At 36.5% G+C, this 69,293-nt stretch overlaps 4 protein-coding genes across 8 annotated transcripts; 2 read left to right on the plus strand and 2 right to left on the minus strand.

Annotated features, from left to right (window-relative positions):
• Nucleotides 1–129: 129 nt before the first annotated feature.
• On the minus strand, nt 130–4,599 carry LOC115969029 (GDSL esterase/lipase At1g29670-like). The gene is made up of 5 exons (XM_031088587.1): nt 3,969–4,599; nt 1,801–1,925; nt 1,227–1,475; nt 859–1,102; nt 130–594 (listed from the first exon to the last, which is right to left on the minus strand). The coding sequence occupies exons 1-5, from the start codon at nt 4,219–4,221 to the stop codon at nt 368–370; spliced, it is 1,098 nt and encodes a 365-aa protein (XP_030944447.1). The 5' UTR covers nt 4,222–4,599; the 3' UTR covers nt 130–367.
• A 31,975-nt stretch (nt 4,600–36,574) lies between these two features.
• On the plus strand, nt 36,575–48,758 carry LOC115968122 (villin-4). Of its 4 annotated transcripts, none has more exons than XR_004086663.1 (24): nt 36,575–36,898; nt 38,477–38,598; nt 38,821–38,920; nt 40,295–40,363; nt 40,456–40,692; nt 40,797–40,974; nt 41,062–41,194; nt 41,552–41,714; nt 41,809–41,956; nt 42,119–42,219; nt 42,873–43,028; nt 43,840–43,908; nt 44,016–44,084; nt 44,154–44,291; nt 44,437–44,565; nt 44,971–45,118; nt 45,264–45,274; nt 45,722–45,862; nt 46,306–46,431; nt 46,512–46,577; nt 47,313–47,643; nt 47,743–47,954; nt 48,053–48,241; nt 48,330–48,758. XR_004086663.1 is itself a non-coding variant. In XM_031087380.1 (24 exons), exons 2-23 carry the CDS (start codon nt 38,543–38,545, stop codon nt 48,164–48,166), a joined length of 2,895 nt encoding a protein of 964 aa, XP_030943240.1. In that variant the 5' UTR covers nt 36,575–36,898; nt 38,477–38,542; the 3' UTR covers nt 48,167–48,215; nt 48,330–48,758. The 4 variants fall into 4 exon arrangements, 1 of the variants encoding a protein (XP_030943240.1); XM_031087380.1 differs by having other exon boundaries at nt 48,053–48,215; XR_004086664.1 differs by having other exon boundaries at nt 36,737–36,898; nt 38,462–38,598.
• A 2,268-nt stretch (nt 48,759–51,026) lies between these two features.
• LOC115968803 lies at nt 51,027–57,112 on the minus strand. 2 transcript variants are annotated; one of them, XM_031088310.1, is made up of 8 exons: nt 56,897–57,112; nt 55,995–56,144; nt 54,951–55,130; nt 54,015–54,083; nt 53,730–53,929; nt 52,967–53,382; nt 52,610–52,794; nt 51,027–51,778 (listed from the first exon to the last, which is right to left on the minus strand). In XM_031088310.1, the coding sequence occupies exons 2-8, from the start codon at nt 56,074–56,076 to the stop codon at nt 51,405–51,407; spliced, it is 1,506 nt and encodes a 501-aa protein (XP_030944170.1). In that variant the 5' UTR covers nt 56,077–56,144; nt 56,897–57,112; the 3' UTR covers nt 51,027–51,404. The 2 variants fall into 2 exon arrangements, with proteins under 2 accessions (XP_030944170.1, XP_030944168.1); XM_031088308.1 differs by having other exon boundaries at nt 55,995–56,108; nt 56,897–57,111.
• Nucleotides 57,113–67,571: 10,459 nt separating this feature from the next.
• LOC115966310 lies at nt 67,572–68,135 on the plus strand. The gene has a single exon (XM_031085563.1). The coding sequence runs from the start codon at nt 67,572–67,574 to the stop codon at nt 68,133–68,135; it is 564 nt and encodes a 187-aa protein (XP_030941423.1).
• The last annotated feature ends 1,158 nt before the right edge of the window (nt 68,136–69,293 follow it).

Genomic DNA, 69,293 nt, shown 5'->3' on the forward strand with positions numbered 1-69,293 from the left:
GTGAGTTGGTATAATAAATAAAGACAGGTTTTTAGATGGTAAAATACCAACTTTTATACCATCTCCAATGCTGGTGCACCTATCACAATTCATTATATAAGAATAGGATCATAGGATTAAAAATTCATCTAAAGTAAAACCTGTCATAGGGCATGATTCTGTTTGAACATATTGTATGACTGATTATTTTAATGCTGGTAGTATAATATTTGGATAATGCCTTGTCCATGTGCACGGTCATTTTTATTACAATTATTAAACATAAACCTTATTATGAGTATCAAGTTCGGGACAATCACAAAAGAAATTCAAGGAACGATATTGTAGGCATTCATTTGAGGATTCTCTTCTCACATCATCTTGTTCATTAGCTCTGAGCGAGGTGTTCGATGTCATTTGGATAAGCATCGGCTGGGGACTGAGCTCTATATGCTCTTCCCCCATAAACCACATATCCGACTTCAGTTTGATGAACTGCATCCCAAAATGAATATTGGCTCCTGTTACCACATGCAGTTCCAAAAGGAATGCATTCGGCCTGTGGCTGCGGATTTGTTAACACTTCACAACAAGGAACATTTGTAACCATGGAACCTGGTACATAATTTGTTATAGTGGTTAAATGATTAAATTCAACATTTCCAAATAGTTTAAACTTTTCTTTTTTAGATAATCGGTTATTTATTATGATATTAGAGTAGGTGGTTCTGAGTTTAAACTCAATTTTCCCTCTATCTCCCATTTAAAAAGAAAATCTCACATGTTGGTTAAATGATTAAATTCACTCATTTGTAACAACTTAAAATTTTAGAACAATCAATAATATAATAGTAGGGAAAGAGATAAAAAGAATCTTACCTTCAGATGAAGAGCTGCTAAGTGAGATTTCAGTAGTGTTTATGTAGATAAATTTAGCATTTGTTAGATTATTATTGAAGTTATTCACCAATGTGACAACCTTATCATTGAAAAGTGCGACCGCATTGTCGATGTTGTCCACACATGAAGAATTATTGCGGCACATAGTGAGTCCAACTGGAGTATGCCCTAAAAAACCCAGCCCATAAAGGGCTATTTTCAATGCACCAAGCTTATGCAAAGTCTAGCATCAAACAAAAAAAACAAAAAAAAGGGAAAACCATGTTCACTATCAATTTTAAGAGAAAAACAACCGTGTTTTGATTGAACCAAAAAACGAAAAATAAATAAAGAAAAGTTGTGCTAACCAATAATTGTTGAGAGAGTTGTTGAACGAGAACAGTAGCGTATTGCTTTTGGTTATATATGCGGCTTGTAGGATAGAACTGTGGCAAGAAGTAATTATTTAGGTAGTCATTAGAACCTATTGCAACAGAGTATATGCATTTGTTTAGATAAGCTGTGGCCAGTGACTCATTATTTCCAAGCAGATTCTTGATGTTTGAGACTGTAACTTGGTGATTTAGCAACTGCCTATCCAAGCTTATCCGATCACCCTGCAATATGATGCACCGAATTATATTAACTTGATGGTGCCTTTTCATTCTCGATTACAATAATGAAAGCTGGAGGATATTTAAACCCTGAACATTTCCAATAAAAATACTAAGATGTGTTAGTTTTGAACTACAAACCTCCCGTCTACAGTTTAGTGTATTAAAAATTCTTACACGAAGTTTTAAAGGCTAACACTACCCCAGTTAACCTGCTTGCTGTCTATACATACAATTTATGGCTCTCAATTTGTACTCTTCCATATTTGGCGTCCATAATAGGCACAGGAGAGAACTTAATTTAACATTTTCCTTATTGACTAATCACCTGTTGTTGTCCAGTTTCCTCGCGAATACCTGCTGCACCAGATGCATAATTGACCCCTTTGAGTATTTCTTGACCTCTAGCAGTAGCGAAAGGTGGGATGGAATTGTTAAAACCCAGATGTTCAGCTGCAAGGAGAAAAACGCTCTCTTTATTTTGATGGAAAATCTTATATAAAGATAGTTTTCTGTATTTTTCAGTGTTTGGTAGTATTAGAAAAAATGAGTTAAGGAAAAACTCTATCTCAATTCTCACAGCAAGCTACCACTGCATACTTTTAGTGCGATGGTTACTCCACAAGTATAAATGCTTGTAGGGTGTGGAGGCAAGGACTAGAGTTCAAGTCTCTAAGAATGAATTTTACACATATATACACTTAGATTAGACGAGAATAAAATTTCTATCTTCTATAAAAAATTTAAAAAAAAAAAAAAAAATTCTCATATCAAGCTCAATAAGAGAAGTTGGAAACTTGTTTTTCAATTCATTTAAGATTGTTACAAAACATAAAAAATAATAATAAAATAAAAAATTTAAAAATGAGAGATTTTATGGAAAACACTTTTTGAAAAATGACTCATTTTTGTCTAAACAAACTAAGTGAATGTTGAAAAGCATGTTAAGTAGTCAAGTCTACAAGGTTGTTATTAACAAGAGACGCGCACACAGGTCGGGTAAGTTGTATTAGGAAACATATACATGAGATTAAATATTATAAATCTAAATATGTGTGAGAGTAAGGGGTTGAAAGGGGAATGATGGTAGGAGTTCTTGTCTTAGCACCCAGAGAGGAGCAATTCAATCGATAGCCCCAACAAGGCCCGCATGGTGCACAAGGTATTACTCATTGCTATTACATAGCGTGGAGTTGATAAGTCCACACCGAAGACCCATTTTTTCGTTCAAAAAAAAAAGTTGAAAGGGGATGTTTTCCCTTGGCCCCACCAAAACTCTCTCAATATACTTTTTTTTTTTCCTTTAGTTTTCTCTTTCTTTTCCTTTTTTTTTTTTTTTTTTTGATAAGACAATTTTTTTAAAATGTGTTGTTGTGGGGAGGGACAAAGAAGCAAAAGTTTTAATGCAAAAGAAAAACTGCAAACAAAAGAAAAACATATTGTTACCTACAAATTAAAGTGTTATATGAGTATAAATCATTTATGTAATAACTTATTATTTTTCATAAAAATTTGTAAATAGTTATGTAACAAAATTCATAAATTGATATTGTTTCATGTTAAATCTAAAATTTTAGGTGCAAAAATGGTTACTATACGGTTTTAAATTGTTATAGTTTGACTATTTTATCATTTTAACAAAATCAATATAAATTGTAGTTGATTTTTATTTAACTTCTAGAAATCATTATACAAGATTTATAGTTGAAATTTTGAATATGGAAAAATTATAACACAACTTAATTAGATTAAATAAAAGACGAAAAAAAAAACCCTAACAAATAAATTCAATTTAATATATTTTATCTTAAGGATTTTTTAATATTAAAATACCACTTTCGTATCCACCAGAGTGGTACTTTATTGTACATATTGGTCTTAAGTATTACACATATTATGTTTGTACGATGTGGTTATCCATAATGTGTACAAAACTATGTATATGTGCATGTAGGAAGACATATGTATGTAAATTATAAATTTTGCCCCCGTAAAATTAAATCTTTGCTTAGCCACTACTGTCATGTTATTAAAAAATTAAATGATTTGGTATTTTACTATCATATTTAAAAATAATAATAATAATAATGAAATAGATTCTCTCCATTTCAAATAATTTGAGAGTATTTTGTGCCATTTTTAAACATGTAACTAATATTTAGTCAATTAAGGCCTAGAGTCTTGTAAGTTGTAACTCAACTAATATTTTCTATTATTTCCAATGGAGATGTCCAGAGTTTAAAACTCTACTTCCTTTTTGTTGTAACTACTTAATTATTAAAAAAAATTGTAAATTAAGTGGGTTTAGCTAGATATCTTCTATATAAAAATAAAAATAAAATAAGAAAGAAAGAAAGAAAAAGTGGGAGTAGATATAGATAGCTCTTGGAATCAAAATCAAATTTTCCAATTTAAATACTTCAAAATTGCCCAAAAGAAACAAATTATGAAAAATGTAACGTGTATAAAATTTTAGAGAAAGAGGTAAATGCTGACCAATGATATCGACAAGATTGCGACCATTGGTAAACCTTCCGGTGGGTCCCTCAGGGAAATCAATCCCGTATGGTTGATAATTAGCTTTTGCCATTGTCACAAGGTTGTTGTTGTTCCCATTATCAGACAAGGAGTCCCCAAAAATGAAGAAACAAGGCACTTGTTGCGTTCCATCAACACAATGCTGCAAGTTCAAAACCAGCAACAATACAACAAGCAGAAGCAACAATATTTTCTTCATTTGACATGCCATTGAAAACCAAGACGAGTAAAGGACTTCGATTGAGATAATGAGATGAAATGAAAGAATTACAATAGAACTATGTATAAACCCACCACAGCTTCTAGTCGAGAAGGTAATAATGGAAGTAAATGCTTCTCACTAATGAATTTGTTAGGATGGACACTGGTTTTTTTAGATAGATGGTAGGAAGAGAGAGATATCCTGATTCAAAGTTCAAACCACAAGCATATATAGAACATTTGAAACGATGCAATTGTTACTCAGGTATATTATTTGTTCCTATCGCTGTGTATCTTTAGCACGATGTCACTTTATAAGTATAAGTATTTGTGGAGTGTGGGAGGCAAAGATCGGGGTTCAATTCTCCAAGAGTGAGCTTCACACACATATACATATAGATTAGGCTAGAGTAAAATTCTATCTTGTATAAAAATATATATATATATATGTACGGCACCGAGACCCTAGGCCCATACAGACCCCGGGCCCTGCCCAATTGTACAGTGCGGTGATCCCAGGCCCATACAGGCCCTGGGCCTTGTCCCGTACTGGCTTTGGCCACAGGCCCAGCCGAAAGGTCCAGTCGTCCTACGCCATTCCCGGGGATTCATAAATAACAAACAGGTGTAGGGTATTAAGTTCCAAGGTGGGCTCGGTCAAACGTTCCCGGTCATGAACATGAGTCATTCCCGGGAAAATGTGGTATGTACGGGAGACGGTGCTGCCGAGCATTATCGGTCCAGATGGAATCAAGTTCCAAGATCATAAATGCAGCACCGCCCTCTCACCTAAACATCCACTTAAATCAAATGATATTGGACCTTCAATGGCACAAACGGTGGCTGTAATCATGATCTTCCCACTAACCTTGGCTATAAATAGAAGAAAGATGGGAGAAGAAAGGGGATTTTTTTGGGAGAGAAAAGAGTGAAAGAGTGAACATCAAACTGGGCGTTGCTTTGAGTCTCTGCCGAGAACGACCCATAGTAGGAAATCTTCAAGCCCACTACAAATAGATTGTGAGCCCATAATAATCCAAGGCCCATAGGCCTCGTACTTGGTTCTTACAATTGGCGCCCACCGTGGGGCTCTCCTACAAAGCTGTAGTTCGACTGGGACTCAAACGACGAGGATGTCTGAGGAGCGTGCACCAAGCGGCTCCATGGGATCTTCTCGGGGGTCAACATGGAGGGAGAGAAGGCAAAAAAGGCGGGAAGATAGGGAGCACTCAAGAAGGGAGGAAGGGTCCGGACAAGGAGAAGGATCGGCTCAGACACACTGGACGGTTTCGGACGTCTCGGCGCATCGGCGGCATGACGAAAGGGACCGAGAGCTGGAACGGTTACGCAGACTGGTAATGGACCTAGAGCTGGAAGCAAGGGTTCGGCGAGATGAAAGGAATCGCAACTCCCAGCAAAGGAGAAGCCAGGGTGAGGCCTCCAGCCGGTCTAATACGCATCGGTCCCGAGACCGGTCGCGCTCCCAAGAGTCGCAACGGCAATCACGGGAACCACGCAATCGACGGAACCGCTCACGGTCGCACGGTTATGATCACCAAGGATCAGAATCACCGGAAGAACGTCTACACCACAATGCCTCCATGGACGCAATGAGCCGGGCTCTACGGATGGCTGCCCGGTCACCGTTTTCCGATGAAATTGAACGGGCCCCTATGCCGAGCAGATTCACACGACCACCATTCAATTCGTATGAGGGAAGGACAGACCCTGTGGAGCATGTTAGCCATTACATCCACATGATGTCTTTGCATGCGCACAACGATGCATTAATGTGTAAGGTTTTTCCCTCTAGTCTCGGTTCCACGGCACTAAGATGGTTCAATGGTTTGCGGAAGGGCTCCATACACAGCTTTGCCGAGCTGATTCAGGAATTCGGCAGCAGGTTCGTGACATGTAGCCGGGTGCAACAGCCGGTTGACGCACTACTTTCCATGAAGATGAGGATTGGGGAAACCCTTCGGAGTTATGCCAGCCGATACTGGGAACTCTATAACGAGATTGGTGGAGGAAATGAGAAAATTGCGGCAAGCACCTTCAGAATGGGGCTCCCTGAGGATTCTGAATTACGGGAGTCACTGACGAGAAGACCCCCCGAGGACATGAGGCAACTGATGAGACGCATAGAGGAGTACAAACGCCTGGAAGATGACCGGTTGCAAAGCAGGGGGAAAGCTCCGTTAGTGGGGAGATCTCGGCAAAACGTTTTGCCGGCAAAACCGAAACGAGACTTCAGAATGCAGGGACCAGAGGGGCAGATCGACGGGGTCAATGTGGTGTTTAAAGAGCCAGTTCACAAGATCCTGGAACGGATCAAAGACGAGCCATTCTTCAGGTGGCCGAACAAAATGGGGGGCGACCCATCTCGGAGGAACCAAAACTTATACTGCACCTATCACAGAGACAAGGGGCACACGACTGAACAGTGCCGGGTATTAAAAGATCATCTCGGACAGCTAGCAAGGGCCGGGTACTTAAAAGAGTTTGTAACAGATTCCGTTAACCGAGAAACCGGGCAGGGATCCCAACAGAAAAGGAATCCCCTTCCACCACCCCTGGGGGTAATCGAAGTCATCCATGCCGCACCAAGAAGGGCAGCAGCGGCTAAAAGGATACTGACAGTAGCCTGCGCGGAAGGAGAATCATCCAAAAAGAAGAAAAAAGGTGGACGGCCGACCATCTCGTTCGGAGAAAATGATTTCGAGGGGACGGTCCAACCCCACGACGATGCTTTGGTGGTGACAGCCCGGATAGGCGGATTCCTGGTGAAGAGGGTGATGATTGATCAAGGAAGCGGAGCCGACGTCATGTACCCGGATCTCTTTGAAGGGCTAGGGTTAAAGACCCAGGATTTGGCGAAGTATGACACGCCGTTGGTCTCGTTTGATGGGAGGGTTGTAATTCCCGAGGGGCAGATCTCTCTCCCAGTGAACATGGAAAGCAAGACAGTTATAGTTACATTTATAGTGGTCCGATCATTCGCACCATACACCGCAATCCTGGGAAGGCCGTGGATTCACGCAATGGGGGCTGTCCCGTCCACCCTTCACGTAAAAATGAAATTTCCAACCGAGAATGGAGTTGCCGTGGTAAGGGGGAATCAGCAGGTGGCAAGGCAGTGCCTAGTCGCCGCGGTCCGGTGGGAGAACGAACAGCTCGGTCGAACTGAGGAGAACGAGAAAGAAAATTCATAGCAATTACAGAAACCCCAGGGGGAAGCTGGGGCGGACGTTGCCGAGGAGGTGCTGAAGGTAAGGATTCTCCCAGATGCTGACAAGTATTTCCAGATAGGTACAAGCATGAACGACCGGGAAAGGGTAGATATGTTGCTGTTCTTATTGCAAAACGTGGACGTTTTTGCGTGGAGCCCGTATGAAGTGCCCGGCGTAGATCCCGAGTTCATTGTCCACAGACTCAACGTGGATCCGTTATTCCCCCCAAAGAAGCAGTAACCGAGAAGAGCGTCGAGGGAACACGTCGAGGCAGTAAACCTGGAGGTACAGCGGCTGAAGGATGCCGGAGCCATAAAGGAGATATTCTTCCCGAAGTGGTTGGCAAACACTGTCGTGGTAAAGAAGAAGAACGGGAAATGGAGAGTTTGTGTGGATTTCACAGACTTGAACAAAGCATGTCCCAAGGACCCATTCCCGATGCCCAAGATTGACCAGCTAGTAGATGCAACGTACGGGCATCCGAGGATGAGCTTCCTGGATGCCTTCCAGGGCTACCACCAAATTGCCTTGGCACCCGAAGACCGAGAAAAGACTGCATTTATCTCCCCGAATGCGAATTATCACTACGAGGTCATGCCGTTCGGACTAAAGAACGCCGGGGCTACGTATCAGAGAATGATGACGAGAATGTTCCGAGAAAAAATTGGATGCACGGTTGAAGTTTATATCGATGATATGGTGGTGAAAAGCAGAATTGAGTCGCAGCACACCGAAGATCTCCGGGGAGTGTTTGAGATACTACGTCGGTATAAATTGCGCTTGAATGCCGAAAAGTGCACTTTCGGAGTGGGGGCTGGTAAGTTCCTGGGGTATCTGATCTCTACTCGGGGTATAGAAGCCAACCCCGACCAGATAGAAGCCGTGAACCGCCTCAAACCACCAAGCAATCCCAAAGAGGTGCAAGTGCTCACTGGAATGCTAGCGGCCCTGAACAGATTCATCTCCAAGTCTGCCGACCGTTGCCGGCCTTTTTATCAGCTTCTGAAAAAGTGGAAGGGGTTTCTATGGGACGAGAGCTGCGATGAAGCCTTTCGAGGGCTAAAGGAATATTTGGCAAATGCGCCGAGGTTGACGGCCCCGGATCCCGGAGAGGATCTGTTTATGTACCTCGCTGTCACCGACCATGCGGTAAGTGCTGTGTTGCTGAGGGACCGGGGAGTGCAGATGCCGGTGTATTACGTGAGCAAAACCTTGGTCGATGCCGAGACAAGGTACCTGCCTCTCGAGAAGTTAGTTTTGGCTCTGGTGCACGCCACGAGAAAGTTGCCACATTACTTCCAGGCACACACAGTGTTCGTCCTCACCGAGTATCCATTGCAGTCACTATTGAAGAGATCAGACTTCACAGGGCGGATTGCCAAGTGGGGGACTCGGTTGGGATCGTTTGACATAAGATACCGGCCTAGAAGCTCGGTGAAGGGACAGGTTCTGGCTGACTTCATCGCAGAGTTTACACCCAAGGATGAAGGCAAAATAATCTGTAGTACGGAGATTCGCCCATGGAGGTTATTTGTGGACGGTGCATCGAATGCTATGGGGGCCGGGGCTGGTATTGTCATTGTCACCCCGGAGGGTATACGACTGGAACACTCCCTCAGACTGGGGTTCAAAGCCTCGAACAACGAAGCCGAATACGAAGCCATGTTGGCCGGATTGAGGGCAGTATTACATCTGGGCGCAAAGGACATAGAGATCTACTCTGATTCTCGACTGGTGGTTTGTCAGATCACTGGGGACTTCGAAGCTCGGGACCCCAGAATGAAAGCTTATCTCGGCGCGGCAAAGCAGATTATCAGCCAGTTTGGAACGGTAAAGATATCCCAGGTAGCCCGGTCACAAAACAAGCACGCTGACTCTCTTGCCACGTTAGCCTCATCGGCTACCGAGGATACGCCAAGGCTCATCACGGTAGAACTTGTAAAGGAGCCAAGCATCCAGGTGAAGAATGTTCCCGACCAAGCCGGAGTAGAGATTGCGCAGGTGGCAGTAGCTGGTCCAAGTTGGATGAGCCCGATCATAGACTTCCTTGCCGAGGATAAAGTTCCGGAGAATGAGGCCGAGGCCAACAAGATTCGGCGAATGGCTCCCAGATACTGGCTGTCTTCAGACCGAAAATTGTACCGAAGATCCTTTGCAGGCCCTTACCTCTTATGCCTACATCCAGACAGGGTCAAAGAGCTCCTGACCGAGCTGCATGAGGGAGTGTGCGGCGGGCATGCCGGGGGACGATCTTTGGCACACCGAGCAATGACACAGGGGTTTTGGTGGCCACAGATGCAGAAGGATGCCGCCGAATACGTACGAAGTTGCGAACAATGTCAAAAGCACGCCCCAATGATCCATCAACCTGCAGGACAGCTAAATCCTGTCAGCAGCCCGTGGCCATTTGCACAATGGGGGCTTGACATCCTTGGGCCTTTCCCCCGGGCAACGGGGAACCGCCGTTTTGTATTGGTGGCTGTAGATTACTTCACAAAGTGGGCTGAAGCAGAGGCCTTGGCTAATATCCGGGATTCCGACGTGAAAAAATTTGTATGGAAAAACATAGTTACACGGTTTGGGGTGCCGAATTCGCTGGTATCAGACAATGGGCTGCAGTTCGACAGCAATGCTTTCCGGAGCTTTTGTAGTAAGCTTGGCATCAAAAACAAGTATTCAACCCCGGCATACCCACAAAGCAACGGCCAAGCTGAAGCGGTAAACAAGACTATCTTGAACGGGCTCAAAAGAAGGTTGGACGGAGCAAAGGGAAGATGGGCGGAAGAGCTACCCAGTGTATTATGGGCGTACCGCACGACCCCTAGGAGATCCACGGGTGAAACCCCGTTCTCCCTGACATACGGCTCGGAAGCAGTCATACCAACCGAGGTGAGCTTATGCAGTGCACGGGTCGCCGGGTTTGACCCCGTACAGAACGCCGACCTGATGATGGAGCGTTTGGATTGGCTAGAAGAATGCAGGGAGGCTGCGACCATACGTCTTGCCGAGTATCAACAGAAGCTGGCCCAAAGGTACAACCGAAATGTAAAGAGCAGGGAGTTCATTGCCGGGGAACTAGTATTAAGAAGGGTAGTGGGAAACATGCGGGACTTGACTGCAGGGAAGCTCGCTCAGAGTTGGGAAGGACCATACAGAGTCACAGCTATTGCGGGTGCAGGGGCCTACTACTTGGAAGACCTTGACGAGAGGCCACTCCCCCGACCATGGAACGCCAACAACTTGAAGAAGTTCTACGCATAATCATCGGTGTAAGCCATTACTTGTATCCCATTGAAATTAAGAGCATGATGAATCCTTTTGTATAAGCTATTTTTCATTCCTTAGCCGTACGCCGGAAGAATCACCATCAAATCTCAAAGGACAGAAGCCTGACTCTCGGTTCGATCACTATCGCCGAGCAGGCGGAAACCTACAAATAATAATCTAAGGACAGAAACCTGATCCTCGGCTCGATCACTATCGCCGAGCAGATGGAAGGACCCTGACATCACTATCGCCGAGCAGGTGGAAACCTACAGATAAGTCTCTAAGGACAGAAGCCTGACCCTCGGTTCGATCACTATCGCCGAGCAGGCGGAAACCTACAAATAATAATCTAAGGACAGAAACCTGATCCTCGGCTCGGTCACTATCGCCGAGCAGGTGGAAACCTACAGATAAGTCTCTAAAGGACAGAAGCCTGACCCTCGGTTCGATCACTATCGCCGAGCAGGCGGAAACCTACAAATAATAATCTAAGGACAGAAACCTGATCCTCGGCTCGATCACTATCGCCGAGCAGGTGGAAACCTACAGATAAGTCTCTAAGGACAGAAGCCTGACCCTCGGTTCGATCACTATCGCCGAGCAGGCGGAAACCTGCAAATAATAATCTAAGGACAGAAACCTGATCCTCGGCTCGATCACTATCGCCGAGCAGGTGGAAACCTACAAATAATTCTCTAAGACAAAAACCTGACCCTCGGCTCGATCACTATCGCCGAGCAGGTGGAAACCTACAGATAAGTCTCTAAGGACAGAAGCCTGACCCTCGGTTCGATCACTATCGCCGAGCAGGCGGAAACCTACAAATAATAATCTAAGGACAGAAACCTGATCCTCGGCTCGATCACTATCGCCGAGCAGGTGGAAACCTACAGATAAGTCTCTAAGGACAGAAGCCTGACCCTCGGTTCGATCACTATCGCCGAGCAGGCGGAAACCTACAAATAATAATCTAAGGACAGAAACCTGATCCTCGGCTCGATCACTATCGCCGAGCAGGTGGAAACCTACAGATAAGTCTCTAAGGACAGAAGCCTGACCCTCGGTTCGATCACTATCGCCGAGCAGGCGGAAACCTACAAATAATAATCTAAGGATAGAAACCTGATCCTCGGCTCGATCACTATCGCCGAGCAGGTGGAAACCTACAAATAATTCTCTAAGTACAAAAACCTGACCCTCGGCTCGATTCCCGGTTCAGCCAAAGCCTAACCCGACCCTTTTTCAAATACTAAGTCAAAAAGCGCTCTCAAAATACACTAAGCGCCGCGTAAATGGTTCTCGGGGGTACTATTACATTAAGCAGCCATAGCACTGGCGTGGTTCAAGCAAAACACGAACAGAGATAATTTCATTCGACAAATTCAAACGGAAAAAGAAAACGGACTTCTAATTAAAGTAGAGCAATTGTTCGGTCACCACATCCCGGTGACATAGGCAAATAAAACCAACAAAATAAAACAAATGTTCGGTCGCCGCATCCCGGTGACGTGAGCAAGTAAAACTAATAAAATAAAAATGAGCAAGCAAGATAAAAGCAAAATTAGCGGGGAGGTTGGTTCGGCGGTATCACTTCCTACTGGCCGGCCAAAGAAAAAGGCGGGGCCTCACCGAGAAGCTCCTGCACAGTCGGGATACTGGTGACTTCCATTTCCTCAGGCTCGGCGTGAGCATCGATTTGCTCAACCAGCTCCCTCATACTGGCTGTCTCTTCCTCGTCAATCGCCACCGGGGTACCCTGAGCAGCAGGGGCGGGGTTCGGGAATGGGATTTGGCCGGGGTCTCTCAGATGCGAATCCTCAGGAACACCCATTGCCTGAAGGGCGGCAAACCACCCGGCCTCAAAGCCCATATTCCTAGCCCGAGCAACCACCGGCTCTACAGAGTTTTCGGCATCAGCAAAGCCGACATCATACCATTTCTGCTCCGCGGCTGCCAAGCCTGCCCTAAGGTCGGCTATCTCCTCGGCATTGGAGGTGTTAAGGCTGATAGCTTGGGCTAGCTTAAGCTCCGTCTCATTCTGCTGGGTTAGGAGCTCCGCACACCTTTTCTCGGCAAGGGACCGGTTCTTCTCGGCAACTGCAGCTTTTTTCTCAGCAGACTCGGCGGCCTTCAGTTTTTCCTTAGCCATTTTCACCGCCGCCTCGCGCGCCTCCTTCTCGCGCTCGCTCTCCTCAGCAAGCTCCCGTGCCCGAGCAGCCACAATGTGGGCCATTTGAGCAGCCTAGCAAGGACAAAAGTTAGAAAAAAGGCAAAAGGAAACCTGTATGAAGAACTAGATAGACAAAAAAATTACCGCAATGGCGTGCCACTCTAACCGGCGCCCTACGGACTCCTCGGATCCATCCTCGAAAGCATGCACATCCTCGGGAAGTTGGAGAGCTTCGGCCAAAGATTGGGCAATACGGCCGCCCTCGCCTTTATCCCACATCCGAATGCAGGCGATTGACGGCAATGGTTTGCCGTCCAGAAGGATCTTCGGCTCCCACGCAGGAGCCACTTGGGAGGAGGACGCGCCCCCCGTGCCGGCTTCAGTCGGCGGCTCACGGATAACAATACCACCTGTTGGACGGGGAGGAGTCTGGGCAGCGACCTCGCCCGGGCAAGTGGAAGGTTGATCGGTGACCTTTTGCTTCTTCCGGGCACGTCCGGCCTGCGGAGGGGGTGAAGGCTGCGGCACTTGACCCCGGCCCTTGGGAGGAAGGGGCTGATTGGATTGTCTGGCACCGGGCACAAACCGTTCTACCGACAGCACTTTTCTAGATACCATCTTTCCCTTAGGCCGGGCAGCTCTAGCTAAAAGGGCGGCCGCTTCTATCACTTGTTGTTGGTTCACGGCGGCCGGATTCTCGGGGATTGGCTGCTCTTGCGCTTGGCCTTGTTGCACGGCTTCGTGGGCTAACTCCCTGATGCGCCGGGATGCTTTTTCCGCGGATTCGTCTCTCAAAGGGGCTAGCTCGTCTGCGCGAGTAACCCGCCGGCCAAATTCCCTCGCTTCCCCGGTTGTAAGACTCGGCGGTAAAAAGTTCACGTACCGAACGTCTATATACGACAGCAGGGGGCTGTCAACTATCAGGGCCTGCTTGAACGGCTGCCAAGTAGAATAAACCGGCTCCACACCGAGGATCAAATGCGAAGCCCGGAGTTGCCCGTCCCAATGCACGTATATCTCAGAGCGGAGGACGAAGTTTAAGTCTTTGGCGTGGACGACTCTGAGGTCCTGCACAAACACTTTGCCGTCTGCAAAAGATCAAATGACGCATTAGTCTCTAATCATAAAAATTCTTTTTACCGAGAGGAAGAAAATGAGAGGCGAAAGAAAGCAGTTATATGAAGGGGATGGAACGAACCCACTTCACGCGGCGTAAGGGGGCAAGGAAACTCCCCGGCAAACCAATTGCCGCTCACCCTAACGAACTCATTGGCGGAGTTCCTGTTCGAATCAGGTAGGCATGATATCAGCCGTACCCGTGCATCCCTTGTCTTTAGGTAATAACCGGTGGCTTTGCTCCCACAGAGCCTATACATTTGGTTAATGTCATGGTGGTCTAACTGTAAGTTAAAGGTGTGGTTCAACTTACTGACGCAACTAACTACCCGGTAAAAGTTGGGGGGAAGTTGGTCCGGGCACAGCCCGTAGTAAGTGAGTGTGTTTATTAAGAGGGGATCCACGGGGAACCTGACCCCACCTTCTAGAATGGACATCAAAGGAAAGAAGGCTATTCCATGCCCTCGGTGGAGTTCAATATCGCTCTCATGGCAGTATAAATATATATATATATATATATTATTTGTTCATGGCTCACTTTTAAACCCTAATAAAGTTTCATTTGGCAATGCCAAGAGAACTTAATTAATTTTCTTCCCTAGAAACGAGTAATTACAATCAGCCATCAACCATAATAAATGACCCTAAAACGATAACTTAAGAAATGGAGTAAACCTAGAAAGTCAACCCAAAAAATGGTCCAATCCTGGCAATCCACTTACTGCAATTATCACATTCAATTCATCCACAACAACAATTGTAGGTTTCAGTTAACTCAACTGGTAAAATCTTTGATGGTTGAATAAGAGATTTGGGTTCAATCCCCACCTACACCAAAAACTGATTAGTGTCTTAGTCTGATGACAAAAAACTATCATTAAGAGCAAACGTAATAGGTTGAAACTCTCTAAAAAAAAAAAAAAATTCATTCACAATTTTTACCATAACTCTAAAGTAATTATCTGTGAATAGTGGGTACATGTAAAAGTAATAGGCAGTCACTCACAAACAACCACATTAAAGTTGTAACAGAACTAAGATGTATATTCTACGTATGCTAGATTGATCTCCTTTAGGGAATATATCTTGGCCTAAGGTCACTAGAGAATTGGAATGCCTGCTATACGAGTTTGAATAACAACTAGGCTATGGTTTATAGAACACTGTGTATCACATAGATTAGACGTACCCCAAGTTGTAACAGAATTAAGATGTCTATTCTACGTATGCTAGATTGATCTCCTTTAGGGAATATATCTTGGCCTAAGGTCACTAGAGAATTGGAATGCTTGCTATACGAGTTTGAATAACAACTAGGCTATGGTTTATAGAACACTGTGTATCACATAGATTAGACGTACCCCAAGTTGTAACAGAATTAAGATGTCTATTCTACGTATGCTAGATTGATCTCCTTTAGGGAATATATCTTGGCCTAAGGTCACTAGAGAATTGGAATGCCTGCTATACGAGTTTGAATAACAACTAGCTATGGTTTATAGAACACTGTGTATCACATAGATTAGACGTACCCCAAGTTGTAACAGAATTAAGATGTCTATTCTACGTATGCTAGATTGATCTCCTTTAGGGAATATATCTTGGCCTAAGGTCACTAGAGAATTGGAATGCCTGCTATACGAGTTTGAATAACAACTAGGCTATGGTTTATAGAACACTGTGTATCACATAGATTAGACGTACCCCAAGTTGTAACAGAATTAAGATGTCTATTCTACGTATGCTAGATTGATCTCCTTAGGGAATATATCTTGGCCTAAGGTTACTAGAGAATTGGAATCGCTATACGAGTTTGAATAACAACTAAGCTATAGTTTATAGAGCACTGTGTATCACATAGATTAGACGTACCCCAAGGACGAGTGGTGCTAGAGCTACTCCAGATCAGGGGGATCATTTGACTTGAAAAAAATAAATAAATAAAAATTTTATATAAACTTAACAAAATAAAATAGTTACACATACCCACATTGACAATAGATAATAATAACTAATAATAAATTATCATGTAACGATTTTAAAATATAAAAACTCATAACTCGTAGAAGGAAATTGAAAAACTTTATGTATTTGTGTTTTTTTTTTTTTTTTTGATAACTTAATATATTCAAATTATCTTAAATATTGTGTAGTTTAAGTTTCTTAATTGACCATGAATAATATTTCTAGAGCCACCACTGCCTTGAGCTGAAAAATCAAATTCTATTTATGAGATGATATTCAAATCATTATATATATTTTTTAATTAATCGATTACTTTTTTTGTTCCAATACACAACAGTTGCCACTTACAGCCAAATTGGTGTCCTTTATGCAAAGAAAACTATTTCATGACAAAAAAAATTTAGTCCACTATAAATCATATATGAATTACTGTTATATCTTTTTTTCTAATAGGGAAAAAAAATTTCATGCATCCATTATCTATAGTAAATTGGACCCATAACCTCCCACACGTTATGTAAGAGATAAGAAATGTTGTTACCTTAACTTAGGGTCACCTATTTATCTAATGCAAAACTGTGCAAAAGTCAACACACCCACCATTTAAACATGCCAAATTGAAAATGTGGCTGAGAGCCAATGCCCTTTTTAGACTATATTCCTCATGTGGTTGAGTAGTTTCTGAAGGATTGCTCTAGGCCTGCGGACAGGTGGCAGCTCTACAATGATGTCCTTTTTTTTGCTGAATAAAAAATGGGTAGAGGTGGATTGCCTGAGTTGGCATCTTCCACTTTGACGTGATTACAGTGACAATATAAGCATCCTAACTTAGAAAAAAAATTATATACTTAATTACTTTTAAAGATATGCTATGTCCATAACATTTTCATAACAAATCATAAGTGGCAGGTTGTTATGGGTTGTTCTTGATGGGATAAAAAAGTAATTTTAGTGGTAGATTCAAATTAGAACCAATAACAACTACCTATGATTTATTGTGAAAATATTGTGAACGTAACACCTCTTTTTATATATATATACAAAATAGAAATTATACTCTAGTCTAATTTAAGTGTATATGTATGTAAAATTCTTTCCTGAAGACTTGAATCCCGACCCTTATCTATCACTCTTCACAAAACACTTATACTTGTGGAGTGACCATCGCACTAAAAGTGTGCAATGGTACTTCTCTTATTTTTAACTTTATTTGTTTTGTCTACCTTAAAAAAAAAAAAAAAAAAACCTAACTATTAAACACTTTCACTTGAGAATCCCAAAAATTTGGTTCAGCAAAAAACTAACTATTAAACACTTTGACTTGGGTAAGCCCTGCTAAGCCTAGGCCATTGGCCCCCATTAAAAATAAATAAATTAGTACAATTGGTTTTGGGGGAAAAAAACATGTTTACCCTCTCCCTTAATGCCAACAAAGCCTCTAAATTATGAACAGATAGAAATTCAATTAAAGGTATAAATTATTTCACCAAAAAAGAAATTGATATAAATGTGTCGAATCATCATTTATCATCAATTTTCCATAATAGCTTGAGGTTTAAATTTTTGTTGCCAGTATCCCACATGAATCACAATAGATTGTCAATATTAGCATCTCAATCGCGCAAGTTCACAAATCAAGCAATCCACCTCTCTAACACCAAAATTGAAATTGAAATCCAGCTAATTCCCTTACCATGCATCACCAAACCCATGGTAAATTAAAATAAATAAATAATAATAGTAATTTTTATTTCTTTTTATTAAATTTTACATCTGAACCCTGATATTTTATTCTCCAAATTAAATTTATCTTGGTTTGGTTTGGTTAGTGATAGGGGTGTTTTTAGACCATTTCAATACTCCTATACACATCATGCAAAGGAGCTGACGGTGCCCATGGGCCCGTTAGTTACACGAACGCAAAATGGAAGACTTAAGGCGATGATAGTACAAACGACAACCCCATTATGACAACCCGATAGGTGTCATTGTAAGCCATCGAAGGGACCCTTGGACGAGGGCAAGAGGCCAACAGGGTGAAGAGGTCGACGGGTCTAACATGGCTTGACTTGGCTTGACTCCCACAAATATCTATACATAGAAACATCTTGCGCAACACGTAAGACACCACCAGGTTGCTCTCATATGGAAACAACCTATGCATACTTTCAACTTCACCATTTTCTTCTCATGATTTCAAACCCAAATACCCTTATTTTCTCTTCATTTGTCCTTTTGTTTTATCTTTAATAGTTTTTTCGATATATTTGTCTTTTATACTGAGTGATTGAATATATATATATATATATATATAGTTAAACAAAATTTGACATCCACTTTATGATTAGATTAAGACACTAATTGATTTCTTCTTAATGTATGAGGGATTTAAATCAGATCTTTTACTTATCTAAAAGAGACTTAACCAAATGAGTTTATTGTAACACATAGATTGAGAATAACTTTAAAATGCATGTATTTATCCATTTGAAAAAAACAAAACAAAAAAAAAAACTAGAAAAATCATCTCAAATATAAATTTTTTTGCATCCTGAAAAGCTATGTAAAGTAAAAAAAGAATGACAAAAGAAGATAATATAGAACCGTACGTAGTACGTACCCAATTAAACTTACCCACGAATGGAAAACGAAAAGAAAAAACCATTTCTTGCAAACAATATGAATAACATAGAAAGACACTGATAAGGACAAAGATAGACAAAGAAAATTAATTATAAAAAATCATTTGTTCCAACATGGATCAAATGATTAGCAAAATCTGATCATATATGGTAGATATTGAATGACCTTTGTTTTGTTGCCTAATCTAATGTTATCATGTCGATTATATTGTAAATCTCGAGAAATTTTGTCCAAAGCAAAAAGAGGAGAAAGAATCGATACGTTCCTCTACTTTTGACGCAAATGACAATCAATCCCAATAACATATTTTGACTGCTAGCTACCACCATTAAAAATATGTTTGAAGTTTCTGTGAAGTTGTCCTTGGTTAAGCACAATATTCCTATTTTAAAAACACAGTTATAGGTTAATAGTTTAAGCTACATTTTTTTTTTTAACGCGGCTATAGGTTAGTTGTAGTCGCGTTTTTTGAAAATACGGCTAAAAGCAATGTGGCTATAGGCCGCGTTTTTAGTAGTGTACCTTTGTTTTATTTACCAAAAAATCACAAGTATGCCCTTATATTATTACTATTGATTATAAAAACAAAAGCAAAAAAAAAAAAAAAAAAAATCAAAATCCCCATATTTCTCATATTTCATTTCCCATGTTCCTTGGATTGTAGTTTTAAGTAGGAGGATTGGTGTTATCCTTAGTTTTTTTTCATGAATGCTACTCTCATATCCAATTGGTTCCACGGTTTATAGGTATTTCTATAATGTTGATACTTGATAGCTAGGAAGAGGTAGATTTGTTGAACTCTCCCAGAAATTATACTACCATTGATCCATGTGTTGTTAACAATGTAGATATTAATAGCAATCAAAAATACATTAGCCGAGTTTGGTTGACAAGTGCCTAGACGAGCATGTAAAAGAAGAAAATAGATCTCTCATGTCATCTACTACCTTCAGCATTGGGCAGAGATGGAAATTCCATTCACTTTCCAATTTTTGTTTATTTTATGCAAAAGTTAAAGAACCCAACTACTAGCCTGTGCAATTCATGAATCCTTAATGCTTGGCTATAGATTTGATGGCGAACCCAACTACTAGCGTAATTCTCTCTCTCTCTCTCTCAAGAAGAGGAAGATAGGGGATTTCAACTCAAATTTATTTTTCTAAAAAAAATCGTACAATATCATAAATATTGAAGGCTTAGTTAACATGATGGAGGTTTGGCCAACAAATTGAAGGCTTAGCATCTACTCTCGGTCTCAAGTTGCGGCTAGATTAGGTAGCACAAATGCAGGCATGCAGCTAACTGAGCTACCAAAGGATTGAGATACGATTGAGTGACAAAGATGATGTTGGGTCTTCATTTTACCCGTTGGTTCAACCTACAATAGAGCTACTCTCATTAATGGGCCCCTTTTCTTTTTTTTGACTTTTAATTTTTTTGAGAGGAACTTAATGTATGTTGGTATACGGAGACAGAGCTAAGATTTTAAGTTAGGGGGGCGAGATACACTCAAATTCAAATGCTTAAAAATTTTGTTGTAGCCTAAACCTTTATATTGTAGCTTTAGATTAACCCAAAGAAAACCATGTTTTTTATCCAAGCTACCTATAAAAGAATATTATATATACACACACAAACACGTGTGTGTGTGTGTGTGTGTTTTTTTTATCCCAAGCTTCTTTGGGGAACTTCATCAAACACTTAAGCTGCAATTATCCTATCCTAATGCTTTAAGATAAATTTCATAAATCATTTAGAACCTAGATAGAAACTCATAAAAAGAATCAAAATTTAATGAAAATTTGAATAAAGAAAGTGTACTTTTTGTGAAAGTACGGAAGTATTGAACAAAAATGGAACATGAAAATTTAAAACCAAGTTTTATATATTTTATATTTTGTTTTTTCTCAGTGGGCCAGGGGAGGCCATTGCGCCCCCTAGTCCAAGCATAGCTTCGTCCCTGTTGGTATACAATAATAGATATTATGATGTAACAATTATTCACATGTAACAATTATTTAGTCATTTTGTTATATTTTCATTACATGAAATAGTTATTCCTTATAAATAGCTATTCACCTAAATTAAGAAATAGTTATTCCTTTAATGTTTGGCTTAAAAAACTATTCTCGTGTGATGATGTGTGTGCATTTGTGGCACTAGGTTGATGTGTGCGTGTGAGAGAGAGAGAGAGTAAGTCTCTTTCCTTATTTAATTTTAGAGAAGTGTTATGTCCACAACATTTTCACAACAAATCATAGATGGTTAGTTATTATTGGTTATAATTTGAATCTATCACTAAAATTACTTTTTTGCCCCACCAATAACAACCTGCCACTTAGTATTTGTTGTGAAAATGTTATGGATATGCAATTTCTCTTAATTTTAGGGTGCCTCCACCAACCATATTTTTTTCAAGGTGTGATTGGTTACCCATTGTCTAATTCATTTTAATTACCTAATTAACTAAAGGTCATCTTTAAGGGCTCCTAGCTAATAAGGTAGAATAAAGTCTCAAACCAAAGACCTTGAACTTGAAAGTTTGATTACATGTGGGGAAAGTATTAGGCACCTCACAACCCCTATCTAAAAGATTTTATCTCATTTTGACTTAATCTCAATAATTCACTTTTTGAAAAATAACTAAAATACTTGACATTTGTTTTTGAAAATGGATTTATATACAAACAACATAAATAGGTAGTGTAGGGGCGGTTTTTGGGGCCCAGGCCCAGCAAGTAAGTGTTTCTGATCCAAAAGTCCCCAGAAAATAAATTTGTAGAGAGCGGGTTACAGAACTAAGGCTAGACAAAGTGAACGTCAGTTAGATGTACACCATGCAACATATAGAACGTGAGAATATTCTATTTTTAGTTCACAGAGTATCGATCCGAGGAGACGTATAAGTGCACCTCTTACTCCTGGTTATAGACTACAGAGTTCTTTCACCTTTCTCTCTCTCTTTCTTTGTTCTCAATTCTCCGATCCCCTCTTCATGGGGATTTCCTTCTCTTATATAGCCTCCTTAAATTGATAAGGACCTTACACTTGTTAACCATCTAGAACTTCACTTGAGTGCCTGTCCCATCGGACATCTCCCTTATCTTTCTGTGAGTTGCACTGGCCAATGTAACACTGTTCGCCTGTCTTCTCCACATTAATGCAGCTGAAAAGATAGCTTTCTTGCATTTAATGCGGCAGTTGTGGCTTCTCCCTGATGTCTTACCTTTTCCTCTTTCCTGCTCTGTGAGGCTCACCCTCCTACCCACGTTCGCCTGGTTGGGTTCTTCACTGTGGAGGGGGCGCACATTGGGCCCATATTTGCGTGTCCGAGGAGGCATTCCTCCTCGGACGTCCTCTAGAACGAACCAAGCTCAACAGGATTGGGCCAGAAGTCATTTGGGCCCCTATTCCCCGTTGGGTCATGGTTAGGCTTCGTGTGGGTCCCCAGGCCCACTGTTGGTTTTGGGAATTTCACCCCTACAGGTAGCATGTGAGTATAATATGATATTATTTACATATGAAAATATACAAGCAACATATGAGGATACTTATGAATATTGTGTGAATATTTATACTATGTTGCAAGAAATAATATATACATAGTTAACATGCGAATATTATTTACCATGTTGCAAGAATATAGCATGTGAGAACAATAGAGACTTTAAATGTGAAAAGATTACCTTTTGCCATTAAAAACACTTTTAAGTGTAGAATCTTCAAGTGTCATTCTCATGCAAAAACAATATCAACCAAAATAGTTAGTTTAGGGGAGGGGGGAGAAATGCTGGCTTGATTGGATCTCATTAGTTCATTGGTGTGAATTATGAACACACCGCACTCTCTTAAAATCATTTTTTAAAAAGAGTTGTTTAAAATCAGATTTTTGGTTTAAAACCCTTGGGTTTTTGGAGGAGTTTTTTTTATTTGTAGGAAAGGGAAACATTTCTTGAATTCTTTCATACATGATTTATTGTACCCTAATTAAATTTTGGCTAAAATACTATTTTGGTCGTTATATTTTGGGGTCACAGTCAATTTGGTCCCTACATTTTGATAACAATCAATTTAGTCCATATTATTTTAACTTGCAATCAATTTGATTTCCATCATCAACTCACTAACAAAAAATGTTTATGTGGCAAATGGTGGCACTCTTAAAGCTTACGTGGCAACTAAAATAATAATAAAATATATTTTTATTGACATTAAAAAATTCCACTACAGCATCCAAATAAATAAATAAATTTAATTTGTTCATTTCAAAAAAAAAAAAAAAAAAAAAACATTAGTTCATATATGGAACACACAGATCTTGAACATGTACATAAACATTGAACCCAGAAAAATCAATGCAAAAATCAACCTCAACAAACCCGAGTCTTTTTTTTGTCCCTGGCACTTTGTGAATATGTTCTCACTGTTCCCTTAGGAAGCTCAAGTAGTTATCCCCAATTGCTTTTTACGTCTGCTAAACTTTTTTTTTTTTTTTTTGGGTTGAACTTTTTAAATTTTTGGGACTTGCAGATTGCTTTGAGCCATGCATGGGATATAGCAATGTGATTTTGGTGTATTTTGATTTGATGAGTGGATGGATGTTGGGTTTATTTGTGATTCATTGTGGTGGCTTTTGGTGAATAGAAAACGAAGGTTGTTTTTTTTTCTTCCGCGGCGTGGAGGATTAAGGATGATTGGTGTTTGTGGAGGTCGATTTGATTTAGGTTTTATTTTTCTGGGTTCATGTTCTTGTTCATGTTGAAGATTGTTCCAGATCTGGATTTGTGGGGCCAGAGAATTTGTGACATGAAGCGAAAGTCCAAATGGCTTAGAAATGCAACCGAGGACGATCCTGTCCTCGGCATCCCAAAACCTAGAAGGGAAGAACGACATGCCATCAGAGGCAGCCCCCAAAGCGCTCCCAGAAGAAAAGGCGAGTACAATAGAACTCGCACAGGGGTGCAGTGTGGGAGCGGTTCAAGGAAAAGCTGTCATCTTCGCATTGAATGCGCCCACAAACGTCCTGGCCACATTGATGAGAAAAAACCCCTGAATAGTGTGGTTTCGGTTATTGCAACTAACAGAAAGTGGGGGAAGACGGCTGATGGGACAAGTACTTGAGTAGTTACCTACCTAATCAACAGACGGAAGGTCAGGATCAACTGAGAGAGGCTATATAATGTAAGAATTCATCCTCGAGAAAGAGGGGGGGGGGGACCAAGAGCATTATGTATTGACTCTTGGACCATTGTAACCTAAAGAAAAAGGTATAATAAGAACATTAAGCTCCTCGGACGAGGTCCAATGACCGGAGTCACTCAGGCCGTGCCAAAGAGAAAGTCTTCTTGGGTAAGCACGATTCACCCCTGTGCAATTATCATGAACACCATGACTGACTACTGTCCAATAACCAAGGCCTAGCCTTTTGTCGCACTCTCTACAAATTTTACTGTTTGGGCCTTTAACGTTCGAACCCAATACACTAATTTGGGGTCGTTATAAATTGAGTCCTTACAGGATTCATGTCTTTTTTTTGTTTTGAATTTTAAAATTTTTTTATTTCTTTAAATTTGATTATTCAGATGTTGGCATTTTATATTGCCAATAAAAAAATATTTTTGGGGAAAACACTAGGTTGATGTGGCATTTTTTTTTTTTTTTGTTTCTTTTTCACGTGACTTTTTTTTTTATTAAATTGTTGTGAGGGCATTTTTTTAATAATATTCTATATGCCACATGAGTTTCAAGTGCACTAACAATGCATACCGTTAACCACAAGCATTTTTCATTAATGAGTTAATGGTAAGAACTAAATTGACTGCAACTGGAAAATAATAGGGACCAAATTGACTACTATCGAAATGTAAGAACTAAATTGACTGTAAGCCCAAAATGTAGAGACCAAAATAATATTTTAGCCTTAAATTTTCTTTTTAACTAAACAATGTTTTCTACTAAAGAAGGGCATCAATTTTTGCTGTAATAGGTGGCTGTTGAGCATCAATCGAAAAGAAAAGAAAGGTATAAATAATTTTAAAATTATAAATCGTTGGATATATACATGTGAATGGACTCCCACATTAAACAATAACGAAGAGAGTGAGTGATTAATATAACATAGTTGCGCCTAAACTCATTGTGTTAAGATTTTGGGTTAAATGGTGTCCATTTATATTGTTATATTAACTACTCAATTTGTAAATAAGATTAAGCGAATTTTGGGTTGAGGAGGAGACAAGAATTGGATTAAGGATATATCTTATGTGAAATTAATTTATTTGAAAATGAAATATATTTATGAAGTTTTCTTAGTGCTGAGGAAGATAATGAAGAAGTTTGAGCTTTGCAATGGTGTGACCGGTATGGATTCGAATTGGTGTCCTTTTGCAAGGAGAGACAGAACATAGTCAAAAAGAGGTGCGTGAAAAAGAAAAAGGAAATAAAGGAAGAGTGAGTGCACCATCAAAAAGAGAGAGAGAGAAGGCCTAGATGTGTCACCGGAAGGAGAGATCAAAAAAAAAAAGAGTGTAGTGTATGTGTGTGAGAGAGCAAAGAAAAGACAGTTTTTTATTTAGCCATAAGACATACAAAAGGAAAAGAAAATTTTGGAATTTTCTCTAAGAAGAGGTTTTTGGGTGCTGCAACTATAGAAAGTTGTTATATCTAGAGTGAGTAAAGAGTTCAAGTGAGTTTGTATTAATTTCTAGAGAGAAAATATTATTGTATTTGGTGTGTATCTCAAATTAGGCATAAACTTGAAGAGACATTGTAGTTGACTTTATAATAGTTGATTTATACGAAGTTTGTGCTCGTGTGTGATTGATATTTTTGTTTAACAATTTTGGTGATAATTTTTTGGGGTGATTGATTTAAAAAAAAAAAAAAATTATTAGTTGATTTTCTTAATTCACACAAGACTAGATTGTGGATCAACAAGTGCTTGTTACAAAGGAAACACTTTAGGGAAATTCCAATTAAGTAGTTAATATAATACATAGGGACACCACTTAACCCAAAAATTTAAGCCAATGACTTTGGATTTAACTATGTTATATTAACTGCTCACTCTTCTCATTATTATTCGATGTGGGACTTTACTCAAAAGTGTATATCCAACAATCTTCCCCTCACGTATGAGTCATTGTCTTTCCGTGGGCTACGAACAAGTCCTACTAGCTCCTTCTGCTTGTAGACTTTTTCCTTCTCCAGAGCAACATCCATGGGGATCACGTGTCAACCCTGAACGCTTATTCATAGAAACCCTACGTTTCCATGTCCTTGGGAACCTCACATAGCATTGCTTCTTTTTTTATCTAACACTATTGGCAATATGCTTTGTTGGGCCTTTTCCCAAGATCAACCATATGTGGGCATTATGGGCTTACCTTGTATAATGCACACTTGTGTTGACTCTAATTACATACTCGTTGTCCCTACTCCAATTGCGAAAGGGGCCCCAAAAACCTTGCCACCTTGCTACACACTACCATAGGCGCTAATACTTGCACACTACCATTTTTTAGCTTAAGGTTTATTATTAACAACATGTTATAAATCTCAAAAAAAGTTACTTGGGTTCTAGCTAGTGTGATCTCAGTCTCTATAAACTAGAGCTCAGTTGTTATTCAAACTTGCAATCGGCATCCCAGTAAGCCTCAAAGGGAGGGGACCATAGCCTCCTGACTTCTTAAAACCACTGACCTTCCCCTATATTTTATCAAGAAAAATATTAATTTATGTCTAATTTCTCTTATCCTCTATTTTATTTTATTTTATTTTTTTAAAGAAACTCTTCTTTTTTTTTTATTCAGGGATAGGCCCTCCTCCCCTACGATATTAGCTTATACAGCCCAGCCCAACCCAAAAAAATTAAAACCCATTACCCATTTTAAGTTTTAACCTATGGTTACAAACCAAATTATTTAAAAAAAAAGATGGAGATAGAGAGACAAAGAAAAATATATATTAAAATAAAATATCGCTAGCCCACATTGCTAACTCATACTATAACTAACAATTTTAAATTAGATAAATTTAAAATTGAAAACTAGTAAATCTATAAATTGAAAAATATTAAATTTATAATTAATAAAATTAGTCCTTTTGTGAGAGATATTATATGTAATTCTTATTTGATTTGTAGATCATGGGAAAATCAACTACTTAGTAACCAAAAAAAAATTTTGTTTACACTCTAGCCCCCCTAACTTAAAATCCTAGGTTCATTCCTGTTTGTATTTAAAGATCTGGATAGAGATACAAGAATGCATGATTTTTTTTTTTTTTTTTTCTATCAGTAGAAAAGATGCTATGATTTTTATAGTTAAAAGATTGGGATATGCTATACTTTTTCATCCATAAACAAAATTAAAGTTTTTTATTTTTATTTTTTAATGTGCTTAGTATTTTTATTATTATATTTCTCTTAGAGGTCGGGTCTTAGTGTGATGGCAAGTGTCTTTCACCAAAAGCAATAGATTGTAGGTTCAAGTATGAAAATCAGCCTCTCCAAAAATAAATTAAGGTAAGGCTACCTACCATGATCTCTCCCAAACTTTACAAAAATGGGAACTTTGTACACCAAGTACAACATTTTTTATTTATATATTTCTCTTATGGTCAATTTTATATGTTAAGGCATAAAATAGAAATGATATTTATTACTTAATATATATGAAATTGATTGCCTTTATTTTTTTTTTTATCAAAAAAAATTATTTTTTTATCAATGATTTTTTGATTGACTTTGTTTTGATGGAGGTGTGATGGCATGGTAATCACCAAACTTCCAAAGGCAAGGTCTGCGTCCATTCGCCTTAGAGGTATGGCAACCACCTTAGTAGCCCAAGCAAAGAACCAGTAACCCCCCTGAGAGTAGCCCAGGGCATGAGTAATACATGGGAGAAGTGGGCACATAGTTCCATACTTACTATCCTTCACCTTCTCTCATTCTACCTCTCTCTTGAATGAGGTGAGGGACCTACTTATAGGCAAAATTAAAGAGATCAAATGGTCATCAATGTAACATTTGACACAAAATTACGGGTTTTTTAATTAAAATAATAATAATAATCAGAAGATTAAAAAAAAAAATTGATTTTTTGTTACTTGATTTCTCCTCTCACCTCAGTTACTTCACAATCACAAACACACAAACTCCAAAAAATAAAAACAAACCAAGAATAAGAGAGAGATGTTAAGACAAAGTGAAGATAATATATCAATTGCAATGGGCTCTTTCCCTAAATTGTTTCATGGCTTAGGGTTGAAACTAACCCCCTCCATCTCCAATCGCAAACACAATTAAACTCGATTTCTCCTCTGAATGATCAAGGAGGGGTTTGTGTTATTGTGAATAATAAGGGGTTTGTGTTATTGTGAACTTTGTCATATAAGAGCTTGTTAGAGTAATTGAGTCTGCAATGTCTCATACCTTATTTAAAGAACCTGCTTGCACTAGATGAACATGATTACCATCCAAAGTCTACAAGTAATTGTAGGAAATTTTAGTGGAATATGTGATAGATACTAGAATAGATTTGGATTTTTTTTTTTGGTTGGAGATATTTTTCTCTTTTCTTTGTGTTTTTCTCCGAATTCAATAATTAATTTTTTCATTTTTTCCAAAAAATTATTTTTTATTAATTTTATGGATTTTTTAAGTGAAGGAAAAATTTATTAAAAAATACCCAAAACTATATAGTTTTGAACACTTAATGGGAGTATTGAATTGAATAAAATTGAAATTTTGATAATTGAATTGAATGAAATTGAAGTTACAAGAGTAAATAGAATTTTAGAGAGTAGAATTTGTAACGTAAGCCAAACTATTAATTACATTAAGCACCAAATGGCTTTAAAAAATTTAACATATAGCGTGCTTTTGATGATGACTGTACTTTATCTTTGTGTTAAAATTACATTCTTTCTTCTTTGTATGTGTTGCGCACGTGTGTGTGTATGCATTTCTAAAAAGAAAAAAAAAAGTTCATTTTTTAAACCTTTTTTTTTGTACATATGACTTAAAATCTTATAACCTCACCAAAATAAACCATACCATACCTACCATTAAATTTTAGGCCTTCATGTTTAATTTCATTTTCAAATTGGTCTTTTCACTCATTTTTGTTAGTAATCCAACTATCTATAATATGTTTTTCTATCTATGACAATGAAATTCCTACATTCTCTCACAAATTGGAACTGGTATTTTTATGGAATAGTTAAACATGAAGGGTACTTAATGGTAAGTTACTAATGAAAATAGACAATATGGTCAATATGAAAATAAAATTAAACATAAAGGGTCAAAATGAAAATTTAAAACGTAAAAGGTTAAAATGAAAACAACTCCAAATTTTAAGTGCCAAAAATATCATTAGACAAAAAATAAATAAATGATATACATAAACAAAAAGGCAGAAAATAATGTGATCACATACTCATGTCCAAGTGGATTTTCCGTTTTAACGGAAGGAGAACTTAATTGTTTGTGGTAACTGGTGAGAGTCTAGCATATGAGCTATAGAAATCATTCCTTAAAACAAGAAAGCAAAAAATAACATTAGGTCCCTATAAATATGGGGTAACTCTATTTCGATCCTTAGAATACTCATTAGCAAATGTATAAATAGCATAAGGGATCAAGTTTGCACATCCAACTCTAAAAATCATCAACATCAATTTATGTAAACTTGTGTAAATTTGAATTGTTACTACAGTAACCACATATATTTATGTAAATTTGGACTGTTACTATAATAACTATGTAAATATATGTTTTTACTATTTAAATGCAAATCTATTTTTTGATGTGTGAGAGAGAGAGAGATATGATTTGAGAGATTAATAAAAACTTGATAAAAAAATAATATTTTAATGAAATTAATGTAAAATAGATAATAATGTGAGTATTTTTGAAAAGTGATTAGTGTAAAATTAGTGATGTAGGTTTTTATGCTAAAATATACAAAAAAAAAATTTGTGCAAGCTAATGTGAATGCTCTTAAACATTATTTTGTATCAGCTTAGTCTCAAATTCCTATAAAATAAAATATATAAAAAAATTAATAAATTAAAAAAAAATTAGTCCCAAATTTTTTGACATAATTTCAATGCTATTCTTACCATAATCTTAATCACACTCATTGAATTTGCTTTCGTGTCTAACAAATTGTTGATATGGCACACTAAAAAAATAAACTATGAGTGAGTGATATTCGTAATCTGGAGATCGGCCCAATGGTGTCATGGATCTGTTGTTTGGTACGGTCCAATTATATATAACCCTCAAGGGTTGGTCAGAAAGCTGTGTTGTTGGGTCAAAATCACATTGAGAAATTAGTGCCTACACTACAAGGGTCGGTCCATGCCCCAAAAAAAAGGGTAAGTTAAGCTCGCAAAGAATTGTTATATCATGAAATTGCCAAATGCCATATTGTAATTTGCTTTTTCTCTTTTTAATTTATTTTTATTTCTTTTCTGATTAGGAACTATAGATGGGAAAAATATCAATATTGAATTTTACTTCTTTTTTTCCAATTTCTCAAAAACCAAATAGAAAACAAAATGACAAAATAGGATTGAGATATTACGTTTACAACGTTTTTATAACATTTTCACAACAAATCTTAAGTGAAAAAACTGTTATTAATTCTCATTTAAGCACAATACTAACATCACTTATTTATTTACCAATAATACTTTGACTTATTGTAAAAATATTATAAACATAACATTATTCTCGAGAGGAAGGCAAAATGAGAGTCACAAAGGAACTCTCTCTTTCTTGTATGGTGCATGTGTTATGTTTCTAATAAATGGGGCCGCCATACCACCCTTTCACAAATGCCCGAAATGAGAGGAGGATGACAATTTGAAAAAAGTGGAAGAGAACATTTTACCAAAAAATAAAAGTGGAAGAGAACTACTTTGTATTTTATCACTTTGGGAAGAAATAAATAATAATAATAATAATAATAAAAGCCTAGGAATAGGATATGCCTTATTCCGTGAAAGACAGGTCAAAAGTGTAGAATATGCATGTGATCTTTGTTAATAAGGAGCTGATTACAGCATCAATTATAATATATAGTGATTAGTATCAAAAAGGTGTCTAGCACGATCGCCTATGTTAGCTACATGTGGAAAGGACAAAATAGGAAAAGGATCGAAGACTCGGAGATTTGCCCAAATAAAAAAAATGCCCATGTTTTTTCATCTTCTTCTGACTTGAATTTTTAGAATCATTTTGCTAAAAAATGTAGTTCAGAAGAATTGATTGGAAATTTGAGGTTAAAAAAATGTTAGGGGAATACAATGGTCTATGTTCAAAATGTTTTTTTTTTTTTTTTTTAGTTTACAAACTTTTCCTTTTTTTTTTTTTAAGGGCAAAGTTTACAAACTCTTATTGTCTTTTTAGTCAAAATTAGCTATGTCCCTTCATTTATATAGGCTTTAATCAATTACATGTTCTTAACAATATTTCTATATTGTTCAGTTATGGAATCAATTCCACTTTCTTGGTCTAGACATGGGGTGTTGATAGGTTGCTTTTAGAGGTTGTCCCTCTTAAAAAAAGGAAAATTACACTTTACTATCCTAAACTATACCTTAAATTACATTTTGCACCCTAAACTTTTCAAAAATGCACGTTTTGCATCCTAAACTATAACTTTTGTTACACTTTGCACCCCAACATTAAGTTTGCCGTTAACTTGGATGAAAATATAAAGTATAGGGTGTAAAGTGTAATCAAGAGTATAGTTTAGGGTGGTAAAATGCAATTTTACCTTAAATTACATTTTGCACCCTAAACTTTTCAAATGCACATTTTGCATCCTAAACTATAACTTTTGTTGCACTTTACACCCCAACATTAAGTTTGCCGTTAACTTGGATGAAAATATAAAGTATAGGGTGTAAAATGCAATCAAGAGTATAGTTTAGGGTGGTAAAATGCAATTTTTTCTTTGTTTGTAATGGATTGAGAAGATGGACAATTGGATCATTTTACATGATGTCATACTTTTCCATCCAAGTTAACGGCAAACTTAATGCTAGGGTGCAAAGTGTAACAAGGGTCATAGATTGTGATGCAAAATGTGTATTTGAAAAGTTTAGAGTGCAAAGTGTAATTTAGGTCATAATTTAGGATGATAAAGTGTAATTCTCCCTAAAAATATATAGTAATAGGGGTGTTTATCAAACCGCAAAAACCACACCAAAACAGCCCACGAAATGGCATAACCGCACCACGCTGTAAGTAACAGTGCATCGCACCGCATGGTGTAGCGCAGTTTGTGGTTTTATAATAAGAAAACTGCACTGCACTGCACCCTCTCTATATGTTAATATATTTATATTTTAAATATTAAATATATTATTAATAGTTTAATAACCCTAGTTTTCAAAAAAAAAAAATATATATATATATATATATATAAATATAGCTTAATAACTATAACAAGTGTTGATTAGGAAAGTCAGCCCAAAATAAAGAAAAACTAACTCAAAAGTAACAAAGGGAAAAATCAGTTTTGGGTTAGGCAGGAAAAGCCCAAAATTTGAAAAATATACTGGTTTCAAATCGTATCTTATACATTGCACTGCACATGTGACCACAAAAATAAGGTGCGATACGGTTATGGTTTTAGCTAAACTCTAAACCGCACCACATCGCACTGCACCACACATATGACCGCAAAAATGAGATGCGGTGCGGTTATGGTTTTGGTTAAACTACACCGCAAAATGCGGTGCTAAAAATAGCCTAAAACTGCACCCCACTGCACCGCGAACACCCCCAGACTATAGATTTAAACTTTAGATCCACATTTGATATCATTTTTTATTGAGACTTGTTAGGGGAAAAATAAATAAATGAAACTCCTTGAATGTAAATGTTGAAAACAAAATCCCATTTTCCCTTTGTAAAAAAAATGATTTCATACATGCATGTGTGTGTAGAGTGTTAATAAGTTTCCATAACTAGGGCAAACGATGTCGGTTTAAGTCTTATGAATAGAAAAAAAAATTATATAAAATTTTAGAAAAGAAACCTCTTCATAAATTTTATAGTGCCAATGATGTTTTCTTTTTTCAGTTGGAAAATGAAAGAACAGGTTGCAAAACATGCCAAAGTGGCTCCCCCAAAGTTAGACATGTGATTTCATCTTATGAACTAATCTATTTTAATTGACAAAGGAAAATTTCTTTGGTCTGCCACCAATCTCTTCGTCCACGTCCCATGGCATCTCCAGCCCCTTGTTCCCCAAAACTGTACAGTTTTACTTTTATATATTGAAAGGAAAAAGATATAATGAGAATTGAAAAATGTCTCTTTGTAATATACTACTAGTTATTTGATTATTATTATTCCCTTTTCTTTTTTATCTAATTAGTAATTGCCACAGTTAAATGGTAAAGTAACCACCTTTTTTTTTTTTTTTTTAAGAATCGATAAAGTAACAACCTTTATAAGGGGAGTTAGTAATTTGGTGAAGATGATATTAAGGTATTATGGTGCATCCAAAGAACAGTAATATATAATTTGTTCTAACATATATACGCACAAAAAAGATGATATTTTCATAAAATTTTATTTATATGCACTTTATACCTTAAGTTGTCAACTTTAAGGTCCCTTTTAAATATGATTTTCAATTTTTAAAACTTGTAATTTACATTACAAAGTATTATAATAATGTCAATGCATCCCTTAGCCCACACAAAACATGTCATTTTTAGAAAAAAAAATATAATGGGATGAGAGATAGAGAAGGAGAGAGAGAGAAAGAATTTAGGGAAACTTACTGTTATTAGCCCACATAAAACGATGTCATTTTTAGAAGAGAGAGAGAGAGACGGTTAGCTATGTGCTAATCACTAGAAGAAATCTATATAATAAATTATCTCTCTCTCTCTCTCTCTCTCTCTCTCTCTCTCACACACACACATACATTAGATCCCCACTTTCACCAATGTGTTTTTTCTCTTTCATTCTTCTTCATCCTCCTCACTCTCGCTCTTGCTATCTCTCCATTGATTGCTAGATTTGTGTCACTACCTAAACAAAAAAAAAAAAAAAAAAAAAAAAAAAAAAAAAAAAACCACATAACACACGCACCACCCCTTTCACATGATTTACCCCTTTGTGATAATATTAATAACTCACTGAATTTCATATTTCTTTCTCAAGAATAGACAACCAATCCACAAAGTTTATTTCCTCAAAAAAAAAAATCAACAAAGTTTGCCATGCCCTTTAGATTTCTTATCCCATCCCAATATTATTATTTTTTACCTTTGGATCAAAGACATTGATGATGAAAAAAGAAGAATTTTTACTCTCTCTTTTTTTTTTCTTTTTTTCATTTTTTGTTCCGTAGAAAGTGTAGGAAGAGTTAAGGGATTTGTGGGATTTATATTATTTTTTATATAATTGTCATAACTCCACAACCTTCTCGAGATCTAACTGTCTACTCAAAGGTGGAATGAAGTTGGTTTCACCTGATTCATTGTTCCATAGAAAGTGTAGTAAGAGTTAAAAGATTTGTGGGGTTTATGGTTAACTATTTATATAATTATCATAACTCCGCAGCTTACTCAAGATTCAACCATTTACTCGAAAGTGGAATAAAGTCAGTTTCACTCAATTTGACAGCCACTAGTATATCCCAAAACTTGTTAGATAAAAATTTTAAATAAATAGATAAAAATTTTAAATAAATAAATAAAAATAAAAATAAAATAAAAAAACTTGTGATTGAAGGAGCACATTAACATCATTAATTGCAATACCTAGGGAGTAAATAGTGTTATAAGTAGAGAGGCCCATGTAAACAGAACCCTAATATGTAAAATGCATTTATAGTTAAAATTATTATTAAAAATAAGTAATAAAATTGGAACCCACGTATTAATTCTAAATGGTTTGTAACTTGATTACCCACTTGACCAGCTTTGCAAGATATAAAATGCCATTGGACAAAGATACTTTATATTGGTCAATCAAAATGTTGAAATTAAGTATGATTTTAGAATACAGCTTTTGCAGAAAAAGAAAAAAGAATACAACTTTCTAGTGGCCGGCGGAGGCGGCGTCAGTGGCATTCGTCCATTTTCTGTCAAATGTCATAAATAATTTCAATCTTTTTTTTTTTTCTTTTTGAGAAAGAAATAATTTCAATCTAGTGTATTACTTTAATTCATGATTAATGAGGTTTGAGTTTGAGACTTTATGAATTCCTAATTCTATATGTGAGAGAATCCTCTTTTGGGATTCTATCTACAGTGTATTACCGTTCAATTTTTTGCTCAAATACAGTGTTTTAATGTAGAACCATTAAAACTAATAAATAAGTTTAGCTAACAATACCATAAGAGCATCCGTAGCAGATGTTCCAAAAATTATGTCATTTTACCACATCAAATGCCTACTTTATTATTTTACTACATCATTTTACAACATCCCATTTATCAGATGTTTTATAATTCAATTCTATACATTAAAATAATATTTACTACACATTAAAATAATATTTACTACACATCAACACAATAAACAAACAACAAACAATATACCACATCTCTTCCGTACCGTGGCAAATTTGCCACGGTACTGTTCAATGTTGCAAAAAAAAAAAAAAATTTACCACATCTACTAAATGGGCTAAAGTTGGGTTTGGTGTGGGAGCTCTAATATGGCTTATTATTTATGCCTATCAACACTTGGCCAATCACCAAAGAAAGAATATTCCATTTAAAAGGAAAGGGTATCATTGGGTGTGCTGGAATATGATCATATTTGTCAAATTTTTTGAAAACAAAATACACTAAACATAAGAATGTAAAGAAAATGAGAAAAAGAATAAGTTTAGTGTCATAAACTTTTCCATAATTTTATCACAATTTTGCTACGTGACGACTTGTAAGTGGTGAAAATGAAATAATAAGTCCATGTGGATCTATTTTCATCATTCACGAGTCGCCATATAGCAAAGTCGTAGCAAAATTGTGATAAAGTTGTAGAAACAATGGGGTCCTCAAACTGAAAGTAAGAGTTACATTACATAGTTAGCAAAAAAAAAAAAAAAAAAAGCAGCCCCACCAATAAGGCTTTATGGCATGAGTGATGGACGGTGACCGACCCTTCTTCAAAGAGAGTTTTTCTCTCTACTTTATATTTTGTTTTTGTTTCCCCCTAAATCCAAATCAAACCTCACAAAGCGGAAGTCAGCTCTCTCTATCACCAACCATTTTTTTAGTCTTTCTCGGACCATCATCCCCTTTCCTTTTCTCTCTCTCTCTCTCTCTCTCTCTCTCTTTAAACAAATTCTAAATATGAAAAAATATATATTCTAAAAATATAATAAAATCTAAATTACAAAAGAGAAACTAATGGCTTGCACATTACACAGACCAGTACCAGCAGGTCCAACCCCAACAAATTTTGCCTGTAAAGGTACCTAAACTTTTAGAAAATTAAAAAAATAAACCCTTTTTTTCAAAAAATTTAATAGCATTACCACCACCTTTTTACTGTTCTTCTCAATTTTCACCTTCTGCATCAATTTGAATTTCCACCACATAACTTGATATTTACTAGCAAGCAACCAAAAACAGATTTCACCTCAAAAGGATTTAAATTCAACAAAAAAGCACCTGAAATTACTCTCACTGATTGATTCATTTACCGTTCAAATAAAAATGCAAACATACCATAATAAGCCATCTAGAGTGATTACTGATTAGACTTTTTTTTTTTAAGTAAAAAAAAATGAAACAAATAAAATGTGAATTAAATAAGCTAAAAAAAGAAAAACAGAAAACAAATAGTAAACATTAAACAGTTTAATGAGTGAGGTAGTGAATTTAAATCAAGAAAAAAACATATAAAAATGAGAGAGAATTATAATAAGCTAAAAAAAGGAAACAAAAACAAAACAAACATTAAACATTAACATGAAAACAGTTTAATGAGTGAGGTAGTGAAGGTATAGCTGTTATTGTTGCCGTTAGTGATAAGCACGCCTGGCACTTCCATCATCATCATCATTCCCTCCAACCTCTCTCTCTCTCTCTCTCTCTCTCTCTCTACAATTCTTCTTCTTCTTTCTCAGCCCCACTTTCCTTTCTTTTCTTTTCCTTTTTCTCTGTCTCACTTTTCTTTCTTTTCTTTTCCATCCCACAAACAAAAAATCTAAAAATTTCGTATTTTGATTCTCTCTTTTAATCTCAATCGTTGAGATTGGATCTGGGTTCTTCTTCATTTCAATTCTCATCTTCATTTCCAGGTACTCTCACAGATTCAAAGATTTGTTTTTTTTTTGGTTTTTGAATATGACCCATTTGAGACTGTGCTGTTTGTTTATGAATTGTTATGGAAATGAGAGAACTTGGATATGTTTTTTGCTTTGTTTTATGATTTCGAGAGGTGGGTTTGATCTGATTCATGGATTGGTCTGTGTCTATTGAATTTCACTGATCTGGGTCGAATTAACAGCATGATTGAGCTGAGCTGAGCTGAGCTGAGTTTGCTTGAATTTATGTGAAAAAAAAATTTTGTTTTTACCACATGGTATTGAATTTCGTAATTTTGGTATTTATAACATGTAATAAGAATGTTGGGTTTCTCGAGATTAGTTTATGTCTGAAAACCGTGCCATGTATTATAATTTGTTTTTTTTTTTTTGGGGAGCAAACAGTAATATGTGTGATATGTATTTAGAATGCTATTGGAAGCCCCGTGATACTTGTTTGCTGATGTGAATGTTATCTTTGCCATTGCCTTCTGTTTGTCTTTTGATACATCTTCTGTTTGGTTTTGGTTCTATTGGGATATTTAGTAGCAATGTGTTGGATGTTGTGCAGTCTGTGAGTGTGCACGTCTTGAGTTTTTCTCATGTGGATTTTGTCTCTGTTTGTGTCTCTCATTTTAAGGTTTTAAATTGCACTCATGCCGTGTTGACTTTGGTGTGCCATTGCCACATACTTCTGTGTAGACAACTTCGTGTTTTGAATTTTGATGCTGTGAATGCTTTAAGTAGTTAACCGTAGATGGAACACCCATCTGAAATAAGTTTTGAATTCCACAATTAAGTTTGACAAGCAATAAGAAAGTATATGAAAACCTGGGGGTGATGGATTTTGGTGCAATTTTCCATTGACCATGAAAACGTTTTCAGTTTGACAAGCAATAAGAAAGTAGATGAAAACCTGGGGCATGATGAATTTTGGTGCAATTTTCCATTGACTATGAAAACGTTTTCAGTTGATTAGCAATTTTAAGTTACCAATTCAACCTTAGGCCTTGGAGGAGCATATATAGAGATAGGATCAAATGCCATGCCCTGAAAAAGCTGGGTTGCATGCCAAACATGAGAAAATATGATATCATGTTTTCTGAAAAAGTGTTTTACGCTGAAACAAAACAGGAACCAAAGTGTAGATTAAATTTTTATTGGGAGCATGTGTGCAGTGTGCCCCTTCTAGATCCTTGATTTTAGGCTAAATGCTAATAAATTATATGGCCGTAAACTTCCATGCGCATGTACTATTAGAAACTTTACATATACTTGACAGAAAGCCAACTGCTATTCAATTTTTCCTGCCATAAATAACTTCATTTCTCCTGTACCATGGTCAAATCCATGGTTGGATATTTTGCTACTCTGTTTTTTTTTTTTTTTTTAATGGAAAATTATGTTGGACATGTTTTAAGTATTGATAGCAAGAAATTCTATGCTGGTATGTTGTCTCCTGTGCAATAGAGTAGCTACCATAAATGTTTTATTTTATTTCTGTTTTCTTTAGTAATTTGTGAATTTTGTTTACCCTTCCCTTCTCACTCTAAGTAGTGAATCATTTTTCAGGTTCTTTCTGTTTCTATCTTCAAGCCAGAGTTGTGAAAACCAAGTAGTTAAAGCTCCAAAAACAGTATGTCTGTTTCCATGAGAGATTTGGATGAAATTTTCCAGGGAGCTGGACAAAAGGCGTATCCTTTATCTAATGAATAGTCAATTTCTTTACAGTTTTTAAGTCTAATAAACTTAGGTTGCAAATTAGGGTAAACATATAAAAATGTAAACATGACAAGTATTACAGTAGTGTTTACGCTGCTTCTGCGACTGCATTTTTTTTTTATCTTGGGTATGGGTTTTGAATTCGATCTCTTACTTAGGAAGACTCCTGTGTTATTCTCCTTGACAATGTATAGTGGACTTGAAATTTGGCGCATTGAAAACTTTCGTCCTATTCCTGTGCCAAAGTCTTCTCATGGCAAATTTTTCATGGGAGACTCCTATGTGATCTTGAAGGTAACTGATTTCATGGTGATCCAAATTCTGTTCTCATGTATTTATATTATTTTTCCAGCAGAATGTTAAGATGGATAAATGGGAATGCTCGGAAAGATAGGATTCTAAATGAGAAATCTGCTTTAAGATAGGGGTAGCTCCTATTGATAAAAAGTTGAGGAGAGTTGCTTGAAATGATTTGGTCATGTTCAAAGGAAAGCGAGTAATGAAATAATAAGAAAAAGTAGTTGATCTAAGCTGAGGGAACAAAAAAAGGTAGAGGAAGGCCAAGAATAACATTAGTAGAAGTAATAAAAATGACTTGTCAATTAGGGAAGTAACAGAGAGCATGACTTCAAATAGAATAGAATGGAGGAAATGAATTCATAGGAACCATTCTAATTTTTAGAGGATCCATAGTTGGCCCCAAAATTTGGGACTAAGGCTTTATTGTTGTTGTTCTAGCAGAATGTGGCTTATAATATTTCTCAGTTAGCTATTGCTGGTTATTATGATGGCTAGACTCTCTTCCTTTATAATAGTGGCACACACAACTCTATTTTTTAACATTATTACTTGCGTCTGGCTGAAAGGAATTATGCAACATGAGCATATTATGGACTAAGAGTTTGATTTCAATCATCTTTACTGTTTTGGATGAGGTTCATGGTAGATTGTGTATGTGCTAGAACCTCAAATAACACTCAATATCAATGCTTTCTATAATGATTTAGAATTAATGTTCTCTTGCATATCTTTATAGAGCTAGTCAAAGTAAAACATTTTGACTTTATATGTTGCATCTATTGCTTTAGATAATACTTATCATTTATGGAATGCATATATGGCTAGCTTCAACATATGAAATCATATCTTTTTTAAATGATAATGTGTACCTGTATTGACCTAGGTACTCATATTTCTAGATTTGTTGATCTGATAATTCTAATTTCAATCATGTGCTTGTGCCTTGTGTCTGCATAAAATCGAGGCAACATAGATATTTTGCTATTGCAAGCCCTAGCATCAATACAGAATTTTAAACCTCCATTTTCCATTAACTGTGACTGATGTGGCTTTCTTTAATCATATATGTAGCATCATACCTAGTGTTTGAATTGCTGCATGCTAATTTAAACTTTGACTCTGGTTTTCCTTCTTGTTTTTATGGTGTATGTCCTACATAATTGAAACAGTTTTGTTGATAGGTGCTTTTAGTTGTCTGAGTTGTGAACTTAGTAGATGTCTAAGAATCTCATTATGTAGTGATCTTTTTCTTTCTTACTTGTTGCCTGCAGAAAACCACCTTAAAAAGTGGTGCCTTACATCATGATATCAATAAGTCCATATGCTAATTTAGTTGTTAACTTACAAAACACAATTTTTTCCATGCAGACGACTGCTTTAAAAAGCGGTGCCTTGCGTCATGATATCCATTACTGGCTTGGTAAAGATACATCTCAGGTAAGCTATTGTCACATAGTTCTAGTTCATGTCCAATTTTCAATTCCCAGGATATGAATTTTTATTTGGTAACCACAACATTGTCAAATCAGGATGAAGCTGGTACGGCAGCCATCAAGACAGTTGAACTTGATGCAGCTCTTGGAGGACGTGCTGTTCAGTATCGTGAAATACAGGGCCATGAAACCGAAAAGTTTCTATCCTATTTTAAACCGTGTATTATACCTCAAGAAGGTGGAGTTTCTTCAGGATTCAAGCATGCTGAGGCTGAAGAACACAAGACACGGTTATATGTTTGCAAAGGAAAACATGTTGTTCATGTAAAGGAGGTTAGTCCATGGAGAACTTCTGTGTTGATGAGGGATTAGTCTTAGTGTGCAAGTGTAATATAAAGTATCTATTTTCCGTTTTGAGTTGTTTTTGTTGGTGACAGGTTCCCTTTGCTCGATCTTCCCTTAATCATGATGACATTTTTATTCTGGATACCAAGTCTAAAATTTTTCAATTTAATGGTTCCAACTCATCTATTCAAGAGAGGGCTAAAGCATTAGAGGTTGTCCAGTACATTAAAGATACTTATCATGATGGCAAATGTGAAGTAGCTGCTGTTGGTAAGTGGACTAATATACTGAGGAGTTCAGAGATGATTTTTAACTACTATCACTTTTTTGATTCTATGTACTTGACTTTCCATGCAGAGGATGGAAAGTTGATGGCTGATGCTGAAGCTGGTGAATTTTGGGGTTTCTTTGGTGGCTTTGCTCCACTTCCTAGGAAAACAGCTAGCGATGAGGATAAGGCTGTTGATTCTCATCCTACTAAGCTACTTCGGTATTTGTGATATCATTACTAGGATCTTTGCTAAAAATGCATCCCATAATTTCTATATTGATCACCATGATAACCTCTTACTTACAGGGGAGGAGATGGAATGTGGTCTAAGGACAATTTGCATATGCATGTGAACTTTTTTTTTTTTTTTTTTTTCCTACTTTCAAACTTTCCGAGGTTCTCCTATTTAAAGTTAGGATAAAAGATAACCAGCCCAAATTTGCTAATAAAAAAATTCTCAAAGATGCAAATTCATTTATGATCATTACTGCTTCATATAGTAAGATGAAGCTTCATTTATTATATAGAGGACCCAATTATGTTGTAGTTCTGACAGATACATATTTTCCTTTCAAGCATTGAGAAGGGGAAAGCAGGACCTGTCGATGCTGATTCTTTGACAAGGGACTTGCTAGACACAAATATATGCTATGTACTAGATTGTGGTATAGAAGTGTATGTATGGATGGGGAGAAATACCTCTCTTGATGATAGAAAGAGTGCAAGCGAAGCTGCAGAAGTAATGCTCAATGCTTGTTCTTATCAAATATGATTTTGTCACTTCTATGTAAAATTTCAATGACTTTTGTATTATTATTGATCTCACCAAACAGGAGTTAGTCCGTGGCCCTGATAGACCTCAAGCACACATTATTCGTGTAATTGAGGGTTTCGAGACAGTGATGTTCCGCTCCAAGTTTGATTCATGGCCTGAGACAACTAATATAGCTGTGTCAGAGGATGGTAGAGGCAAAGTTGCAGGTCAGTGATTAAAATGATTTCTCCATGATTTTGTCATTTTCATACTTTATAGTTTATACTTCCCTATGACTGTCACCATTATCATGACATAAGCCACAGCTGCAGCATTCTCATCATCACCATATAAATTCTTGTTTCTGTTCTCTCTCAATGATTTTGTAGCATTGCTAAAACGCCAAGGGGTTAACGTGAAGGGTCTGTTGAAAGCTGATCCTGTTAAAGAAGAACCTCAACCATATATTGACTGCACTGGAAATCTACAGGTGCTGTATCAATATGTTTATCTATATCTATAATAGTCAACCAGTTAAGTCAGGAACTTGAAAATGAAGGAGGCAATTTTTTTTTTTTTCGTCCTCCCCCCCCCCCTTTTAATAGCGCCAAGTAAACCTGCTATTTCTTTTTGCAAAACTGCTTGTCAGCATGAGTTTTGGTAGCGTTACTGCTTATCTTGAAACTCCAAAGCTGCTTGCAGAATCTCCATGTTTACCTAAATGGGAAGCAGATGCCCAAAAAAGGCATGGGAAAGCAGGAAATATGGTCCAAAACATACAAGGCATATCTGAAACGGGAACTTGAGATTTTAAGAAATACAAGAAAAATAATTGGAATCATTTGTAAAATTTTTGGGCAACTAATTAGAAACATAAGGGATTGAAAGGGTCTGCAAGAAATATTTCCTTACTTATCATAGAAAGGGCTCTGGAAACAACTAAGAAGCATGAGACAATTAATTGATTCTTTTTGGTTCATGAGTGTTTCCTAGAATTTGGGGAATGCACAATATGAGATGTCCATTACCTACTTCCTACTCCTTCCCATGGGGAAATTTTGTAAATATGTTTATAGACCATTGGTCAATTTTTACCTTGCTTTATAATTGTGTTGCTAATGGTAGTTAATCCTGTTTGCACAGGTCTGGCATGTGAATGGCCAGGAAAAGACTCTCCTTCCAGCTTCTGATCAGTCGAAATTTTACAGTGGAGATTGCTATATCTTTCAGTATTCATATCCTGGAGAAGATAAAGAGGAATACCTTATAGGAACATGGTTTGGAAAGCTGAGTGTTGAGGTGAAATTTTTTTAAATATTCTGTAATTAAATTTTTTTTTTTTAAATGATTATTTCAACACTATATGGAGCATATCATAGAGCATTTTATACGCTGCAAACATTTCCATAAGAAAGGCCTAGGGAAGTTAAAGGGCTGATGATTTTAAGAGTATACAGCAGCTGTCAGATCTTGTTTAATGGTCAAGCGTTTTAGTTGTACCTTGTTCTTTTCCTGCATATGTTTTGTCTGTTTTATCATTATACAAATAGTGCAGTTGTGTTTTGATTGATGAAGTTCATTTTTTATTTATTATTTGTTTTTATAATACTGTTAATAAAATCCAGCAGCATTCGTTGACACAAATGTTTTGTTAGCTTTTTATACCTTAAACTCCCCCTCCACCCCCCCCCCCCAATTCCCCTGCATTTTCTAATGGTGATATTGAAAGATTGAATGGCCATCAGTCCTCTCTTTATTTGAACACAATAACAAAGTAAGATTCAATTGTAAATAAAATAAAAATAAAAAAGAAATAAAACAAAACCCTCTTGATTTAAACATGAATTTATAGCATACGGTATATGTGTACTGATCAACTCCTGATAGCATTCTTTTGGAGGCTGCTTTGCTTTTTCTGTCTGGACTCTGAAGACCAGAAGTTGTTATTTTCTATTTTGGTCTATAGCTAATTTGGTTTTAATGGTTCTCTTTTTGAATAATCACACCTACAGGAACATATAAATATGTATCTCTGCTATAAATATACCACAATGTTGCTATTATAAATTTATTTGTTGTTTACTTTTAGTGCATTTGCTACTGAAAATAGGATGAAAGGGCTTCAGCAATGTCACTGGCAAGCAAGATGGTTGAGTCCTTGAAGTTTCTGCCCACCCAGGTAGTTTTTCTTCGCATGAGATTTTTGAATCTGCTGTTTTATTGATAAAATTATGTCCTTATTCCTTTCAAATGACTCACACTGATGGTATTTGATATTTATGCTAGGCTCGCATCTATGAGGGAAAAGAACCAATTCAGTTTTATTCAATCTTCCAGAGCTTTATTGTTTTCAAGGTTTGTAGAATCCTAATATACCATGAAAGAAATTCAAGGTAAGAAACTCATATTTCTTCAAATTTTCAGGGCGGTCTTAGCGATGGATACAAAAATTACATTGCAGAGAAAGAAATTCCTGATGAGACATATAAAGAGGATGGAGTTGCATTATTTCGAGTCCAGGGCACTGGACCTGATAATATGCAAGCAATACAAGTTGAAGCAGTACGTCTTTTTTTCCCCCTCTTTGTACTTCTAGACTCTATAGATTGGTGGGGTTTCTCCCTTTTTTGATGGGCATACACTTGTTCAGTATATTAAAATAATTTACATCTTTTTCACTTCCTTTTTCTCTTTTTTGTTGAATCAGGCTGCATCATCTTTGAATTCTTCGTACTGTTACATTTTACATAGTGACTCCACCGTCTTTACATGGTCTGGAAACCTCACATCTGCAAATGACCAGGAGCTGGTTGAGAGGCAGCTCGATCTGATAAAGGTCTGTTGTTTGTATCTCTTCTCCTAAATAATATTAATTTAACCAAAAAAAAAATGATTCAACGTGCAGATTCTTTGTGTGTTATATTTTCAGCAACATATTCATAATGAACAGAGATATTATCAAGAATTTCTATATAGGTTTTTACTCTCTTTTTTCATTGGTAATACATCTCTATTCTATTAATAGATATTTAATTATATATTGAATTTTGTCAACCAAGTCATCGGTGAATTACTTTAGAGCCAATTTGACTGATATATTTCTCTTGGCATAAATTTTAATTAAAAGAGGCTTATTACAATTCTTTTTACTATTTTTTTGTTCTGCACATCAGGAGGTCCTTCCTGAATATTCATGTTCTTCTTGTCTATCTATTTCTCATACGTTGTTAATCGTCTGCAGCCAAATATACAATCCAAAACACAAAAGGAGGGTGCTGAATCTGAACAGTTTTGGGGTTTGTTAGGAGGAAAATCCGAATACCCCAGCCAAAAGATTGTCAAGGATGCTGAAAGCGATCCTCACCTATTTTCTTGCCATTTCTCAAAAGGTATGGATAATTTAAATGTTTGTCAGTAAAATTTGTTTCTTTCACTTTGTTTAAAATTAATAAAAATTGACTCTCTTTGTTTTTGTTTTTTTTTTTTTTTTTTTCCATGGTTTTGATTACTTTCAAAATGGACACCAATCTGCAGGAAATTTGAAGGTGTGTATATCTTTTAGTTTATCATTTCTAATACAATTATCAGTGTATGCGATCCTGAAAGTTATTTTCATTTATGCTTGTGATGAAAAATGCGTGCATGTTCTGGAAGTACTTTTCTTTTGCTTATGTTCTCCATGTGTTTCTATGGTTTGTCTAGTGTAGCTCCTGATGGTTTGATACTTTGTCTTGTATTCAGTTATATTTATCATATGAGAATATCTATGAAACTTTAATAATGAGATGATTTATTATTCACCATTCATGGGGAAAGTCATGCTATAAGGGTCATTACCAATTGCTAGTCCCACTTAAGTGGGGTTGGGTCCTAGGGGGGTGGCTGGGAAAGTCTTGCTATAAGGGTCCTACAGCGTTTTTATATGAAAGTCATACCATATTAATTCTATTTTATTTTTGCACCATGAGTTTATTTTGATGTCATTCTTTCAGGTGACAGAGATTTACAACTTCACCCAGGACGATTTGATGACTGAAGATATATTCATCCTGGACTGTCAGTCAGAGATCTTTGTCTGGGTTGGCCAACAGGTCGATTCCAAAAATAGAGTGCATGCTTTAACCATTGGGGAGGTAAGAAGAATTAGGCTTTGGCTGGAAGAAATACATTTACTTTGCTTAATCAGCTTGTACCTATATAAATAAAAAAAATTTATATCATTGGCTTAATAAGAATCTCATGGAAGCTGGATACCACTATATTTAAGCTCGCTCAATTTTCTTCTCCAACCTCCCCCCACCTTTTTCTTTTGGATCTGCTAGGGGCCTATTGGACCTAGAGGCTACACAAAGGAAGGTGGTCATCTCATTTCTTTTAAGCCTTCCTTTTCCTGGTTTAGGCAGGATGTGATCTCAAGGATGGCAAGAGACTTTACTAGAGATACCCACCTTCTCATTGAAGTCTTTGGTTTCAGTTAAATATTGAATTACAAGTTTAGAATCAATAATCTCTCAAGATTTCTAATGCCTGGATACTTCCATTGCTGTTCTTAATGTTGGTTTTTCACTTTCAACAGAAATTTCTTGAGCATGATTTTCTTCTAGAAAAGCTATCCCATGAAGCTCCAGTATATATTGTCATGGAAGGAAGTGAGCCACCTTTCTTCACACGCTTCTTCACATGGGACTCTGGAAAATTTTCTGTAAGTGACTTCTATAATTATTTTTAAAATAATCAACATGACTTCAAATCTTTTGTAAGAATCTTTTCATTTGGGTTCAGATGATCGGGAACTCATTTCAAAGGAAACTTACCTTAGTGAAAAACGGGGCTACTCCAACTGTTGATGTAAGACCTCCTTAATCTTTTCCATTTGCTTAAAGATTTCATTGATCTTGAGTAACTGCTTTCTTAGGATTTCATTTACTTTTGCACCAGAAATTCTGTGTCATCCTATGTTGATTTCATCTGTCATATCGATTCACATCTTTTTGTCTATCTTCAATAATTGTTGCATACTAATACATGTGACAGAAAGAACTCTCATTTATTATCACATTACCCATTCACCATTTTATGACGTAAAAGTAAATTACGTATACTTTGCCTTTGGAAATATTGTACATTAGGTACTTTGATTTTATTATGTTGCTGCACTTCATTTTTTTTCCTTCTGGATTTCACTTTCTATTAACTTTTTTGATTTATTAAAAAAATTAAGATCTTTCTTAAAGTATCATAATCAATCTTTCTATCAAGTCATCAAATATTCAGGTCTAAAAGTCAACATATAAAGTCATCAAAGCTTGCACATAACTTGATTCTTGTTGAAAGTTAAAAAATGCTAACACTTGGCTTGTTTTGACAAATAGATATGACATCTTAACATACTTAACTAATACTTTCAGTTCCATCTTCATATTTAGATGGAACACCTTGATATGACTTGTCTGGGAAAAACAAAATAGATTGATGAGATATGTTAACAGACTAACCAATTAACTACTATGTTCTGACTCATGCATTTTCTGGATTCTTGTTGCCACTATTCTGTTTATATATAATTTTTTTATGCATTACTAGAAACCCAAACGTAGAACACCTGTATCTTATGGAGGAAGATCCAGTGTTCCAGACAAAAATCAGCGTTCTAGAAGCATGTCTTTCAGCCCTGACCGAGTTCGTGTAAGGGGTAGGTCTCCAGCTTTCAATGCACTAGCGGCTACTTTTGAGAACCCTAATAATGCCAGAAACCTTTCAACTCCACCCCCGGTCGTCAGAAAACTCTACCCACGATCTGTGACCCCAGATTCAGCAAAACTGGCATCCAAGTCTGCAGCTATAGCAGCACTAACTGCCACTTTTGAACAGCCACCACCAGCACGAGAAGTTATTATACCTCGATCTGTCAAGGGTATGCTTTTTGGATTTTCTTGAAAGCAAATTTTATTATTATTGCACCTCAATCTACAAAGTTGCTTATATTTGATGTGCTTTATTGTCATCGGTGAAGTGAGCCCGGAGGCCATCAAGCCAAAGCCAAAACCAGAGACAAATGATAATAAGGAGAATTCTATGATCAGCAGAATAGGATCCCTTACTATACAGGAAGATGTGAAAGAGGGTGAAGCTGAAGATGATGAAGGTCTCCCAATATACCCATATGAACGCCTTAAAATTTCGTCAACAGATCCTGCTGCGGAGATTGATGTGACCAAGCGAGAGGTAAGAATATTGAGGAAGCAATATAAAAATATATTATCATTTTTACATTCTATCATTCTCATTTCAGTTCTGACATTCGTTTAATGCACTGCATGCAGACGTATCTGTCGTCAGAGGAATTCAGGGAGAAATTCGGGATGGGAAAGGATGCGTTTTACAAATTGCCCAAATGGAAACAAAACAAGCTCAAAATGGCCCTTCAATTATTCTGAGTCCTTTATTCCCATCCTTTTCAGCAACTCCCTGCAGTTTAAATTGCAGGTGGAAGAAAACTTGCTCGCAAATCTGTACATACTCTTTCCTCACGAAAGTTTCACTTTTATTATCGTTATTAAAACTCATTCAGCATTCTAACTGCAGTACTTTTATTTGCAGTGGGGGAACTCATTCTCAGGAGTACAAGGGACAGCATCAGTGCATTTTTAGCTGCTTCTGCTCCCAAGAAGCTTGTTTTCTTGATAAATGGACAGAAACAGAGATTTTTTTCTCCTACCTCACCCCCCCCCCCTTTTTTTCTTTTCTGGTGGTTTGAATGTCTAGCTTTGTATTTTTGTTGAGTTAGCTGCTTGGTATTCTTTTTGGTCACAGGTTTGTTGTGAGCTTGCATTTTTGTTCATCTTCATTTTCATTTTTTTTGAAAAAAATTCAAATTGATTTTCAGTAGAGCGATAGGGTCTTGCGAATGCAGAGTCTACTTAGGTTGTATTGATAACTGAGGATGGAAGTATGTACAGCAGAGTATAAGAACCAGTTCACTTTATTTATTTGTTTTTGACAATAAAGGTGTGATTTTTTTTTCTTGTTTATCTTCCTTCCCTCCCCAAAAAAAGAAAGGAAAATTGGAAAACAAAAGGATTTTTCTTTTACTGTAATCTAATTTTGTTTGGCTGTATGGCAAAACTTAACCACATCAGAAAGATGGGTTTTTACTCAATTCCTGATACAAGATCCTGGGCTTAAAATTTTTATTGTTATTAATTTTACTGTGTTTCATGAATTGTAGCCCACTTCATTTTGTGTATCATTTTTCCATAGAAAGAAGCGAGGTTAAAACTTTCAATTATATGATTAGCTACTTTGTGCTAACAGATTTATTTATTAAAAAAAAAAGTGGTGGGGGTCTCATTTTCCTTAAATATTACAGTTTTTTTTTTTTTTCATTGTTAAAAAATGGTATCTCAGCTCTGCTAGACTAATCTAATTCATACCCATGAGATAGCCCAAAAATCTCATTAGTCGATAATGTGATACTGATACATGTAATTGTTGTTATCATGTTGATTTATCCATATGTTCATACTGTTTTGTGGACCTAGAAGATTTTTTTTTTTTTTTTTTAAAAGAAAATCGAGCCTAATTCAAGTTATTTTCTGATGTTTTAATGGGATCCGGATAATTGTGGTGGGTGCATATGTTCATACTGTTTTGTGAGCCTTGAAGTTTTTTTTCTTTTTTCTTTTTTTTTTTTTTTGAGAATCGGGCCCAGAACAAGTTATTTTCTAAAGTTTAATGGGATAATTGTGGTAGGTGTCTGTATCCATGTTCGTACTGTTTTGTGGGCCTATAAATTTTGAGAATCGAGCCCAGAACAAAGTTGTTTTCTGTAGTTTTAATGGGGTAAATAATTGCGGTGGGTGTTGTATGAATGAAAGCCATAGATAATAATGATTTTGGTAGTTGGTAAATTGGAAGTTTGTGACCCTTGAAAGGTTGATAGGAATGGAAGAACGTGTGTGGGGAAGGTTACCTTCTGTAAAGGGCTGTCCTTTTTTTTTTTTAATAAATATTCTGACCCGTTGGTAAAAGTTACAACCTTCCAAATTTTGTTGCATTCTAACCAAAATAAACAAAAACACTTACTGGTGGCAATAAATTAAGAACTTTGAACTTTCTCACAGACAAATTCCATTTTGTGGAGAATGAACCAATTTGTGCGACAATAATATTAACTATTTTAAAAGGAATATATAGGTACTTGAAAATCAACTTGTTTACAAGGAATATGTTTTATAAACTGTTTTGGGTTTATCTGATCCATGCTTTTCAGTAGTATTTGTGGGACTGATTTCTGGATGCATAACCAAAGAGGTTACTGATCAACTGTGCGAGTTCTAGACCCTACAGAGATCAAAGCTATTTGTTGGTATGGGATCTCATAAAGCCCTTGGACTAGATGATTTTCTTAGCTGTGTTTTACAAAGCATATACTGGTCTATTATTGTTGTAGAAGCTAAGTCTGAACATTTTCTTTACTTATGCCCATATGCTTACACAAATGAATAACCCTTTCATAGCCTTGGTGTCAAAATCAAATAAGATTTCATATTAAGTGGTTTCATGCTCCTTAATTTATGTCATGTAATATATAAAAATATTGTCTAAATATTTTCGCAAACCCATTAAAACCTTTGTTGCTTAAAATAATTTCTACATGGCAACTCTATTACTATTACACTGTCCTCATGCCTATCAGAACTGGTTGAGGCAAACAGTTAACTTTTTCAAATCCTTCAGATATTTAACAAAAATCTTAAGGGAAAGACTAATCAAGGAGTAATGCTCTCAAAGTGGCCTAAATGCTTGTTGAGCCAAGTCACTTGGCCCAAATGCTAAAGTATGTCGGACTTCCATTGTTTGTTAACAAGCCTAAAAGGGAAATATTTGCTCATGTTGCCGACTGGGTTAAATCAATAACTAATGAATGAAAAGATCTTATCACAGGCTACCAAAATGACCTTACTAAAATCTATTGTGTCTTCCCTTCCAATAACTCAAGAATGGAAGGTTTGACCTGATTAAAATCAAGAAGTTCCTTCAATTTGCATTACATAATTAACTGCAATCTTATTTTGAAATGTAAAGGCTCAAAAACAAAGACAACCCCAAACTTTAGGGGCTAAGGACATATTTTAGTCTATTGTGTTCCTACTTCATACTCTTATTTTATGTGTGTGTGTGTAATTAAGGAAATACCGTAATGGTTTAAGTTGAAGACTAAGGGTCTTGGGAAATAAATGATAATCTTCCCCCAAGAAAGAGAAGGAAGAGATAAGAAAAATAAGAGGAAAGGAATGGAGAAAGTTATACCAGATTGCTTTATTAAATTTTTACACAACACCCTCTAACAACCCTTTCTTGATCCATTCTTGCCATTTCTTACAACTAACCTTGCGATTTGTATATGTTACAACATTTACGTTCATTACACATACAATGTGATGACAAACTGTTTTAACTTCTGTGACAAGTTGATTGGCAACTTCTTTGGCCTCAAGAGGTTGCCAATTTGGTTAACTTCCTAAAAAGCTCCTACAAAAATAATCAACTCAACAAATTTAAATGCCTCAGTGTTCTTTTTTAATGAAGCAGTGATGAGAATAATGAATTAAATCGTGAACAAATTATCAAAGAAGCTACCAAGAAATGACCAAAAAGTAAATTAATTGAGTTTCAGCCTGCTTTTGATGTTCTTGCTACAGGTGGTAGGACAACTGAATCAAGCTTCCCAGGATAAGGAGTCCATAAGCCTAATCCACCCCTACTCTCTTTCATTCCACTACCTTTCCCACTAAGCTCAGTGAGGTTCTTTACCCATTCAACCGCAGAAGAATGCTCCCTCGTGTGTGGGTGCAGCACAAACAGTGAGTTGTACTCGCAATTTGGAAACATAAAGAACTTGAAGAAATCCCGTAACCTGTATACAACATAGCCAAAGCTCAATTGATCTCTGGGTGTGAAGAGGTCAACCTCATTGAACCACAAGCAACTAAACAAGTTACTCATTGGTGTATGTTCTCGTATGATAACGGCTCCTTCTGGCACATCTGCATTTCACAACTCTGTCAATATTATGAAAGAACAAATGTAATCATATATACATTAACTATCTTTCTTCTTCTTTTTTGAAATCGCAAATGTAGAGCACTACCTTTTTTGTAATATTACTATATAACATTTGTTAAATTACCAATTGTCCCAAAATTTTTTTTTTTTTTTTTTTTTTTTTGAAACTAATTATCCCAAAAACTTAAGCTATTGAGATATAGCAAATTTAATTATTTAACCACATACTTCTAACACTCCCCCTCACATGTGAGCCGAAACTACCTCTTTAATAGGTGAGACCCAACACGTGGGATTTTAAATGGGAGGTAGAGTGAAGGAGACAAAGATCGAACTTAGGACCTTTTGCTCTGATACCATGTTAAATTACCGATTGTCCCAAAAACTTAAGCTATTGGGATATGGTAAATTTAATCAATTAACTACATACTTCCAACAATCTTCTTCATTATTAGCTTACCATACTAGAGTAAAATACAAGATTGACTTTTGTAATGAAAACAACTTGGTAGAGGTTGACCTCAGCGAACTAGTTGTTTTGCATCATGGGACAGGCTCCTCTGACACAAAAGGTTGTGCCCTCTCTCTACATATAAACTAAACCGTGGAAATTATCTTTGGAAGAGAAATACTATGGTCACAAGTCTTTGAATTTTCCAAAACCTCTAATGCAATTTTCCTCCCCAATAATGGCTCACTTTGTCCATTCTCCATTGTTCACAAATAAAATTTTATGATGTACGCACAAGCACTCTTGGATTAAAAAGACTGAAGAGAAGTAAAGAACCAAAATGTCTAGTCTGCTATCTTACCACTAATGGTTTTTCCCCCAGGACTCCATGACGGCATCCCTTCATAACGGTAAATTTTCATGTGGAGATCAATAAGAGGTCGGGCATATCGCTTTCTCCGCTTGTTTGCATCAGCTTCCTCATAAATACTACGGTGATGCTTGTGCTGAGCAATAGCAAAAGTATGCTTTCCACGCCATAAATATCTGAAAACCAAAAGTGGTTCCTTTAGAAAGCAGTAGCTGCTTGATATCAGTAAGAGAAATGCGACAATGTAGAGCAAGAGCAATTTCCCACTGTCTCAAGACACAAATATACATACACAAATGTAAACAAAGATACACATGCCTGAAGATACTTAGGAATATTAGAAGATACCTTTCTAGCATTAGCAATGGATCAACAATCAGTTCCATTTTACCATCAATCCAAATGCTGTACTGAGCTTGAGGGAACAATCTGTGGAGTAAAATCTTAGGAATTTTTCCATTCCTTCTGGGCTCATCATAAGGTGGATGCTTCAGTAAGACAAGACGCCAGATACCCACCCACTTCCCCCCATTACCATCATCTCTGATAGTAACATTTTCCTTTATGAATTTGAGGGAAATCTCATCCAACACCATAAGAAAACAGAAGAGCTTCTTAGAGCGAAGGCTTATATTTGAAGGCTGATGAGGTACATCATATCCATCAAAAATTCCAGATGCAACCACAAACCGACACTTCTTGACATATTTGATGTCTGAAGGAGCCATTTCAGCACCACTATTTCGAATAAATCCACAGTGCACCTGAAGGACCAGCATATAGTAAATAATAGCTTATTTAAATATATGGGGAAAAGAGAATAGTGACAAACCATATGAATTTTCAACATACATGAAATCAGAAAACCAACATGAAATTGATAACAGCAGCCTTCCGTTCATCATTCTTCTTTTAGGTAAAAATATGTGCTATAGAATACGACAAAAGCATTTTATTTCCATTGTCAAAATACAAATAATCAATTGAAACTCATGCTTAACTTCATCATGACCATAAACATCCTAAATATTAGCAGTGCTAATAGTAGCAACAAAACAACAAACAGTAAGAACAACACGATCAATAACAATAATAAAATAGTTAATTTTACCTTCATGGTTGAATTTAGTTTAAAACTCTTCTCTCTCTGAGACCAACTTTCTTGTCCTCCAAACAATGGAGCTGTCTGAGATCTATTATTCCATTGGTCATCTTCCTTGACAAAGAATAAATCTTTGACAAATCTATCATGAGTCCTTCCCTCTGGAATAACTACTTTATCAGGGTCGTTGGCAAGGGGAATTGGACAGCCTAGTTAATATGAGCAAATCAATACCAATCATTACAACTAAGCAAAGATCAACACATCAGATAAGAAACATTGCCACGATCTTACGGTGAGGTTTCGATACAAGCCCCATTGTGTCTAACACTGTGTATACTTTGCTATCTTTGTTACATATAGCTGCATGACAAGCAGAAAACCATCATATTATCACAAACCAGAGAAAGAGATATCTGCAAATATAGTAAAAAAAATTTCAAAAATGCAGATCTTTTCCACTAAACATACATGATGTAATTCTATCATGTTTGCATCAGTGACTAGCAATCCAGTATTATGGTGTAAGTAATATCTGAAATATTCACAAGATTCTCTAATATTAAGAATTGTTACAGAATCATAAGAACACAGCCCTGCCCTTGAACCCCTCAAAAATAAGATCCATATACATTCTTTCTTCCTGATTCAAATGCATTTCTTATTTTCCACATTAATTCATGAATAGCTGCCAAATTTATAGCTTTTACGGGCCTTCAAGAGCAATTTACTTTTTCCTCAGTCATTCTCCTGGATTTTAAATATGCATGGGATAAGAGATCAAGAGATCGAAATAGGACAAATGTGTTGCAAGTAATATTTCAGAGATCAATGATACTCAGTTTACCATCATATTCCTATGCAAAGAACTTATATGATTTCCTATTTAATTACTGCAAATATGTAGCTCGATGAAAAGAAAATGCTTTGAACCTATGACATTTCAGCTTTCAGCACCCCCTAGAAAGCAAGACCTTCAGACAGGAGGCTTCCAATTACATAATGAGCTATGTGGGGTAGAACTATTCAGCTTTTGAAACACAGGCAGAGTTTTGAATTACGAAACAATACAAACATTAAATTCAAGTCAACAGCAACATTGCTTTTTCCCCTTTCCACATGAAACCATTTGAGTGCAGATTAAAGTAGATACTAAACCAGAAATTAAAACAAAAACTTAAAGCAACAGATTAAAAATCCATGGAAAGATCTTATATCTTCCAGAAATACCTGAAAAGAAAGAAACTGAAGATTGGCAAGACCATACATGAAACAACAATGCAATTAGAATTAGCATCATCCACAAGATGCCCACTACAAGAACCAATCGAATAAATCCCTTCTTCCAAACAATCTTCATGGGATAATCTTGGGGCAACCTCCCTGGAGAAAATAAATCCCCTTCTGAGTCTGCAACCAACAACGCAACAGGTCACAGAACCCACTTAAAATTCATGGTGCAAAACCAAATATCTAAATCCAAGTGCCAAATTGAAACCCCCACAAAACAAAAATAACAAACTTTGCATTGCCATGCTACAAAAATGCTATAACAAAAACTAATACACAAAACATTCAAAATTTTAAAATAAAATAAAATAATTTTCACAGATTTTGATAAATGTGGAACTTTGCACCAGGAAAAAAAAAAACTATACACAGTCATTCAATCCTTGTGCTCTCCAACAAAGATTTAAATCATTATATTGCACAAAAAATGCTACACCAAAAACCCATAGACAAAACACTAAAAAAGTTTCACGGGTTTTGAAAAATGTGGAACTTTGCACAAGAATGAAAAAAATATAGGTTAAATTAAAAATGGCACCTTCTAACTTTGCCTAAAATTCAATTCAGTCCTCTAATTTTTAACTTTGTTCAATTCAGTCATCTCGATAGTCTTCATCAAATTTGAGCAATTAAAGACCCCCAAAATGACGTAATCTAGTATTAAACAAAATTGAAAGTTAACAGCGCAATTCTGACAGAGACTAACAGGAGGACCGAATTTAACAAAATTGAAAGTTAGAGAACTGAATTGAATTTTGAACAAAGTTAGAGGGTGCAATTTGTAATTTAGTCAAAAATTTATAATAGTCATTCAATCCTTGAGCTACAACAAAGAATTACATCATTTTATTGCATAAAACAATGATACACCAAAAACACATATATGAAAAATTAAAAATCATAATAAATTCTTTTATAAGGAAAAAAAAAATAAAAAATTCACTGATTTTGAGAAATGTGGAACTTTGGTGCTATATTCCTTACCTTTGGAATATGGGCTTTGGTTATTCCGCTCTCCTCTACGGTTTGACCGAAAAGACACTAACCGTTGAGCCTCCCCGTCCATAATCACTGCCAGCTAATGTTTCTTGAAATACACTGTGCAGATGAGTTTTTTAAAAACATAAGCCCAACCTAACATTAAAATAGGGAAACTTTAAGACAGTTCAATAGAATGTTGTAGGCCTTTTCCCCTAATAATGAAAATCATAGCTTTTCTACAGACAGGACTTCAATGGACTGCTTTAACATTATATAGAAATCCAAATAGTAAGTATTCACAAGCCTAAAAAATCAGATAGCATCAATGATTAAGGGCATGAAGATAATCAAGAGCATTACTATATCTTGGAACTTATAGAAGAGCAAAGCCGATAAACACTGTAAGGAGTTGAGCTATTAAACACTACTTTTTTATCCTGTAACTTAATTTGGCTCCAATGGGGCTTATGCTTTGACATTACACCACACAATGCACTCAAATACATGCACTCCCTCTTATCTCGAAGTTAAACATCGCACTCTTCTAAGCTCATAATTTTGAGGTTAGTATTTGAAGTGTGCCCCCAATATGTTCTACTTATACAGACATGCAGGGCCGGCCCTTCCCTTAGGCGAGTTAGGCAATTGCCTAAGGCCCCCAAAATTTTAGAAAAGAACCAACCGGGTAGTAGAGGATTTAGTTTCAAATGAATTACAAAAATAATCTGGCACATCCTTTTAACCAAAAAAACAAAAATTTTGGTAAATCCTATTAAACATTGGTTCTAAACAAAATCATTGACCAAAAAAAATACAGATAAACTACAAATCCGGTCTAAGAGATTAACCACAAAACAATCACAAATCAAAACAAATAAATCCACTCATAACCCTAAAAATTTTACCTTTCTCTCTAGTCTCCAGTCTCCACTAGTCTCCAGTCTCCAGCTGGACCGCCTCAGCCTCTCTCTGATTCTCTGCTCTCCGCCTCTCTCAAGTCTCAACTGCCCACCTCACCGTATCAGGTTCTGAGGTTCAGGAATCAGGTATAAAATTATAAATATTTGGGCCATTTTATTTGTTAAGAACTTAAGATAACTTTGTTTATTTGGGCCCTCCCTGGCTGGTTTTGTAACTTTGTTTATCACTTATCGGTGGCTGCCTGGACCCTCCCTGGACTGGGCGTTAAGTTTGGGCCTTCAAGTTTTTATTTTTTTGGTTATAGATAGGGTTTGTTTTGTTTTGTTTTTTTTTTGTGGGTCTTATTAATAAGTCTTGTGTCAGTGTTATGGTTTTGCTTAAATTTTTGTTATGTTTGTGCTTAATTTTTTTTTTTTTTAAAATTTATGCATTTTGAGATTGCTAAAAACTTGTTATTGTTCAGTGAAACTACAACAATATTTTTTATATAAATCAGGTTTTATTTCTTATTTGCTCTATACTTGAAAGTTATTTTTTTTATTTTAGTATTTATAAATATATTGTTTAATTAGAAATGTCTACTAGAAAATATGCATTTGGATATGAAAAACTTCAAAAAAGAAAAAAAGAAGAAAAATTAATTGAGTCTAAAAAAGGATCAATGGATAAGTTTGTTATTGGTAATAAATAAAATATAACACAAAATTTAGATGAAAATATCACAAATGAGCAAGAAATTCACCAAAATAATTTAGAAGAAAATGATATTCAATTTTGCAATACAACAAATCTTGATAATGAACTTCAAAATAATTTAGAAGAAAATGAAAATAATGATGAAAAATATAATATAAAAATATTAAATAAACATTAATTTAATTAATATATAAGTATAAAAAATGCCTCATTTTTAGTTCTCATTTTAGGCCCCAAAATGTTTAGGGTCGCCCCTGTTTCCCTCTCATCCTCTCTTTGCCTTAACCCATGTTACACCGTGCTCCATGACTGACCACCAAGCTATCCTTCTAAACCTCCATAGCCGGAGTTTTTCAAGCTCATCACCTCCAACCACGCACCATTGCCGAAACCCAGCCAAAATCAATCACAACAAAAACCAGAAGCCCACCAAATCACAAATCAAATCACACCCACCGAAATCAAAGCATAAAACCCAAAAAATAACCAAAATCACAAAATGAAAACACTGAAAGTGAACCCGTTAAAAAAACATATATTGGTTTTGTTATTATATTTTAGAAGAAGAATCATCTTGTTGGACTAATTTTAGATCCAAATTAATAAAACACATACCACAAGCACGAATGATAGACTCAAAGTAAAGCAAAAAAAAGGGTATTTCTTAGAAAAGTGTTTTCAGAATATAGAAAGGATAAACAAAATATAAAAACTATTTGCTTCATAATCTCAAATAAATAAATAAATAACCAAAAATCACACACCATAATCTGGTAAAGTCTCGTGAGCCACAATTTCATCTAAGATGATCGTCTGAGTTAAGAGGAAGAGATTTTCATAGTCTTTGGCTCGGTAGCACAATCTTCGATTTCCTTTCTTGACGTGGTTTTCGCTCGCTCCTCTCCTGTTAGTCTAGGCAACGTATAAAGAGAAATAAAAGGAAGAAAAACAAAGCACTGCGTAAAAAAAAAAAAAATGGTGAGAGAAAAAAGACGGACTGAGATCAAGTGCATTGTTGTAGGTATTTTTTTTACATTTTTTACTCTTTTTTTAAAAAACTTTTTAACTCTCCTTTAATATATTTTATTTAATGGTTGAGATTGAAAATTATTTTTTCAACTTTTAATCTCAGCCATTAATTACAATTGCATCAGGGTATTGTACCTGAATCTGAAAAACACAAAAAGACCTACACATACACATACACAAGCACGCATAAACACGTACACATACACATAAACATACATAAATATAAGCACGCATAAACACATACACATACAAATACATAAACACACATACACATATACATACATAAGTACACATACACACACATACATAAACATACACATACACATACACACACATACATAAATATACACATACACATACAAATACACATAAACATACATACACACATAAACATACATACACATACACATACACACATACATAAATATACACATACACATACAAATACACATAAACATACATACACATACACATAAATATACATATACATAAATATACATATACATAAATATAAACATAAACACACATCCACATAAACACGTATAAACTCACGTAAACGTAAACATACACACACATAAACTTAAATATAAACATAAACATACATAAAGGCTCGATTTAGCACAGCAAAGTAACTAACGAAATTGTTTGAGGATTGGTTTTAGATTGCAATTTTTTCCAGTCTATATGAGGGTTTAATTTTTCTCAGTCTGTATATGTGTTTATGTCTATGTATGTTTATGTTTATGTGTATGTGTTTATGTGTATGTGTGTTTATGTTTGTTTGTTTTTGTTTATGCGTGTTTATGTGTATGTGTTTATATTTGTTTGTTTTTGTGTATATTTGTTTGTGTTTGTGTTCATACATAAACATACACACATACATAAACTTGCATAAACATAAATGAACATAAACATAAACACACATGCACATACACATAAACATACACATACACACATACACACATACACATGCATACACATACATAAACACAAACATAAACACACATGCACATATACATAAATATAAATATACACATACACACACATAAACATACACATATACATACACACTCATAAACACACATGCACATACACATAAACATACACATACACATACACTTACACACATACACATGCATACACATACATAAACATAAACATAAACATAAACACACATGCACATATACATAAATATAAATATACACATACACACACATAAACATACACATATACATACACATGTACATACACACTCATAAACACACATGCACATACACATACTTTTTTTAGTTTTCGCCTTAGGCCTCAAAATGTCTAGGGCCGCCCCTGCAGACATGGAAAAAGTTGATAAGATCGATCACATGACTGCTTTGCACATTGAATCAGATTAGCAAAAAAAGTTAAGAATTACAAATCAAACTTCTAAATCTTACACATTGTATATAATATATAGCAAACTAGCAATGCAGTATAAGAATATGAAGAAGTACCCAGATCTGGGAAACTCATAAGGAAAAGAAAGAACTGGTTTTTGAGCAATCAAATTGAGAGCAAAGTAGGTAACTTTTTCCCTGTCGAATTTTTCTTTCTTTCTTTCTTTTTTGGGCAAATCTGGGAAATGGAAAGAGAAATATGAACTGGGAAAAAAGTGATTTACAGATTGGAGATCAGTTATAAACAAACACACACACAATAAGAAGAATTTCAATACAATTATGCTAAGTCCAGACTGGAATTCAAAGCAAGTTTCTCAAAAACCAAACACAAATTATTACACCAAATTTAATGAACTTTTTTTTACTCACAGAGACAGGTTTGGTTTTTTCATTGAGCGCTCAAACCTTGATGATGGTGAAGATGAATCAAATGCAGAAGCATCGATACGGACTCAGCTTTCTCTCTCTTGGAGCGATGGCTTGATCGAACGGAGCAAAATGTAAAGAAAACTCAGTTTAGCACTTAGAGCTACTTTTTATCAATTCTAAGAGCATCCACAGCAGATGTTGTAAAAAAAATGCTATTTTGCCACACCAAACACCTACTTTATTATTTTACCACATCATTTTACAACATCGCATTTATCAGATATTTTATCCTTCAATTTTATATATTAAAATAATATTTTCTACACATTAAAATAATATATCTAACACAATAAATAACAACCACAACACTACTGCCATCGTCGTCGCCGCCGCCGCCTCTGCCGCCGCAGCCACAATCCATTGCAAAACAAAAAACAGATCAACTCAAACCACTAGCACTCCGATCAACTCAAACCCAGAAAACACCCCGATCAACTTAAACCAAACCCAGAAAACACTCCGATCAACACAAACCCACTAGCACCGGCGACCCACGATCAAGATCTCACCTCACCTCAACGTCGATGCCCACGATCGTGACGAACACACCGATCTCACCTCAACGTTGATGCCCACGTCGATTCCGATCGATGATGACGATGACGATGACGATGCCCGGAGAGATCGGCGATGACGATGCAAAATGCAACCGGTGAGAGATCGACGATGACGATCGGCGATGAAGGATCGGCGATGACGATCGGTGATGATGGATCGGCGATGACAGACGTGAAAGAGAAGAGAATCAGTGAGAGAGAACAGAGGTGAGAGAGGAGAGAAAATAATAAACTGAAGAGAGAGGAGAGAGAGAAGATAATAAAAAAATATTATTCAGTATACCATTTTTGTCCGTACAGTGGCAAATATAAAACGGTACTGTTCATATATGGTATAATTTTTACCATTTGGAACATCTGATAAAGCTCTATTTTTGTGTTTGGTGTGCTAAATGTGCCAAAAATTTGGCATTTGGCACATTTAGCACATCTGCTGCGGGTGCTCTAAGTTTTAACACCTCATTTCACAATATACCTTACACCCCATCTCTTACTCTCTCCATTTTTTTTTTTTTTTTAAATTCAACTCACTAAAATAATATAAACTTGCCAAAACCTGATAACCCAAATTAGAAAAACCAAATGCCCATAAAAAAAATAATAATAATAATAAGATAATTGTTACGTTTATAACATTTTTACAACAAATTCTAATTGATAGATTATTACATGTTTTAAATTTAAATCCAATATTGAAATTACTTTCATATCGGTGAGAGAGAGAATTCAGACGGGCGAGATAGAAGAGATAATTGTGTGAGTATTTATTTATTTGTTTTTTATTATTAAAAGATGAGAGAGACGTGGAATAACAAATTTAAAATTTGGCACACCAAAAGTAGGTCTTTTCTTGTATTTATTTGAATGCTAAAAGAGCTAAATTGATAAAGTGATTGCCAAAATTCAATTGATATCTTGGAAGATCATAAAAGACAATTATTTTATGATGGACCCCATAATTTGAAATTCTTTTTTTTTTTATTCACATAATTTGAAATTCTAAATAAGGTTAAATTGATTATTTGGAAAGATAGTAATAGTTTAATTATTAATAAACAAGTTTGTAACCTCATGCATATGTATAGATACACTTAAAGATATACAATAAATGAATATTATTATTCCATTATATATAATTTAAATATTATTGATTACCCCACAAGTATTAAGTACTTGTAGGGTATGGGGAGTAAGGACCGGGGATCAAGTTTTTAAGAGAGAGTTTCACATACATGTATACTTAGATTAAGTTAGAGTAGAATTTCTATCTTGTATAAAAAAAAAAAAAAACTATTTATAGTCATTCTTATAATTTGTTAACTCTTTAAAAAGTCTTGTAAGAATATTATTTATTTATTTTTATTTTGTTAACTCTTTAAATGAATGTAAACTATCCATTTCTATTTTTATTTATTTATTTATTTATTTTTATTACTTCTTAATTTTTGTTATTGTGAAGCACTTTTCTTTTTTAACGATTCATTTATTCTAGACTTTTTGGTTTTTATACTCAATAACTTATTTGAATGAATATTTATGATGTGGTCTCACATCATAAATATCTATATATTTTCTAAAATTAGGAAATAAAACTCTCTCTAAAAATAAATAATTTACATTAACTCACCTAGAAATTAAAAAATATATAGATAGGACACGTGGAGCAAAGCTAGACAACAATTAGAATCCAATTTGAAATCTAATTGGATTTTCTCTCAGTTTTACCTATTAATATATATATATATATATACCAAAATAATAACTTGCCTGAATGTTTTTCTAATCTAATGGTTTTCAGGTCTCCAACACCTGCTAACATTAGACTGTAGAATTTTCTTGTGAGTCGTTTTTGTTTGAATCCTTGAAGTAACTAGCTTACTCTCAAGGCTTGTAGGGCTTTGTTTCTTGGGGTTCCGGGAAACAGTGAGTGCTTTGAGTGTTTGCTCTAATAGTTTTTCTCTATGGAGGACATCATGAATGGATGGAACAAACTATCCCTCTCAGACAGAGAAGGGGGTGAATTCAAATTTCAGGCATAGCACAAATCTCAAGAGTTCTCGATTGTAGCGAAGTTCTTCACACCTAGAGCTCTAAATGTGGAAGCAGTAGCACGCACCTTTAACCCTATCTGGAGATCAAAGAATGGGTTTCAGATCCAAAATCTTGGTGACCATCGGCTATTGTTCATATTTGAAAATAAATCAGATGTTGAAAGGGTCTTACGCAATGAGCCTTGGAGCTTTGACAAGCATGTTATCGTTCTACAATACTTTAACAAAACCCTCCCTTTGCGTGATGTGGTGTTTAAGGAAACCGTTTTTTGGGTTCAAGTGCATGACATACCGATTACATACATGAACCAAGCTACGGCAGAAGAGTTGTGTGCATCGATTGGAGAGGTGATACATGTGCCGGGGAGTTCCACCTTGGGCGGACAAGGTTTTATGAGGGTCTGGGTTCGAGTGGATGTTACTCAACCCCTTTGTCACGGGAGAGTGGTGACTTTGGAAAATGGTAAGCAGTCATGGGTGGCCTTTAAGTATGAGCGGCTGCCAATTCTTTGTTACTGGTGTGGATGTCTAGACCATGCTGATAAGGACTGCGAAGCATGGATTCAAAGTAATGGCACCCTCAAGCTGAAGGACAAAAGGTATGATTCTAGCATAAGAGCCTTGCCTTTCTATCCCTCAAGCAAAAATTCTGTTTGTGTGCCTGGTTATTTTGAAACACAGAAACAGAAAATCAAAGAGAGGGCTACTTTCACGATGAAATCCAATCGGAGAGGAGAGTCGGATGTCCAGTGCCGGCAACAGAAAAAACCAGAAAAGGAAGGTGCGCCTAGTCCGGATGACTTTAATGCTGATTTGAATCCAGACAAGCCGGTTTCACCACCTATTTTTCAGAGTCAACATGAGGCCGTTAATGATGATACAATCAATCCCATTAATTCGAAGCGCACGTCCAGGGATTCTGATCTGCATGGGGTTAGCCAACATGAAGACACTGTACTGGATGACACGGTGGAGTCCACTGGGTGTAATAATGCCCGTGTTGGGCTAAGCCCAACCAGCCTTGGAAACAAAAAGGGCCCACTTGTGAGATCGGGCCTGGTAAGTGAATTTTCAGCTAAATGGGTGAGGATGGCTCAGCCTAACAATCATTACGTAGAAGTTAAAAACGCTGCACAGCTGGGAAAGCGCCATGTTGAAGCTTCTTCCTCTGAACATCCAGAAGCAAAGCATCGATTGCAGCAGAATGAGGCTTCACAGCCACTTTCTTTCTCAACGGTGGAGGCTGCCCAGTAGCCCCGCCGAATCCAATGAGTTGGCTATGTTGGAACGTGCGGGGGCTTGGGAACCAACGCACCGTTCATGAGCTTGCATCGATAATGCGGGCGCAAGATCCTGCTGTCCTGTTCTTGGCCGAGACGTGGGCAGACAACGATAGGCTTTTGAAGATTTGTGATGACTTGAATTTTGATGAGAAATGGGTAGTTCCAAGAGTGACAAGGGCTGGCAGTTTGGCCCTTTTATGGAAGAACACAATTCAGATTGATGTGGACTCCTCCTCTCTTAATTATATAGACGTTATAGTCAACAAAGGGAAGGAGGATTCATGAAGGTTCACGGGTATTTATGGGTTTCCGGAGGCTAGTCGGAAAAGCAAGACTTGGAATTTACTGCGAAATCTTCATCGGAAATACACCCTTCCGTGGTTGACTGTCACATGAAAAGCTTGGAAGGGGACTAAGAAGTGAATTAGCAATGAGGGAGTTTAGAGAGGTTGTGGATGACTGTGGGTTCATGGACTTAGGTTATGTGGGGAAAAAATATACTTAGAGAGGCAAGAGAGGTGATACCATGGTATTGGAGAGACTTGACCGTGCTCTTGCTACTCATTCATGGCTTGCTCTGAATCCAGCAACTAGAGTTCAATGCATTCAATCCAATGTTTCTGATCATTACCCCATTATTATTAATCCTGAAGGGGTTACAGATAGACCTTGCAAACCCTTTAGGTTTGAACACATGTGGTTGAAAGAAAGTGGATGTGGTGATACCGTGAAGGAAGCGTGGCTGTCTCCTTCCCCTGTTTCAAGCTCTCCGTTGATGCATGAAAAAATAAAGCTTTGTGGTATTAAGCTTATAGAGTGGAGCAAGAGATCCTTTGGCAGCGTGAGGAAGCAATTGGAGGAAAAATCATAACTTCTGGAAAAGGCTGAATTTGCAGCGGCAAGGGGGGCAGACTATAAGCCAGTGAGATTACTAAAAATGGAGGTCAATGAATTGCTGGACAAAGAGAGCTTAATGTGGCAACAGAGGGCTAGAGCTTTGCATCTTAAGTGTGGTGATCAAAACACACGGTTTTTCCACAACAAAGCTTCTCAGAGATTTCGACGCAATAGGATTGTGGGTTTATTGGATGATTCTAACTCATGGTGCACAGATACTACGCAGGTGGCTGACATTATAGTTGGGTTTTATTCGAGGTTGTTCACATCTGAGAGACCATCCACTGCCCAAGGTATTTTGGAAGTGATACAACCAATAGTCACTGAAGAGATGAACACCAACCTAACTAGAGATTTTACTAAACAAGAGGTTGATCTTGCATTGAAGGAGATGGCCCCACTTAAGGCTCCGGGACCCGATGATATGCCTCCTCTATTCTTTCAGTCTTTTTGGCCTTTGATTGGTGATGATGTCTCTAAAGCTGTCCTGGATTGTTTACAGTCATGTCATATTCCTAAAGAGTTCAATTACACTTATGTGACTCTTATTCCTAAAGTGAAAAATCCTGAAAGAATTGCTGAGTTTAGACCAATAAGTTTGTGTAATGTTATTTATAAATTGATTTCAAAGGTTCTAGCAAACCGATTGAAACCTCTATTGCCTTCTATTGTGTCTGAGAATCAAAGTGTTTTTCAAGCTGGGAGGGTGATCACAGACAATATCCTCATGGCATTTGAAACTTTACATTACATGAAAACTCAGCAAACTGGTTCCACAAGTTTTATGGCTCTCAAACTCAACATGAGTAAGGCGTATGACCGAGTTGAATGGTCTTTTCTGGATTGCTTGTTGAGAAAGTTGGGTTTTCATAACCGTTGGGTTGATCTTATGATGGAGTGTATTACTACTGTCTCTTACTCCATTCTGATTAATGGGGAGCCTTCACAAACCATCTATCCTAGTAGAGGATTGCGACGAGGGGATCCTATCTCTCCATACCTATTCCTCCTAGTTACAGAGGGTTTACATGGCCTAATTTCCAAAGCGGCCACTTCTGGTGATATTAGAGGTATATCTATTTGCAGGAATGGACCTCTCTTAACCCACTTATTTTTTGCAGATGATAGCCTGCTTTTCTGTAGAGCTTCTATACAAGAATGCAATCACATACAAACCCTTCTTGCTACTTATGAACAAGCTTCTGGGCAATAGCTGAATCGGGAGAAAACAACATTGTTCTTCAGTAAAAATACGGGCATTGAGGTCCAAGAATCTATCAAAGATTTGTTGGGGGTTCTGGAGATTAAGCAGTATGAGAAATACTTAGGCTTACCATCTTTTGTGGGCAAGCGAAAGAAAGCAAGCTTGGCTTACATTAAAGATCGGATTTGGTCTAAGCTCCAAGGGTGGAAAGAGAAGCTCCTCTCCTAAGCTAGTAGAGAAGTCCTTCTAAAGGCAGTGATACAAGCGATCCCAGCCTACTCTATGAGTTGTTTTAAACTCCCCATTTCACTTTGCCAAGAGATTGAGATTATGATTCGACAATTTTGGTGGGGACAGCGTGGTACTAGAAGACATATTCATTGGGTAAAATGGCGCACTTTGTGTAGGCCAAAAGCTTCCGGAGGTATGGGGTTTCGGGAACTCAGAAATTTTAATGACGCCATGCTAGCCAAGCAAGTATGGCGCCTATTAAAAAATCAAGACTCCCTTTTTTACAGGTTCTTTAAATCAAAATATTTCCCACATAGGTCTATTTTTTATGCTAAGGACACTAAAGGGTCTTTTGCATGGAAGAGCATTTTGAAGGGTAGAGAACTCGTTAAGGGAGGATTGATGTGGAGGATTGGGGATGGTGCATAGGTGCGTATTTTTCATGATGCTTGGCTGCCTGGGTCTCAACACGGTAAAGTTTTTTCCCCTGCCCCTGAAAGCCATGCAAATGCCTTGGTTTATAGCTTAATTAACCATGAAGATAGGAGCTGGAATGTGGCAGAGATTGACAGAGTGTTCTTACCTGATGAGGCAGCAACCATCAAGGCCATCCCACTTAGTTTGTTTGCTCAGAAGGGCCTCCCTTTTTGGCCGTTTTCTCGTGATGGAATGTTCTCTGTTAAGTCTGGTTACCACCGTTTAATGGAGCTTGAGGATGCAGAGCTGAATGGTACGGCGCACACTAGGACTGCATCTCCGGTTTGGAAGGCCATTTAGCGCATGACTGTGCCAAACCGTGTAAAATCTCTTGTCTGGTGAGTTGGGAGAAATGCCCTTCCTACACGGATGAACTTGGTCCGTCGAAGAGTGCTTACTGATGCGCTATGCCCGGAATGCAAGGTGCAGCCAGAGGACACGCAGCATGCTCTTTGGTCCTGCCCGATTCTACAGGATGTGTGGAAAGTGAACTTTGGCAAGCTTGTGGCAAACACGAGCTCTAGCTCTAGTTTTCTTGAAGTTCTGGAACGTGCAACAGCAGACAAACCATCACTGGATTTTTTTGCTATGACGTTAGCAGAAATCTGGCAGCGTCGAAACAGGGCTCATGTGGGAGAGCCTACTGTACCGGTCTGCCAGGTTGCTCCTAAGGCCACTAGTGCGCTTCAAGAATTCCAGCAGCTCTGCCCCATTCATCCTGTGATCCCAAGGACAGCCCGTGCAGTAAAATGGAGGCCTCCTTTTGCGCCATGTGTGAAGGCGAACTTTGACGGTGCTATCTTCTCCCAAGATGGACTAGCTAGCACCGATGTGATAATTCGGAATGAACAAGGATTGGTTATGGCTGCTTTATCACAACAAATTCCATCACCTACTTCGGTGGAGATGGTGGAGGTGTTAGCGGCTCGTTAGGCTCTGGTTTTTGCTAAGGAACTTGGGTTTGACAGGATGATCTTGGAGGGTGACTCTGAGACAGTTATTAAGGCTATTCTTGGTGACTATATGGACTGCTCTTATATGGGTCATGTACTGCAGGATATTAAGTTGTTGTTTTCTAGTTTTTCTTTTATTTCAGTCAAGCATATTCATAGGGAAGGGAATTGTGTTGCCCACAAACTTGCTAGACGGGCTATTAGAGATCCTTTTCTTGTCTGGATGGAGTCTGTTCCTCCAGATATTCTTGATGTTTATCAACTTGATCTTTTAAGGATGCATTAATAAATCATTAACCCAAGGGGGTTGTTTCTCAAAAAAAAAAATATATATATATATATATATATATTATTGATTATTATTAGATAAACTAGCATGCAACACACGTCATGTGCAAACACAATCCTACATACACTAGTTTCTCCAAAAAAAAACAATCCTACATGCACTAAGATTTGTACATCATATGTTTAGCTATAGTATTTTAATATTTTAAGTTTTTATTTTATTTTAAATCTGTTTTGATTGTAGCTTATAAACTCTTCTTTTTTCTTTTTTTCTTTTTTTACAATAGTTTATATTTGACTAAATCTTGATAATTTCATGTAATTTTTTGTTAGCACTATTCAATTTTAATAAGGCATTTTGATCCTAATTAACCTGTATATACTTACAATTTGGTTAATAACAAATATTTATATTTTTTGGGTAATAAAACGAAACCTAGTAGTTGTCCACACAATGCTTCTAGCATGTTGCATATAGTCCATAAAATGACACATATTATCCCAAATTCCTATATCAAGCTTAAGGTGATTTAGATTATAACTTATAAGTATTTATATAAAAAAAAATTAATTAAATTAGGTGCATAATTGGTTTTTTTATATGGTTCATTTAATATTAGACTCTTCATTTTTTTCTTTCAATAAATAATTAACTTGGCACAAAAATTAAAAATATTAAATTGGACACATAGTGCAAAATCGGATCTCAATTAGTTAATTATATATATATATATATATATATATGGGTTCTACTAACGTATGCCCTTAGGATATCTATTAATAAACCATTTAAGGAAATTTTTTATGAGAAATTGAAAAGGTTAGTAACTTTTTTTTTTTTTTTTTTTTT

Source organism: Quercus lobata, chromosome 11, assembly GCF_001633185.2.
Source record: "Quercus lobata isolate SW786 chromosome 11, ValleyOak3.0 Primary Assembly, whole genome shotgun sequence".
NCBI lineage: Eukaryota > Viridiplantae > Streptophyta > Magnoliopsida > Fagales > Fagaceae > Quercus > Quercus lobata.

Excerpts from the sequence above, each read along its gene's own strand:
- LOC115969029 (XM_031088587.1), bottom strand. The coding sequence starts at position 4,221 with ATGGCATGTCAAATGAAGAAAATATTGTTGCTTCTGCTTGTTGTATTG. Across the intron at positions 1,926-3,968 it reads CAATCTTGTCGATATCATTG|CTGAACATCTGGGTTTTAAC; the intron begins GTCAGCATTTAC and ends TTCTCCTTGCAG. Across the intron at positions 595-858 it reads TAGCAGCTCTTCATCTGAAG|GTTCCATGGTTACAAATGTT; the intron begins GTAAGATTCTTT and ends ATTATGTACCAG.
- LOC115968122 (XM_031087380.1), top strand. The coding sequence starts at position 38,543 with ATGTCTGTTTCCATGAGAGATTTGGATGAAATTTTCCAGGGAGCTGGA. Across the intron at positions 44,292-44,436 it reads AAGCAATACAAGTTGAAGCA|GCTGCATCATCTTTGAATTC; the intron begins GTACGTCTTTTT and ends TTGTTGAATCAG. Across the intron at positions 47,955-48,052 it reads TTGATGTGACCAAGCGAGAG|ACGTATCTGTCGTCAGAGGA; the intron begins GTAAGAATATTG and ends CACTGCATGCAG.
- LOC115968803 (XM_031088310.1), bottom strand. The coding sequence starts at position 56,076 with ATGGACGGGGAGGCTCAACGGTTAGTGTCTTTTCGGTCAAACCGTAGA. Across the intron at positions 54,084-54,950 it reads TTCAGTTTCTTTCTTTTCAG|CTATATGTAACAAAGATAGC; the intron begins GTATTTCTGGAA and ends CTTGTCATGCAG. Across the intron at positions 53,383-53,729 it reads AACTAAATTCAACCATGAAG|GTGCACTGTGGATTTATTCG; the intron begins GTAAAATTAACT and ends CTGGTCCTTCAG.
- LOC115966310 (XM_031085563.1), top strand. The coding sequence starts at position 67,572 with ATGAACTTGGTCCGTCGAAGAGTGCTTACTGATGCGCTATGCCCGGAA.